This window comes from Kryptolebias marmoratus, linkage group LG12, assembly GCF_001649575.2.
Source record: "Kryptolebias marmoratus isolate JLee-2015 linkage group LG12, ASM164957v2, whole genome shotgun sequence".
Taxonomy (NCBI): Eukaryota; Metazoa; Chordata; class Actinopteri; order Cyprinodontiformes; family Rivulidae; genus Kryptolebias; species Kryptolebias marmoratus.
Genome location: NC_051441.1, coordinates 18,827,984 through 18,898,470, shown reverse-complemented (window position 1 = coordinate 18,898,470; position 70,487 = coordinate 18,827,984). Strand labels below are relative to the sequence as shown.

The 70,487-nt window shown below is 42.4% G+C and overlaps 4 protein-coding genes across 5 annotated transcripts in view; 1 reads left to right on the top strand and 3 right to left on the bottom strand.

The window, feature by feature from the left end:
• The window catches only part of tmem205 (transmembrane protein 205), a 3,797-nt gene extending 215 nt beyond the window's left edge, over nucleotides 1-3,582 (bottom strand). Inside the window, exons 1-4 of the mRNA XM_017435634.3 lie at nucleotides 3,435-3,582; nucleotides 1,928-2,034; nucleotides 1,672-1,835; nucleotides 1-1,572 (exon numbers count right to left, since the gene is read on the bottom strand). The exon at nucleotides 1-1,572 is cut by the window's left edge and continues 215 nt beyond it. Of these exons, the coding sequence (XP_017291123.1) occupies nucleotides 1,270-1,572; nucleotides 1,672-1,835; nucleotides 1,928-2,027 (567 nt within the window). The 5' untranslated portion in view covers nucleotides 2,028-2,034; nucleotides 3,435-3,582 and the 3' untranslated portion in view covers nucleotides 1-1,269. The remainder of the gene's footprint in view (nucleotides 1,573-1,671; nucleotides 1,836-1,927; nucleotides 2,035-3,434) is intronic.
• Nucleotides 3,583-4,034: 452 nt separating this feature from the next.
• On the top strand, nucleotides 4,035-7,070 carry elof1 (ELF1 homolog, elongation factor 1). 2 transcript variants are annotated; one of them, XM_017435656.3, is made up of 4 exons: nucleotides 4,035-4,163; nucleotides 4,725-4,847; nucleotides 4,928-4,998; nucleotides 6,429-7,070. In XM_017435656.3, the coding sequence occupies exons 2-4, from the start codon at nucleotides 4,732-4,734 to the stop codon at nucleotides 6,491-6,493; spliced, it is 252 nt and encodes an 83-aa protein (XP_017291145.1). In that variant the 5' UTR covers nucleotides 4,035-4,163; nucleotides 4,725-4,731; the 3' UTR covers nucleotides 6,494-7,070. The 2 variants fall into 2 exon arrangements, with proteins under 2 accessions (XP_017291145.1, XP_017291146.1); XM_017435657.3 differs by lacking the exon at nucleotides 4,035-4,163 and adding an exon at nucleotides 4,226-4,480.
• Nucleotides 7,071-9,306: 2,236 nt separating this feature from the next.
• cnn1b (calponin 1, basic, smooth muscle, b) lies at nucleotides 9,307-19,265 on the bottom strand. Its single transcript, XM_017435655.3, has 7 exons — nucleotides 18,987-19,265; nucleotides 12,761-12,882; nucleotides 12,606-12,672; nucleotides 12,235-12,372; nucleotides 12,005-12,121; nucleotides 11,726-11,872; nucleotides 9,307-10,498 (listed from the first exon to the last, which is right to left on the bottom strand). The coding sequence occupies exons 1-7, from the start codon at nucleotides 19,044-19,046 to the stop codon at nucleotides 10,253-10,255; spliced, it is 897 nt and encodes a 298-aa protein (XP_017291144.1). The 5' UTR covers nucleotides 19,047-19,265; the 3' UTR covers nucleotides 9,307-10,252.
• Nucleotides 19,266-34,493: 15,228 nt separating this feature from the next.
• On the bottom strand, nucleotides 34,494-55,523 carry tlcd4b (TLC domain containing 4b). The gene is made up of 7 exons (XM_017435642.3): nucleotides 55,366-55,523; nucleotides 48,511-48,663; nucleotides 46,259-46,348; nucleotides 40,657-40,715; nucleotides 39,520-39,614; nucleotides 39,319-39,392; nucleotides 34,494-39,246 (listed from the first exon to the last, which is right to left on the bottom strand). Exons 2-7 carry the CDS (start codon nucleotides 48,654-48,656, stop codon nucleotides 38,904-38,906), a joined length of 807 nt encoding a protein of 268 aa, XP_017291131.1. The 5' UTR covers nucleotides 48,657-48,663; nucleotides 55,366-55,523; the 3' UTR covers nucleotides 34,494-38,903.
• Between the last annotated feature and the right edge of the window lie 14,964 nt (nucleotides 55,524-70,487).

The window sequence follows — 70,487 nt, the reverse complement described above, 5'->3', positions numbered from 1 at the left end:
CTGGGGACTGGTTCAAAGTTCTGGAGAACAAGACTGGTTAACAAGGTGATTGTTATCAGTTGTACAAAAGATAAAAACAATTAAAAATACATTTTACCTTGTGATTGTTCATACAAAGATTGAAAAACAGCCAAATTAATAAACATCAACTGTGTGTTTAGTAGGGGTGTAATGGTATGCATACGTCGCAGCTCGGTACATACCTCAGTTTTATGGTCAGGAAAATTAAGCAAATGCTGTTTTTTTCCCCTCCAGTTGCTTTAAAGAGACAATAACTTTCCTAGAAGCAGAGACAGACAAACAAGCCACCCTGGTGAGGAGGCACCAAGGCAGAAGGTCAAGTACGGAAAGGTAGGATTCACTAAAGTCACTAAAAAAGGAAAAAAAAGTCTTATTCGTACGATTTGAACTGTAAACAGTGTCCCAAAGGCCACGTGCAAAAGAAAAAAAAGTTTGATGAACTCCAAAAGTGACACGTGTCTCCCGTTCGTTAAGAGAACAAGCTCTAAAAAACTACCAATCCAGCTGATTTCAGCTCCGCTTGACGTGACATTAAAGGCGACACAAAGCTGAGCAAAACCTGTAAAAGTTAAAAGAAAATACAGAAAAAATTATGAAAAATGTTCAAAAGCTCGAACCAAGCCGTACCTTTTAAACACCCTGTACTTAACTGCGTTCGTTAGCCACCAGGTGGCGTTAAAAACACATGAACTATGACACGTTTGGCTTTCCATACAGCCACCTCTCCACTCCGGCGCTGCTGCACATCTCCGGGAATGTGAAACTTGGGTTTTTTTTACATTTAAAACAAACGGGCAGGTCTTCAAAATCCAATGTTTCATCTGAACTATTCTTGCTTTGCTTTGATGCAGAGGTGCTTCAGATGGCATCCTTCTCTGTTGTGGCAGTGGTACATGAAAGCGGTGATTGCCCGTGGATACCGTATTCTTCATCTGGTTGCAGCCACCGGACCCTGACGTCTTTATAGAGACGGTTTGTTGCGAACAAATGACCCGTTCCTCTCCTAATGTTTGGTGAATGGTTAGTGGAAAAGATATATTTGCACATAAAGACACTTCGGTTGAATCTTAGGCAGGTAAATCTACATAACCCCTCTTGCACGTTTTTTCATTAGAGGTGCTCTCATTCTAAAAACATTGTGTACATTTTTTGACTACTCCGCATGATTTCTGGTCCTCAGATCTTCATCCTAAATTGATGACATCTGATGAAGATCTGAGGGCCTGACACGTTGCCCAATGTGATCTTTTAAATGGTGGACAAATTCAGAGCGGTGTAAATCAAATTAGTCGTGGTGCAGATGAACCCTATCAGGTTGCAGAGGCTGGACAAGGCGTGGTATCGCCCGAACATGCTCCTGTAGGCTTTGTACTTTGGGTCCTGCTCCCTGAGAGTGGTGTAGCCCTCTTTCTGGCTGCCCAGGCCGACCTGGTTCCCCAGACCGTGCTCCTCTTCCACCTTCCTCATCAGAAACATCACCTCCGTCGCTGTCGGGCCGAACCACTGTCCGTTTAGCCCTGCCATGATCAGCGCCAGAAAGAACATGGCCATCTGTAGGACGAGAGGAACATAAGGACATTATTATTAGCAGTTACGCACATTCTGCAGACCAAGTAAAGATATTGTGCGTTTCAATACGTGATACTCGACCTGCACACTTTCATGCCAGTCCAGTAACTCTCTGGGGTGGTACACAGCGTACACAGCCAGGCTGACAAAGTTACTTCCCAGCAGGCAGTAGAAGTACACAGGAAACAGCTTACTCTGGACCAGTCCGAAGGTGTGCCGCGTCACCTGTCGCACCAGAACAAAACCTGCAGGGACACAAAATCAGACCCGGTGTCGAAAAACGTGAGCGGTCTCGGCGCGCTGCAGCCCTCGGCTCCGCGTTCGCGGCCCCTCTTACCTCCAATAAAGGAGACCCAGACCTGCATGCCCCAGGTGAATGAGAGCGTCAGAAGGTGCAACACCTTGATCAAGTCTGTTGGCTCGCCCTCCGTTGCCATGGTGTTACTACAGAGGGGGGGGAGAAAAAAACAAAGCAAACATGGAGTATGTGCATGTTCACATGACTAAACCGTTACTTTCGCAGTAAAAGATTCGATTTTGAAGTGAACACATGCTGCTCTGAAGTCTCCACCTTTATGTGGACCTCTTGATTCAGGTTGACTCTCAGAGATAAGCAGTTCATCTAGTTGTACATCCAGTCAATTTCGTTTTGAGATCTTCGTTAAAATTAGAGGTTGATCGATGCAAGTGTTTCAACGTTGTTGCAGATCTTTAAAATTAGAGCAGCCCACGGCCAATATACAACACCAGTTATTTAAAGTTTTTTTCCTAATATGTACTTTTCATTGAACAAAAAATTTCTTAACTGAAATAAACATATATTTAACAACCTTTAGAAGAACATGTACACTGAAACACAATGTACAGAAGAGCATTCTCACTGAAGAGAAATAAATTATGAGCTGTGGTAAGCTGGTTGTAGCTAATTTTTTTCTACTTGGTAACTGATTAAGTAAGTATAGACCTCACAGATTGTTGATTTTTATTTTTTTAAAGTGTCGATTTTGGCCGATTAATTGGTGTATTTCTCATTAAAATCCAACAACTCATAAGATATTTTTCTAACACAACTAACCAGACACACAGTTACTCGATTTCACACTTTCAAGGTGACGGGGGATAAATACTCTTGGAAAGCACCTATTTGAAGTAGCACATCATTGTTTTTCAGCTGAATTCTAGTCGCAAACAGGTTTAAATTGCAGAAATTGAGTTGATGATTAACTGAACCAGGCAAAAATATGTAGACATTTTGTTTAATGCTATCAAAAAGCCCAAAACTGACAAGGCTTAGGATGTAGCATAAAAAAAGCATATATATCTGATACTGACTATGATGACAGATACAGATCAGCAACAATAAATGATGTTTGCCTGCTTTTATGCTACTCTCATAGGTTAGAGGGCAGTGCTTATGTAAGCAGCTATTGAAATGAACTCTCTGATGTGCAAAAGGTGAAACAAAGACCTGGGCAAACCCAAACCCAGTCCTCAGACAGAGATAAATGTGCTGAGTGGCAGTTGAGGCTGGTCAACTCATGCAGCTGAGCAGATAAACTCCCAGGACGAGATAAGGGAGGAGAGGCAAGGCAGTAATAACACTTTGGTATGCATTCATAATCCTAAAAGGTATAACTAAACCAGGGATAGGCCCATGAAAAGGAAAAGACGAAGATATAAACATAAAATACAAGCTCTGAACCTGCACGGCGATTAGGTAACACCAATTTTTCTGTTTAAGCTAACCCCCTTTAGCTTGGCAAACAGTTACACAAGCTTCACTTCCGCTTTCCCCTGGATAATTAAAAGAGCGTATTACACAGGCCCGAAGTCGCAGTTCTTACCTTGTTTTGTGCGTTTTGCGAAAAAAAAAACCCAACAACAACAAAACAACCTCAACTTGTCAGGGTCAGCTTGAACTACCGTTCGGAGGGGACAACCGAAAAGTTTCCTCTAACGCGGAACAGCATCCAGACGTCCCGCCCCTTGAGTGATCAGCGACCAATGATATTCTTTGTTAGTTAGACCGAGTTGGTTAAACACATTTTGATTGGCTCATTTGCGAGGTTTATGTTCACAGCCCTTCCCATGTATTTTTTTTTTTACTGTTCCACGTGCCAAAGACTGTAAATATATACAATCTACATGGTGTATGGTCACGCGAACATCACCTTTAAGTTGTTACAATGAGTTAATCTTAAAATATGTAATAATGAGAAAGAAAGGGTGGAATTAAAAAGGTTATGTTTCTTCCTACTTCTTTTTGAACATGTTAAGTACGCTCTACTTTGTTCTTTGTTTCTTCTACGTATCTGTTTTATTGCTTTATATTTTTATATCATATATACTAAATGTCTCTTTTATTCATCTATTTATTAAACTCTTGTATATTTACATATTTACAGCGTCTTTCTTTGGAGGCGGGGCTTAAAGAACCAAGTTTCCCATTGGTCACTTTTGAACCAACCAGGGCCCGCTCAAATCCTCAACCAACCAATCAGAGGCGGTCCCTAAGACGCTGCATCCGGATCGAGCTGGAAAACGAGCATCCTTCGCTGTAAAGCATCATTTTGGTAAGATAACGCCGACTTTATTACAGACAGCGGAAAAAGTAACGCGTGGAGGCAAACTAACGAGGCATTTCGACTTTAACTTGTGTATGCTATGTGACTGGGAAAAGCGAAATTTTGAGTCATTTATGTAGGGTCAGTTAGTTAGTGATTGATGCTAGCATCTGTTAGCTTTACCCGATTCTTCATCCTTGTTGACAAATGGGGATCTGAGGGGGAGGAAATAAATAAGCGAATTTATTTACAAAAACAAATTCAGGAGTTAGTTTTTCTCTTACACACAGCCTTGATTTCTTGGTTACTCAGTGTAACAAATAAATGTAAGTTTGTCTAAGAAATAACAACACTAAGATAAATCCATGTCTTTTTTTTAACTTAATAATACTCAGTTATAGTTATTTTCTCTTCTTTAAAATAATATATACTTTGTTGAGTTGAGTGAGTGCTACAGTACCATTACCTAAGCATGCAATAATGTCTAAAAGTGAGCAATAAGCACATTCTAAAACTTAAATGTGTATGAAACTGATGAAAAAGAATGATCCTGTTTGTTTTTTTCCTCAGAGATAAAATGGGCCGCAGGAAGTCCAAGAGAAAGCCACCGCCTAAGAAAAAAATGACGGGCAACCTGGACACCCAGTTCACCTGTCCGTTCTGTAACCACGAGAAGTCGTGTGATGTCAAAATGTGAGTGACTCGGTGTGGTCTCCGTTGCTTTTGAAATCCCCTGATCGGTGAGCTGCGTGACCAAAGTGTCTGTTTTCCAGGGAACGAACCCGCAACACAGGGATCATATCGTGCAGCGTCTGTTTGGAGGAGTTCCAGACTCCTATAACGTGTATCCTTTTTCGACCAAGAAGCTTTAACAAGAACTAATTCAAGATGCAGAAGCAGAGTCTGAAAAACTAAATGCACCTTTATTGTGTTTATATAAATTAAGATTGGTAAGTTGCTGTTTTTTATTGTACTTTAATGAGTGTGAGCAGCTCTGTAAGAGGAGAAGTTTTATCAGTTTGCTGCTCTGGTCCATACAGATGTGTATAAACACAACAACAGGGCAGAAAGACATCAGCAATGATCTTAGAGAAACAATTGTTGCTGCCTGTTAATATGGGAAGGGCCGCTTTCCCACTAAAATGCTTATTTCATAATGGAAAATAAAGACAGCTGTCACTCTTCTCACTGGAGGACCTCACTGCAAGTTCAACCTGAGGTCAGGTCAGGCTGTATCGAGCTTAAAAAATAAGCAAAAAAATAAAAAAGTCCCAGGAGCTCCATCCTGGACTCTCCAGGACTCAGTTAGCAGGTTAAATGTTCACGACAGGACAACTGAAAATCCATTTCTCTGCAAAACATGCATGGCAACATTGGCTTCGATACGCAAAGTTGCATCTGAAAAAAAAAATCCCCACAAGACGTCCTGAACATAGTCCTTTGAACAGATGAGACTTAAGTAAAGCAGTGTTTCGGGATAATACACATGACAAAATATAAAACTAACCAAGGATCGTGTCAGAACAAACGCCTCACATCTACTGTTAAGCACGGTGTTGGAGGGCTGATGGTTTGGGCACCTTGCGGTCACTGAGGCAGTCCTGAACTCTGCTGTTTACCAAAGTATTGTAGAGTCAACCATGAGGCCATCTGTCCAGCAGCCGCAGCTCGGTCTGAGCCCAGTCAAAGTGCAGACCTCAGCCTGATTAAAAAGCTGTGGTTAAGAGAGCCGTACGTAAACAAACGTCCACCATATCTCACGGAGCTGTAAAAGTAATGTGGACCAAAATTCATCTAGAACTCTATGAGACACTACAAAAGTCACAGCTCTTCCTACAAGCTTTTGGGGTACCAAATTTTCCGTTCCTGCGCTTCTTACATATATAAGGTGCTCCAGATTATAAGGCGCACTGTTGTTTTTTGATAAAATTGAAGGCTTTTAAGTGCGCCTTATAGTCCGGAAAATACGGTATATTTTTCCACACACACTGCATCATTTTTTCCCCTAGTTATATGCAACTTGTTGTTCATCTGACATTGTATTTAGCTAAAATAATGTCTTGCTAAATATATATTTTTAGATTGATGTTCAAAACCTTATTTATCTACAGCTGTATATAAAAAAGGTTATTTTACTAGAACTGTAATTGATTGGTGGACAAAAAGGTCACTTTGTACTTTAATAAGTTCAGGAAGGAAAAAACAAATGAAAATCCTCTATTGCTACAGACAGCAGAACAAAGAGAGCACTTCCCCTAACTCCTTTCCTCCCAGATCTTTCTGAACCCGTTGACGTTTACAGCGACTGGATCGACGCCTGCGAAGCGGCGAACCAGTAGCGGAAACCCACCCGACAAACCTCCGTCTCCCGACTCCGTTCTCAGTGAAGTAGTTTTCATCGACGACGCCGCGTCCACTTTTTTCTTCCCAAGTGCGTCACATTGGTGGTTTCACTGTCGCTGACCGTGACACGTTTCCTCTGGCTGGGTCAGAGGGTTTGCCATGTTGGCGGAAGCCCGTCTGCGTCCCAGTTCTCAATGTTGAGGTTTTCATATGTCAGTGGTTTTGTTTGTGTTGTGTTACTGTGGACCAAATTGTCATTAGAATGTACCGATTATTTCCACTTGTGTCCTAAACCTAATTATTGTCCTCTGAAAGCTACCTTTGAATTTCTAATTTAGAAAAAAGAAGATATTTTTACTCAGCAAACTCTAATATCATCATGTTGCTCTTGTGCAGTTTTTGGCACGTCACTGATGCACTTAAATTGTTCCTTTTGGTTACGTCAGCTTATGTTTATACTGCTACAACCACAACCATGTCTTTATTTGTCCTTTTACTCCACCTGGACGTACTTCTCATTTGTGTACCGTTACGTGCTGAAAGCCACCTAAATAAAGAAATCACAGTCACCGATTTGAAGTGTTTTTTATTGCACAAATGTCATGTTTAGTGAAAGGCATATAAGGGGCGGGGACAGGCTAGCAAGGATGTTGAAAACGGGAATGAACACGTCAGATGGAAAGGTAAACATGATAAATTAACTCAGACAAAATGAAAACCTACAATTATTATTTCAGCTCAGTAAACAAAACAAAACGTAAACATTTGGTGGATGGGTAAAACCGTGAAAGGAAAGCAAAGAATAGGTGTCATACAAGCAACACTCGGTGTCATAACACGGCTGCTTTACTTCGATAAAATGGCATTCAAAGCATAAAAAAAAAAAATTAAAAAAAAAAATCGCCTTTTGCCTAACTAGCTCCGTTTATAACTGTGTGCGTAATGAGTCCTTAAATAGTACCTTTAATGAGGCAGTAGGTGTTTAGTATGATGAAAAGATCCTTGGCTTAGTTTGCCTGATTACCCATTAGTAAATATAGAAAAGGACCAGAGTGTGCGCCGACACTTAGGTAAAAATTCCACAATGTACAAATACTTCATTAAGAACCTTTTTGTTTAAAAGTGCCCAAAGTGGGTGGGAAATCTCCTTTATGAGAAGTGGCCGAAGTCAAAAGTAGCAGTATTACCCCTCGACTTCATGGATGGCAGAGGTAGGAAGCGATCAATTCTAAGTACCTCAATTTTGCAACGGTACTTTGAGTAAATGTATCCGAGCGAAAGGCCCCCAGTTACATTCCTCCTGTGTGTTTTGCGCACAAGGTAAAGTGCAAAACGAAGCAGCGCGATCAAAGCCAAAGTCCACTCAGGCACTGGGGCAGAAAGAAAATGGGGAGTTCGCAAAAAAAGCCAAAACAGGACTCGGCGTGCGAAGAAACTACTGATTAATGTGTTGAGCAAACGTCAAACTAAATACCGCTACTCATACGTGTGCTCCTCTAAGCAGTGAACCGCACGTCACAGGAACCTCTAATATGTAATGTACTTTCTCAGAATCAAAACGTTCAGAAACGTGCCACGGGAATCGGCCTTGCAAACTGGCACTTGTTTCTCTGGTCAGTTATATTCAAGCGATACTTCAGCCATTTTCAATTATGTTTCTGTGAAAAAGGGATAAATTCTTGATATCTTGCCTGTCGGTGGCTCGTTGAACGACCTCAGTTCGGAGGAGCAGAGTTAAAGACTGACAGAACTGACGAGCTAAAGGCTAGTTCACGTTATTGCCATTTTAGAAACTTTTACACTCCTTTCAATTTTTGCATCAGACGGTTGTGGACATGCGTCAATAACTTTCGGTGCAGCCTGGGACACTTCCAGCAGGAATATCTTAATATTTCTGCCAAAAAAACTAAAAAATGTAATGTGAAAATGCTACGACATTTTTAAAAATTGGAGACGACAACATCCATTCAGAAAGTGGGGTTTTGTTGAGACCACGCTGATGAGCTAGTACTGGCTAGTCCAAGAGGACCCACTTCCAAAGTGGATTTTGCCATCCTAAAAACGGCTCCAATGTTAAAAATTTCACAGCGGTTCTTAGGAACCATTTTATTTAAACCTTTTCACTGCTGTTCGTTTCACATTACATGGTTGTGTTGGTGGAAATGGTCTGAAACTCCTGCAGTAACGGCTCCCTGGACGCCCCCAAATTGCTACAGCTAGCTTCTGCAAAAAAAAAATTAAAAATATGTGTAAATAACAGAGTTATACAAAACTGACAGACGTGTAAAGGTTTATAAAATAGCACTATTATGAACCACTATGACATTTCTGAGGGTGGAGCTGTTTTAAGATGGTAGCAATCCTCTTTAGTTCTAGCTTTCTTTAGACAAACAATTAGCTTCTTAGTCCTGTCAAAAGTAAACTAAGATGTATTACATAACAGTTCCACAGAAAACCAACTTCAAACTGGCTGGATTATCTAAGTCAGCGGTCCCCAACCCCTGGGCCATAGACCGGTCCCAGTCCGTGGGTCATTTGGTACCGGGCCGCACAGAAAGAATAATTAACTTACAGTATTTCCGTTTTTTTTTTTTTTTTTCGGAGTCTGAACGACATTTATTTTGAAAAATGACTGGATTCTCTCCACTACATCCATCTATGACTCACTGTTGATGCGTGTCAGAACGCTTATCTAGGTCACGTGATCCGTTACCACTAAAAACAAACCCACACGCAGCTAAACGAGTAAAAAACAAAACGTCTCTGGAAGCCCTAGATGGGACCGTCTGGTTACAGAGAAACAGGCACAGGGCTCCACTGATTCTGCGTTATGGTGAGTTGTATTCTTTGTGCACTTTATATTTGTGGTGTCTCTTATTTTGAAGTTTAAACATCGCCATATTGACAAGAGAACATTAGGGGGAGGAGAGGCAGCTAACAAAGTTGCGAGTAAAAGTTGGATTTACATTTATTAAGTTTTGAAAAATACTCCAGTTTTCATGCCAATTGTACCATTTTATTTTGTTGTATTTATCCGCCTCATCTTTAAAGGTCGGTCCGTCAAAATACTGTCTGATAATGAACCGATCTGTGGAGCTAAAAAGGTTGAGGATCGCTGCTCTAAGCATCCGCCAAACAAAGCAAGGTCCACAAAAAGCTACGAGTCCTCTTGTGTGGACCTGGACCTTCTGTCCCATCACCAAAAGGCGTAACTCTCGAAGTCTGCAGAGCTCTAATGTGAACGTGGGCTCTGTTCCTAAAGTTCAATAGCACCAACGCAATTCTACATTTCCTCTCTCAGATTCTGCTTCAGCGTTCAAACTGATTTGGAAGAGTGAGGATGATAAATTAAAAATAATAATAAAAAAAAAAATCTTTTGATCACAAGCATAGAAAGCCATTAAAAACAAAAACTATATACTAAAAGTTAAACCATCCCAGCTGCAGTGTGGGGTGGGTATTTTTCTACCTGTAGTAACATTAACCAGGGTGACAGAAGTTGGCCACGGCTTGAAAGGTTTTCGACAGGTTTTTTTCCTTGTGCTCATGGAAAGGCAAACAACTTCCTAAAAGTTAAAACAGGATTAGAAAAAAAGGGAATGATGACAAAAAAAAAAAAAAAAAAAAAATGGGCATATTTCAGAGTTAAATAACAGTCTGGAAAGTTTGCTCGTCACAAAGACAGCTGTGGTCTGTTGTCTGATCTTAAAGCAGAAGGGAGAAGGACGGAGGGAGAGGTTGTCCGTGGCCTTCTTTTAGTCAGAGTACTGGTTGTAACCGTCGAACTCCACCTCGCTGCCGTTGTTGTAGTAGGTCTCAATGGGGTTGGTGCAGTACTTGTTGTCGTAGACCTGGCGGGGCAGGCCGTAGGTGGTCATTCCCTGCTGGGAGGCCACTTTGTTGGTGCCCATCTGAAGAGAAATGGTGGAGGTGTCGCACTTCTCCAGCTGCAGGTTCTTGTCGAAGATGTGCCTCCTGGTTCCAGGTGCCACCATGCCAGCCTGCAGGACAGGGAGATTTCGAACAGACGTTTCTGGTAAAAATATTTCATTTCTCACTTTCAGTTTCAGGAAACGATTAGGATCAGATCTGTCATGTAGACACGATTTTATAAAAAGCCACAGCACGAGGACCTGGCTGGCCACATGACGCAACAGTCCATAGATTCACGTGTGCAGGGATTGTCTGTCTCAGGAGGGGTAAAACCTGTCACTGACTTAAAGCTGTGCCATCAGGGTCCCCTAAATCACAACCAGAGGAGATCCGAGGACAGACCCTACTGCTCCCCATGCCACAATGCCAGGAGTAATGCTGGCGTGTCTCTCTGCAACATTGACAAGATTGGTCCTCTTCCCATTGGCGCTGCCACACCTGCACATCAAAGGTCACGAACATGACATTCACCTCTGATCTTGATACGACGCCCCTCGTCATCAGTCTTTGCCTTTTAGCAGCAGCATACAGTACGTTTGAGCTGGCAAACCAGTCGCTGAGATGGTGCAGGATAACATGGGGTGTTGTAGGGTCTAGCACTTGTGTCTGACTGGCTGGGGCAGATGTCGTGAAATTCTGTAAAGCTTGGCAAACATTACAACAATCCTCCCTTGATGTAGTCTATCACTGGTGACTGAACCTTCACGACTTGTGTGGGTGTCTCACATACCTATTGGTTCCAACATCAGGGCACTGAGACATCTATACACACCACATGCTGGGAAATGACATGAGCAAACCCACAATGCAACCCCTATTGAGTTCTGCTGTTTAATGCATCTACAAGGCATCCTCTGTGTGCTGACCTTCACTTCCTTTTTTTTTTTTTAAAAAAATCAACTTTCAGACACTTTAGCAACTGCAATGTGATGGCACTCCTTGTGCTCGTTCTAGACGTGTCTGCTCCTGGCAAATACAGTCATTTATATACTCATAACTGGACCAAATTATGTTCATGTCAGACCAGTCCTGATGGAAACTGAACTGGCTTATGAAATCCTAAAAAAATAACAAAACAACAACAAAAAAAAAAAACATCCAATGGAGAGTGTCCTGCGATGTTTTCTTTGTGGTATTTTATTAAGTGTGGCGATTAAAAAATAGCCAAAAAAAAAATTGGATTCTGTCATACACCTTTTCTAAAAACTGGTACGTAATACATAAAGGTTTGATGAAAATAAAATCTCAGCTATTAGATGGAATGGTCGAATAGATGAGGAGCAGTTTCTCTTCACCTGGCTGGCTCCCTTGTTGGTGCCCATCTGTAGGCTGATGGTGGACTGGTCTGCCGGGTTGTCCATGCCGATCTTGGCGTCGTACAGATGGCGCCGCGTCCCGTAGGAGGTCATGCCCTTTTGGCTGGCAAGCTTGTTGGTGCCCATCTAGACAAGAAAATACAGAAAGTAGATGGTATAATTGTATTTTTGTAAGTTAATAACAGTAAAGGAAATAAAAGACCTACATAAATTCTTATTTAAACCTAAATAGTTAAAAAAATGTACAGCATTTCCGACCTGCAGGCCTATGATGTTCCGCCCCTCCATGAGCTTCTCAGGAGCGAAGTGTCGCTGCTGCTTCTCAGCATACTTCACTCCCAAATCGTACTTTGAGTTGAAACCTTTGGATTTGGCCTGAGACGAGAGGAAAACGGTGACTGCTTCCATGCATCCGTACAGGTGGATTAAAGACAACTGGGCACACAAGCCTCTAAGATTTTGTCCAGCTGCGAGCGCACGAAGCTCACCATTCCAGCCAGAGCGATGAGCGTGGACTGGACCTGAGTGTGGTTGATGTTCTCAAACAGATCGTTGGCCTCGAAGAGGTCGTGGGGCTTCAGGCCGTACTCCGTGATGGCACGGACAAAGTTCCCGATGTTTTCCAGCTAAGTGGAATTAACGGAGAAGAGGCGAGTCAGATACAGCCTGAGGTCCTTACAGATATACAGATTCAGAGGAATAAACAAACAAAAAGGCAACAGGTTTACATTTCAGGAAATTAGAAGCTTGCATTGTTTTTCACTCTGAAAGGCTAATGAAAGAAATGAAATGGCTTCCCTTTGATGGGGTGATGGGATGTAAAGAAAACTCATGAGCAGAGCTGGAGCTGCTGCGTTACCTGGTGCCAGTTCTGACTGGAGTGGTTGATCTTCCTCACGGAGCCTGGCTGAAGAACGTTAATCAGCCTACGAGGATAAAAAAAAAAATGAAGCAATTCAATTAACTTTAGTTTTATTAAAAGATGGTAGAATATAACTGAGGAGTTTCACTCACTCGCACAACAGGACCCCATCCTTCAGACTCTCCATGAAGTTCTCGCCAATTTTTTTGCCCGTCACATCTTCCATCCACAGCCTCAGCTCCTCTTCCTTCTGCGGGTCATATTTCCCAGCCAGCTGTGGGGCGCACACATTAAAGGGATAGTCCAGTCATCTTTGAAGTGATGTTCTATCAAGTCGTTAGCAGCAGTTGGCGTCTTATCAGCCATGACGTCAGTTATAGAGCGAGGATAATGGAGGAAGAGGCAAAAGTCTTTGCTCAGGCTAGGCTAAATGACTAACCAAACGATGATCCTGTCTTTTTGGTTTTGCAAGCTTATGCAACAACTCTTTCTCAAAAATGCTGGTGTGAAAGAAACCTTTACTTGACATACGTTTTCCCAACCAAACAATGTCCTGTCGCCAATAAACTTTGATCGCGTGCTGAAAATTGTAATAACTTATAGGAAGTTCTAAATAATGTCACAGAAAAGAAAACAAAAACAAACCTAAACTGATATTTTGATATCAGTTCAGGGGGATGTTCTCGCCCCCTAGTGGCACGGCATGGGGTTTTCCCAGTGTTTTTGATTAAATGCTGAGAATATAGGTTTTTTTTTTGGTTTTTTTTTTACATAAACAAAGAAAATAGTGTAAATTAAAAAAAACAAACAAAAAAAAACAGTAGTGTAGATGGAGCCTTTGCCTAAGTGTGATTTTGGTCTCCTCCCAATTTCTGATGACCATTTTTTAACATTCAGGACTTTTCATTCATGTTTTCATTGCCTGCCACCATAGATGACGGGTGATAATGTAATTGCCCATGTGTGTGTGTGTGTGTGTGTGTGCGTGCAAGGGTGCCTGTCTGTCTGCCTGTTAGGAAAATATCTCAGGGACCACTGAACAGACTTCACTGAAACTCTCAGAAAGTAATCCCTGGGTTTACATTTACAGCTGATTGATTCTAGGAATCAACCTGATATAAGCTAACTGACCTTTGTCAAAACAAAAATGGCTGTAACTTCACCAGTTTTACAGATATTAATCTCAATGTTGGTGTGGTAGTAGCCGAGAGTCATTCTAAAACATACTCTGAGTGCTAACTGATCATATAATCGTTGTTTTAAACTTTGCTAGTAGAAGTAAAGTCAAAAATACATTTGGAGGATAAAAAATGCTGTTTAGAATAATTAGTTCTTTGCAGCACATTTGCAAGTCTGATTTTTAGTTTTCCAGTTAAAAATGTCTTTTCTTTTCTACTTCTGTCGAGCAATGTTGATTTCTACAAAAAACTTTGTTGTCCTCTTTGAAAGTGATGTTACTTTTAAACAGGCTACGATAAATCTGGAACGGTTTCTTAAAGTTGTACAAGATTCTGTGGCTTTGCTTGTTTTTATTTTTAGGTTTTAGGTTCGAAAATAGCTTTTCCTCATACCAGCATAACTGAATACCTTCCAATAATAAGAAAAAAAAAAGCGCTTTGAGGATGATGTGTACGAGGAGAAAATGAAAAAGGCCTGTGGACATTCCTGCATTGCAGAACCTCTCTGCTCCTCTGTCTCTTTATAATTCCATGCCGGCTCAAACCCCGCCAGCCTGATACTTTAAATTCTCCACAAACAGAAAAGCATGCACGGACGTTCTTTCCTGGGCGCTCTGCAGATAAAAAGCCTGCGCCGCGTGGAGTTCGCGGCCAACGCAAACACGCAGCTGAAGGCAGCGGGGATCGTGGGGGGATTCCAGTCCATCACACCAAACTTGGGAGAAACAGCTCTCTTAAGCCCCCCGGCACCCCTCCCTCTCTGACTGCCCCCCCCCAATCTATTAGACTCATATTTCTCGCCGTCTCACTCTTCTCCCTGTGGACTTTCCAGACTCTGGCCTTTTACAGGGAGTTTACTATGAGGCAGCTCCCATCTGATACAGACAGGCAGGCTTTGCTTCCAGGAGCTGCTTTCACTCGGGCCTTTAATCAGACCCGTTGTTTCATTTCACGGTGGAAACGCAGTCAGAACCTATTTGTCTTTTTCTAAGCGCTAAAAGACCTTTTCCGCTCAAACATGCATGAGGCACCGAACGTAAATAAGAACAGACCGGGTTCGGCTTTAGAAAACACCTGGTTGTCTGTTTGAGTCGAAGACAAACGTCATTTAAAACGAGCGGCAGAGTTCATTTCTGACCAAAACGACGCGCTAACGGCTAGTTCGTTAGCTCGTCAACAAAACAATCTCATAAACTTCACAGCGGTTCACTTCAATGCCGTCTAAAAAACCTTTTTGGTTTCATTGCATCGTTAATCTGTCAGAAATATGATGATATTCTCTCAGGAAGTGGCCCCCCAAGCTGGTAAAGCTAGCTGCTGCTAACGCTATTTGTGCCGCAGAGTTCTGCGTAAATGACCGTGTCACTCAGATCGGACAGTGATCTAAACGTTTATAGGATAGCAGTCACATGACCCCGCTTTTTATTTATTTATTTGGAGTTGTTTTAGAGCAGAAGCAATCTACGCTGGCCTTGACAGTGTTTATGCTAGCCGTTAGCTCGTCAACCCGGGCAGAGTTGAACTTTTCATTCCTACAAACGGAGCTCATTTTAAGAGTTACACACAGGAAAACTTTCATGCTCTTAATGTTCCCACAGGACCCCATCTCAGATTTGAATTTGATTGATCTCTTTAAGTACGCAGTTGTGAAATAAGTACTGAAACTCATTGGCTAGCAACTGCAGATAGTGAGCGTATACTAAAACTGACTTCTCTGCATTAGTAGAGAATCAACACCAACCATCTAATGTTTGTATTTTTTTAACAGAAGCCCAGAGAGAACATGCTCAGACGTGGTGTTTTGTCAAGATAATGAGTTAATTATTGCTTTTTCTCAAAGTGTCAACACTTGTTTTTTCAATCTTATGGTTAGCTTGTTTGTTAATTATAACAAGAAATGACTTCTTCAAGAATCAGGTCTGATTCAAGCTCAAAATGTCATATTCTTCATTAATCGACCCAGTTTTGTTATAAATCATTTCCAAGTGTCATTACAGAGAGACTGAATGATGAAACTAGGTTTACCAGCCATATTCACATCATTATTTATCTCGTTATTAAATAAACTTGATTATCGTAGGACAAGACAAAGATCAAGTGGTAATCTAAATAAATAACTGAATAATAGCAGACATTGTCCATCTCAGCTTCCATAGTTTGGTCTCTTTTTCGGATGATTAAAGAGTCTTCAATCATAAACTTAAAGTAAGCAATCAAAAACATTTTCTCTTCGGCCCCAACTCCAAATTTTTTTTTAAATTAACCTGTTTTGTTTAGATTTTTTTTTTTCTTTCTTTCCATTCGATTCTAACAAAAATGCCGTATTAGCCATGCCGTGCCTCTAGGTGGCGAGAGTGTCCACATTCACAACATTTCAAAACACAGAAGAAGAACATTATTTTCACAATAGTGGTGAATTATGTTTAGGCTTTTTTGTGGAAAATTTACCATGTTAGATTTTTAGGTTAAAAGTTATGAATGAATTAAATTTCCTATATTTTAAGAGTAAAACTCAACATGACAGTAAAAGTATTTAAGGATGCATTCACAGCAGCCCTGTTTAATCCGCTTTTATCGAACTAGAAAGTCTCGAAAGTCTGGTTCGTTTGGAGAGGTGTGAACAAGCAATTGAACTCTGACCAAACAGGCGAACTCTGGTCTGCCTAAAAATCTAGGTCTTGGTTAGTTTGAAGTGAACTCTGGCGAGGATCAAATGCATATGTGAACGCAAGCGGACCGGAGAGCGCTCCAAAAGCAGGAAGTGGATATAGCACAGGGCCTTTTGGGTAAATAAAATCAAAACAAACGAGAGCTGAAAATGGAACAAATGTTGACATTTTGGTCCCCAATCGAACCGAGTGTACCGGACTATCAGGTGTGAATGCACCCTAAGTGTCATTGTGCTGTAAAAAAAAAAAAAAACAACCAACAAATCTTTTGCCCACATTGTGGAAACAAACAACCGTTTATGAGATGACAGCCTGTGGTAAAACCTGCTGCAACGTCATGATAACAATCACCATATAATATATAACACATTGGCCTGCCATACCGCACCATGTAAGGCAAATTTCTGTCTCAACCTCAAAGCAAGCGACTGAATATTTGTAGTGTAAATATTTCTAGCTGTTTTTATCTGATAGGTGGAAATCTTTGCAAACACTCGGTTGCCTCTCCTCCTCGCCCTCCTGTGTTCTGTCAGGACAGTGTTTTTGTCATCCTTGACTCTGATGTAAACTGTTTGGAGCAGAGACACGTTTCTCAACTTCCAGCCCCGAGCTCGGCCACTCCTTAAAAGGCCATCAGATGATGATGACGACGACGACGATGCTGCTGCTGCAGCTGTCAGTCTCCCCGCTGCGTCTCTGCTCAGAGATTCAAACTAATCCATTTAAGTTCTCTGCCTCCACTTTCTGAACGTACGATGGGCTCAGATAGCGGTAAAATACCATGCAGCCCACGCTGCACGCAGACGGTAATGAAAGGATTGAGCAGCGCGTCACAGAGAGTGAAATTTAAGCGGTGCTGATGGAGGACGGGTCACGTCCCTCCGGAATGACAGTGACGACGGATGTGATGGTGTTTTGTGTCTTCGTACAATCACAAGCTGAGTGTTTGTTAAAAATGGTCAATTCTGATCTGTCAGAGCCACAACAGAGGCAGCGTACACACACAGCTGGTTTAGGGTTCAACTACAGAGTAAAACTACATTTGTACCACTTTACTGTCTGGTTTCTGAACACTTACTATTAGTAGCTCTACTTTTTTTTAATTTTTTTTTTTTTTTTTACACCAAAACACAAGTAATGTCAATGAAATCTGACGCGTTTGATGTATTACAAGGATATTCTGGCCATTATGAAGTGGGGTTCTGGAGAAAACGAACATTCAACCTGTTGAGGATCGCTTCATTCTGACAGGACTTCACATTACATGGTTCTTTACACAGATATCAATGCTTATTTGTAAGCGCAAACAGCAGCAGCGGCTAGCTGTAGCCCTTCTGGTGCTGCCTGAGTCAACCACAAAGGTGATTTTATAGCATTTCTGACAAAATCACAGTGTAATATGGAATTGAACATGATTTAAAGTTTTAAATACATGAATCGCTATTAAATTTGTTGTTGGTGACAAAATCTGCTTTGATTTGGGTCCACAAGAACAACCCAGTATTAGCTTGTGAGCTCATACAAACACTATATTATTTAAACTTTTACACTGCCGTCAGATTTGCATTATGCAGTTATTATGGCCAAAATGCAGAGGAAGCTGTGGAAATTAATATAGTTCATTCAAACAGGCATTTTCTAACTTGACAGTCACTTGCATTAAAAAAAGTTTGCTTTAAAAATAAAGAAAATGAAAGCAATTTCCTAAAATGTGGACAATACTTACAGTCACAGCCATTTTCAGCACAACAGAAGCCTTATTTCCATCTAAAACCATTATCATAAGGATTTTATTCAAAAAAACAGGAACTAATAAAAGCAACACATGCAATTTCTGTGAAACCTTCACCTGTTTAAGACGTGCAACACATGAGGCAGGTGGACTACTGAAGGGGGATAACGAGAGAGCAAATTTGTGTTTGGAATTAAGAAAAAAAAAATTGTACGTCAATTAGAGTCGGGGAGAATTTGTGTTAAAGATTTCACTAAATATAGAGCTTTCCCTCCAACTCAAATTAGCCCCGGATTGCATAGGAAGTGCTACAGCCACCCACCGCTGTCACCGTTTGGATAGGAACCAATGGAAACAACCCGTGCAGACGCAAAACTGGCGGCAGCGTAAAGGCTTCATAGATAAAAAACAAACAGTGCTGGCGCAAGCCGCTGTGCCATTTCAGAGCGCTGTCTGAAGCAGGTAAGATATTAACTGCTCCTGACTGTCCCACCTCGCCGTTCCGCCATGTTTGTTTGGGGTCTGCCCTGCAAACAAACAAACACAAACCAGCAGCAGGACAGCTCTTCCTCTCCCTCACATGAATGATTTGTCCTCCAGCTGTCAGCTCCTAAACTAAGTCAGCAACAGACGGGAGGGGTCTATCACCTGGAACACCTGCCGCACCAAGAACTCAACACATCCTGCCGTCCTCCCTCCACGGAGAGGGAGGGGGTGTTAGTTTAAGGTGCTGGTCACTGGACCCCCTCACACCTGAGGGAGGGGGTCATCCTGTTAATAACCTGAGAAAGAACCGTACCTTGCTCTTGACCTCCGCAGACAGTCCGAAGGCTGGGCCGCTCCTGAAATGTGTTGTCATCCTGTCGCCTTTCTCCCCGTTGACACACACAGAGCTGAGGAGGTGGGGGGGGGGGGGAGAAAACAGGTAGCAGCTCTCTGTCCGAGGCAGGAAGAAGACAAGTCCCCAGAAAATCCGGAAATACGTTCGACTGTTCGTCAAATATGAGTGTTTGTTAAAGGGGGAGGGGGGGGAATGATAAAAAAAGAAGCGGCCGGCTGGTGAGGCTTTGGGACAACTCTCAGACACGTTTCTGAATCTTTTTAAACTCTTCCCATGTGAGCGCGCTCTGATTGGCCGGCGCTCCCGACCAATCAGAGCGCAGCCTCCGCGTCAGGGGGAGTGATGTCATGGCTCCGGTATGACATTCATCCACTGTCACTTTTTCCACCTTCAGGCCTTTCAGGGATGATGCTCGGGTCTCTGTTTGGGACGGCGCGAGCTGGAGTTCTGTCACTGTCACACGCAGCACGCATTTTAGAGAGGTTGAGTGGAACAATTTCAGAAAAGAAAATCCACAATGAAAAATTGTGAAGACTGCATAATCATCTACATTTCATAATAACTTTAAAAGATTTCAATAATCTGTAGAAATCACTGAGGTCAAAGGTCAAGGCTGACAGTCAGTATTAGATGTCTGTGATCTCGGAGCCCTCAGGGGCCCCTGCATTAAAACCAGGTCTGGTTCTGTTCTGTTCATCACTGCATGGACTCAGGAACACTTCCACACATCACTGTCTGTAAACACAGTTCACTGGACCATCCACTGATGCTGCTTAAAGCTCTATCAGGCAGAGAAGAAGACAGATGTGAGACTGAGCTCCATCCAGAGACTCTGCTGTCTCCTCTGGACCAAAGATCATTTAAAATGGACTGAGGGAAAGAGGACTGATCTGAGGTCAGACAGATTAGAATTTAACATTCTTTTTGCAAACCACAAACAACCTGTCCTTTGTACTAAAGAGAAGAGGAACCATTTGACTTGTTATCAGCACACAGTTCAAAAGCCTGCCTCTCTGATGGTATGGGGGTGCATTAGTGTGCCTGGAATGAGCATCTTACACATCTGAAAAGCCACCATCAATACTGTAAAGTATTTACAGGTTTTAGAACAACATATGATTCAATCCAGATGTTGTTTTTTTCAGGGAAGGCCTTGCATATTTCAGCAGGACAATGTTAAACGACAAACTTCCTCCATTACAGCAACAGGGCTTCATAGGAGGAGAATCTGGGAGCTGAAGTGACCAGCCCGCAGTTCTGACTTCTCACCAATAGAAAACATTTGATGCATCATGAAACAAAAAATCCATCAAACACCCAGGACTGTAGAACAGCTATAATCCTCCATCAGAGCAGAATGGGACAACATTCCCTCTAAAACCTCCAGCAGCTGCTCTCCTCAGTTTACAGATGTTTACAGACTGATGGTAGAAGAAGAGGAGAGGCTTCACAGAGGGAAACATGGACCTGGAGCTACTTTATTCAGACGTGTTGCTGCCAACAAATTCAAAATCACTTAAAACGGTACAATTTCTTAGTTTAGGCTTTTGACATAGTTTTTACATTCCCCTGTGAATAAAATATGTGTTTTTGAGATTTGAAAATCATTGCATGTTGTTTTCATTTACATTGTACACAATGTCCCAATTATTTCAGAATTAAGGCTGGAAATAAATAGAAATAAAATCAGGAAATTCTGTTCCGTTGTTTTAGTGCTTATGATTGCCTTTGTTTCTATGAATAGACAATGATAGTTTCTTTTTAATCTGAAAAAAAAATCTGACATTATAATATGAAACTTGAACTGAAAGAAAAACATTGGTATTCACACACACATATATCTATATATAGAGATAGATAAATCTCTCTCTCTCTCTCTCTCTCTCTCTCTCTCTCTCTCTCTCTCTCTCTATAAATAATTCAATTACAAATACTAAAACAAAAGTTGTTCTGAAAAAGTTTATATGTAAAAGAAAAATTATATTTTTTTCAAAATGCTCACAGGAATTATGGTGTGCTATATTTGTACTTATAAAACACACAAAAAATATAAGTTAAAAAAATATTCACATACACAAATATTCACTTTAATGTAATACAAAATGTTGAATTTTAATGAGAAATCTCCCAAATTACATATATATTTAATGACTTTTTATGAGAAAAGTCGGCAAATGATTTTAGTTTGGAACAGAGTACAATGTGTCAGACTCACAAACAATACATTTACAGGGACCACTGTGGCATAGCATAAAAGTACAATATCAAAATGACATTTAAATCAAATGCAAATACTTTTCTTTGCAGTGAGACAATTTCATTGGGTTTACAAACACAATGTTTTCCTTTTGAGCAAATAATTATGTTATATTAAAAGGGCACTAGAAGCAAAACTTGTTTCATTTCTGGTGGTTGACATCAGTAATCCACTGCTTTTAAGTAGGAAAAATCAAAGCTGAGTGAAGTTACAGGGTAAGAAATTTAACAAAAATATAAAAGCACCTGAAGATCGATCGCTTAGGATTCAAAGGGATGATAAACTCAATGTCAAACCCCAGAATTGTTGATTAAGTTTTGTCTGTTCTCAGAGCTTAGAGCTCATAGAAGCAACAACTAGTTAATGAGCATTTCTAGATTCATTGCCAGTATGTAAAGATTGTTTTGACTTTTAGACAAACGGGATGAGTAGCTCTGAAAATAGGCCTCAGTCTCATCCATAAATACAGATGCTGCTGCTGTGGGGCTCAGGGCAGCATGTCACACCTGTTTCTGACCGTGTGTGTGAAAGCCACCGCAGAGAGCCTGTCGTCACTCTGGGAACAATGAGGTGGCTTTCCTCTTTTACCCCACTGTTTCCCTCAGCAGGCCGATGACAAGGAGAGGAATGCAGCGGATTCCAGAGGACCGTGGAGGCGGCTCTCCGGTTGGTATGATTCATCCCCTAACTCTTTCTTTTCTGTGTGCCACTGTTATAGCAGGCGGGTCATTAGAGCCTAAAAGGGAAGATTCTGGAAAGCAGTGGATGGATGAAAAAAAAACTACAGGAGCAGTAAGAGTTTGTGACATACTAGCTGTTGTAGTTGGGATACGCTGTGAGTTGGAGCACCGGACATACTCTGTTGCACTCCAGCAATTCACCTGGTGGCAGATTTTACTCACACAGCTGACAGTAATTAGTGCAGAGCAACGATCTGCATGATGGACTTTCACTGACCACAACAACAGAACTATTTCCACTATGTGGCTCGCTGCCACCGCGACGCGTCACAGTACTCAAGGAGTGAAAATGCCAGGTGGCCGCAGAATAAAACCATACTTTACAAAAGCTTTTCTGCAGATAAATAAAATGAACCGTTTCAGTTAGTTTTAAGGTTGAGCATGTCGTTGCTGTAGAGCCTTTGAGTTTGTATCTCACCGGGTTGCGACTGTTGGCGATAAATTGCAGACAGCATTTGTAAGAAAGTTTCCAAAATGTTTGAAAACGTTCACAAGGGTTTCTCAGTTTCCTAATGGGTCACGGGCTCTGCAAAACAAATTCTCTCTCATAACAGTCACAAAGTCATTGCGAGTGTCTCGGACCCGTTTCGAACCTGTGTCGAACCCATCTTAATTTAATAGCCACAAGTCAGAAAGTGTGCAAGAAACGTGAGACAATATCGGCAGAGTTTGGCAAACTGTGACTGATTGGAGACAAAAAAAAAAAAGAGAATAAGTTTGGATCAAACAGAAACATAATTAGGACAATTTTTGACAAAAATTAAATTAAATTACGACAAATTAAACAGGAATGCCCCGCAAACGTCTCAGTTTATTTGCAGTTAAGTATGTCACAAATGTGTTGTATCATTTCAGTCTGATTCCAAGTGAGAGTCACCGCAAAATGGACACGTTTAATAAAAAGAGAAGTAGTGGGATAGAAATTTCAAAAGTTTATCTACTAACAGAGCCTGTAAGGTAATAATAAAGACACCAGACAAGAGCTTACAGCTTCCACCAAGGCATTAATGTTTTAGAATCTGTGGGGTTTTCATAACCTGCAACCAAACTCTTAAAATTAAAATTAAAAATTAAAATTAAAATTCAGGAATGAGGGGCAAAAGCACCTGGTTAAATTTAAACTACAATTTTGAATTGTCACTTTAATTTCAAACTTTTCAGGCAGTGGCAACGCTGAACACCTGATAAAATGAGAGGTGAATTGTCCGTCACTGTCTGGACAACCAAAGCAATTAAAATTTAAGGTAAACAATAAAAAAAGTTGGGTATTAGAGGTAAAAACAGGCATTAAATGGGTTACGTTAGTGATCATGATTGACTGCAGCTGGAAAATTCTCTTTGCCAGCATTAAAAGGATTCTTCGACAGCACTCAGTATACTAAAAATTACTCAGAACAATGGGAAAGTTTAAGGAACTCTGTGAAGATCTAAAAAAAGGAACTGTAGAGTTACAAAAGTTGGGGAAGTTATTACCAGCCATTTCTAAACAACTGCAGATTCCAAGATCATCAGTTTAAACAACTGTACGCAAGTACAAGTTGTTTGAACGTGTCACCACTTTGTTAGAGTCTGGAAGAAGACCAAAGCTGTTCCCCTCCTAAAGGAAACTGATTAAGATGTTCATGAACCACCCAGGCTCGAGCCCGCCATGAACTGGAAACTGTGGGAACCCCAGCGTCGCCGTCATCACCGAAGAGAGTTTTATGTGACCACAACCAGAGATGACTTCACGCTTGACTGAATTATGCAGCTGCCCACATGGAAAAAAACAAATATCTTCTAAAGAAAGGCTTTATAGTCGAGACAAAGATTGAACTTTTTGGCAACAAGTACAAGTGTAAAGTTCGGTGGAGGGAGGATTATGATGTGGGGTTGTTTTTCAGGAGTTTGGCTCAGCCGATTAGTTCCAGGGAAAGGAACTCTTTAAGTTTTATCATACCGATACATTTTGGACAATTTCATGCTCCCAACTTTGTGGGAACAGTTTGGGGACGGCCCCTTCCTGTTCCAACATGGCTGAGCACCAGCGCACAAAGCAAGGTCCATAAAGACATGGATGAGGGAGTTTGGTGTGGAAGAACCTGACTGACCTGCTCAGAGTCCTGACCTCAACCTGACAGAACACCTTTGGGATGAATTAGAGCAGAGACTGAGAGACAGGCCTTCTGTCCAACATGTCTGACCTCACAGATCAGCTTCTGGAAGAATGGTCAAAACATCCCATAAACACTCCTAAACCTGTGGAAAACCTACACAGAAGAGTTAAAGCTGTTATAGCTGCGAAGGGTGGGCCAACATCAGGTTAAACCCTAAGGATTAAGAATGGGAGGTCACTCAAGTTCATATATGTGTGTTACAAAGTTTTTCTTTAGCCTTTCCTTTCTGGTTCTAGAGTATTGGATGTGAGCATTCTGTGTGTCAGTGTACTGATGAAATGTTTACCTTGTTGTGTCTTCGTGGCAGCCATCCTGGGTCCCTGCTGAAGAGCAGGCCCGCCTCAAACCCAGCTCTTTTATAGGAAGTGCAGTGATAAGAGCTGGAGTTTGATCGGTTAAAACTTAAAAGTAACAAAAATAACAACGGTTTGTAAGTTGCTGTATTTGCACACATAAGATGTGTGTTTCAAATTTTATGATTGAAAAATAATTGTTTGCACTATGTATGTGAAAGGCTGAGGTGATTGGCTGAATTGAATTGAGAAGGCGGGGTTTGACCTGTATATAGGTGAACTGCTAGATGAATCAGGTGGGACTGATGGGAGGGCTGCCATTTTGAATTCTGCTGTGATGTGTGAGGATGAATGAACCTGCTTGTTTGCTGTACAGCCAAGACTGACTGATGGAGTTTCTTCCACACCACACCTCTCAGCATAACAATGTGTAAAGGGAGATGATTGAATACTTTTGGCGTTAAACAGGCGTTAAAACCTAAGAACACTGTATCAGCTGCCAAGCACGGTGGTGGTAGCATCATGTTGTGCTACTGGTGCACAGAAGGATCGAATAATAAAGGAAGAGGACTACCTTCCAATTTTTCTGCTTCACCTCATATCAACAACCAGATAGCTGAAACTTGGACTCAGTTACAGTATGTGCTCCAACTGGACAATGAGCTAAGCTGCTTGAATGGCCTTCCCAAAGCCCCGACCTTAACCAGATTGAAAATTTGTGGACCAATCTATATGAACTACCAAGGGTGTCACTAGGTTTTAAAGACAAGGGGGGCTTAGCCCCCAGGAGATGCACAGGATGTGAGCAAACGTAGTGGGCGAGAACAAAATTTCTCAAACAGCTAACAAAACAGATTTATGAGAGTTAATAATGAAATAATATATGGTTATTTATTTAAACTCATATTCTGGCCAGATTATATTGAATTTTTGTAAAAAAAAAAAAAAAAATTAACACCAAAATTATTTAGGGGGGCTTGAAAACATTTTAGGGGGGCTGAAGCTCCCCTAAAACAGGCCTAGTGACGCCACTGTGAACTACCAAGAATAGTGGTAAAATCCAAACTCTTGTTTTTGAAAATCACTGAAGTTGTATGCCATATAATCATTCTGCCCTGGAACACGAACTGTTCAAATAAATTGTTAAAGGCCCCCAAATTTTTCACATTCTTGAGTGGATGTAAACATCTGTAATGGGCATCATAAACCACTTCAAGCAGCACCTCCAAATTGAATTCTGCATTAGTTTGCACCCCGGGAGTTGTGCTTCTTTCTTCTCAGCCGCATTCCCTCTCACAGACACACACACACACACACACACACACACACACACACACACACACACACACACACACACACACACACACACACCACACACAAACCAAGCCAGAGTCTTATAAACATTTCACAGAGAGAAGAAGCACACACATGGAATTTGGACACTTTATTTGGGCATTATGGTGAGAATAGAAGGGCCTAAGCTGACTGCGCTCGAGAGCTTATGTCCTGTGAAGGAGGAATCCCTTACACCACACCGCAGACAGACATTTACTTCACTCATCTGCGCGTTTACGTTGGCACCATGCTCATTTGGTGCTTAAACTTAATGCTCAGGTCGACTTTGTTGGGTTGCAAATATCATCGGGACACCAGCAGATGAGTAAAAAGTCCTCAAAGAAGGGATTAAAATAAAACGTGGCAAGGTTTTTTCATGAAACAAAATGAGAAATTTGATTAAATGACTTTAATTCAGACACCAGTAACAGATGAGAAGCTTGTTCATTTACATGAAAGCAATTCAGAGGACCTTTCAGGCACCAACGCAGAAAAAGAGAAAGAGAAGAATTGAGGAACGTAGAGGGGCATTTCTCCTGCGAGCTGCCCCACCCCTCCACCCGCGCTCCCCCCTCCTAACTCCTCTCTGGCTATTTATGGAAGAAGGCCTCTCAATCCGACACGAGTCGGAGGAGTTCTTTGGGCTGAGTTCATGGTGTCATAATTCTAACCTGTGGCTACAATAGGACAGGAAGCTTCAAACAAACCTGGATTTGGTCAATAAAAGTGCACTCAGACCTGTTCAGTCATTACTTAAAGTCACATTCTTTTTTTTATTATTATTTTAAAGCTCTTATGGCTTGTTCTGAGCCCTGAAAATGTTTAAAGTTTTGTCCTGTGTGTCCTGTCATCAAAATTATTGACTATAAACAGGCGACTCTGTTACAGTGGGACACGAGACTATTCAGTTTCATATTTCATACTTTTTTTTGTCCATCCAGCACAACACCGCGTTCAAACTCGACGCCTTTCGTCGCGCCGAGAACACCGTCTCCGTAGTGAAGCACGGTGGCGGTAGCACCATGCTGTGGGGATAGTTTTCATCAGCAGGGAGTGTGAAGCTGGTCGGAGCTGAAGGAAGGACAGATGGCACCAATTAGAACAATTCTTGAAGAAAACCTGAGGTCCACCTTCCAGCAGGACAAGGACTCTGACAACTTTTCGGTCTTTTTTTCAGAATTATTTGAAATAATTTAGTTTATTATTTTGACCTATTTAACTTTCTTGATCCAGAGTATTGTGTGCAGGTTTGTCCCTTGTAATCAAAAAGAAACTCCTTGCAAATTTAAAGCTGTGGTGCATTAAAATAGAAACAGCAAAGGGTTATTACTTGTACTTCCAGATTAAGCAGCACAAGAACAAAACAATCCACGGTTTACAGTGAACTATTTAAACAGTGTTCATTGCTTTTGCTTTATTTGGAATTTCTCCTACGTTTACCACCTCATTTGACCTTTATTCAGCTTTCAAACACCTCCATTTTTTAATTAAGGTGAATGATACCTCCAACCCGTTGTCTTTTTTCAATAAATTTCCAAAGCAAGTTTCTCAGTTTTCTCATTTTTCTCACCTTCCCCTCCTTCTGCTCGTCATCCGTCAAGTCCAGTAAATTCAGTTCACCCCGTTCAGCTCCTTGACTCTTTGTTCCCACTGCTTTGGTCTCGCTCCGTTCAGCCAACACGTCACGTCCATTTGAACTCCGAATGATAATCCCTTTGGGGTTAGACCGTGTGAAGACAAGATGTTTCAGGTTCTGGTTTGTCGACTTGATGACGTCCATTCATTCAAGGTAGGAACACAACATGTTGAAGAGTACATTTATACGCCTATCCTCTGTTGCCATTCCTTCTCGCAACGCCGATCAGCAGAGAGGATACCAGGCATTAAAGCACTCAGGGCTTGCTTTGATCCACTCTGCCTGGAGACACATCCTAAAGGGACATTTTATACATTTTAAAGTGGGATTCTGAGGAAAGGTTAAAAATAATTATAGACTTCTGTGATAGAAAGCTCAAATCAGGGAACTCAAATCTGTCAACTTAACTGTGATCCAGTAACAAGTTGGAAAACCAAATTGGTTAATTGCCTTTAGCAAAACAAGCTGATAACAATGAATTTGTCTGCTTTCTCTGCATTTAAAACTCCGTATCAACATGCCCACTAGCGGAGTACTACATGTGTGACTGATTTACTGAGGTACAACCCTGCAAAGTGAAAATAAAACAGTTGTAAATGCAGCAATCATAGCTTTTAATATGCAGGCTAGCCATATTGGATTTTGAGGTCAGAATTCTTCAAATTTTGGACTTTAGCTGACATTCCAGTTGATTTTTCCTACCTGGACCCTAAAAACTTTGAGCTCAGAGTACAAATGGTACTGGACTGCTCTGACGAGCTAAACGTTAGTTTGAAGGCAGCCGACACCAAAGTGGATTGTTACCGTCTTAAACCAACTCCAGTCTCTTAAATTTCATAGTGGCAAGAAGGTCGCAGGTTTGCTTCCCGACTTGGGTGAAGTTTACATGTTTCCTCCCTATGCTCATGTGGGTTTCCTCCGGTTTCCTCCCTCAGACCAAAAATGTACATGTTAGGTTCATTGGTAACTCTAAAATTGTCCCTAGGCGTGAATGGTTGTTTGTCTCTCCGTGTGTCCCTGCGATGGACAGGCGAGCTGTTCAGGGTGTCCCCCGCCTCTCGCACAGTGACTGCTGGAGACAGACACCAGCTCCCCTCGACCCGGAAAGGAGAAGCGGGTAAAAAGAAAATGGATGAGACCGTTTATGATTACTATAAACTAAAAAACAAGAATGAAGGTCATTTAAAATGAGTACAAATAGCTAAAAAAGGTATACATACTCTTACATAGCTATTGTTAAAGTCAACTGCAATGACAAAAACACAAAAATGTGTGTCCATTTCACATTATTCCAGCAGAAATATCAGGATATTTCTGCTAGAAGTGACCCCAGACATGAATGCTAAAGCTAGCTGCTGCTGCTGCTGCTATTTGTGCTTGCAGATAAGCGTAAACAACTGTGTAATATGAAACAGTGTTTGCAAGAATCACTATCAACCTTTAGGGACTGGAGTAGCTCTAAGACGGCAGGAATCCACTTTGGTATCTGCTGGTTGGGTTCGGACCAGCCATCAGCTCGTCAGGTTGTTCAAGCTGAGGTCGTTCAAAGAGCCATCTACAACAGGTAAGAGCTGTTGTATGACAAAAAAAAGCTTCTGCTACAAAACGCTCCCCGCATTCTCTGTCGTGGACAGAACCCTCTCCGTCCTCAGGCTTCGTAATGTGAGCAGAGTGCGGTTTTCCGTTGTCTTGTTGAAAGGTGCATCGGCGTTCCTGGAAAAGATGTGGTCATGAAGGCAGCACACGTCGCTACTCTGCTGGAGCTTTTTTTTCCCGCTGCCATCACAGACGAGGAAACAATCCAACCCCATATCACCACAGAGCCTGACTGTTGGACTTGTTGCTGACAGCAGTCTCAATAGACACCTTTGTCCTCGCTCTGGAGGACCGGGTGTCCATTCCTTTTATAAAACGGTCTGGAATACTGATTCATCAGACAACGATCTACATTTCCACTGGGAGATGATCATCCCAGATGCCTCGGGAGCCCAGAGGAATCAACGCCACTTCTGGACAAGGTTGGCACAAGGCTTTTTTTTTTGCACAAAAAAGCTTGAAGTAGTGTTTGTGATCATTACTTCATACTATTAAAGTGTCCGAGGGGTCAGAGGTCATTTGCAACCTTTGCTGTTTGATGACTTCATTTTTCCAGAATTGTTAAATCATTTGTTAACAACATTTAGTGAAGAGGGATGACTCTTAAAATCCCCTTTATTGTTCATTTGAGGAAAATCATTTTTATCCATTTAAATGATTCTTGTTCACACGCTTGCACATGATTTCCGTTAAAGGGTAGGGTAAGATTCTGTAATTTAAGCTAATTGGGAGTCATTATTCACTGAGCTGAAGAGCCTAGCACAGTTAAATAGCACTGGTAGGTCAGCTCAGCAAGCGTGCTCACTGATCTATGACTGCAGATTGGAGTTGAAGGCTCAGGTCTGACCAGTTCAGGGAATAAGGCTTGCCTAGAAATCTGTAAGTAGCAAAGTAGTGCAAAACACACATGGTTGCTGCTCTTAAACTTATATAGGACACATGTTACACCTTAAAATGTGTAAAATCTAAGCGCAACATTATCTAGTTTTTTTTAACAGGTTCAAACTGTGAAAAAAAAGTCTTATTTATATAAAAATATAGTAGCATTCGCTCAAAGTTCTCAGCAATCGCCAAATTTGGATGTAGAATTAAAGTTCACATATCCTGATTTCCCTGAAGCTTCAGCTCCTTATAATCTGGATCCTACAGCAGATTATTGTGTTGTTTTTAATTGTCAAGCATGTTTTACTTTTACACTTGTATTCTTACTATATTTTATAAAAACAGGATGTTGTAATCATGACTTATAGGCCTGTATGTTGACAATCCATCGGTCCAATCCACATCCTCCTAACTTCAAATTCCCTGCTGACTTCTGGCTCTCATGTAGCTGACATGATTTTACACCAGTGTGTTGAATCCTAGGACGATCTAGAGTACAGCTGAAGACCTACATCATTTCAAAGACGGCAAGTCTTCTCATCGACGCACACGTGTTCGTTGACATTGCTCCCGTTTTGTCAGCCATTTTGGATCCTCCACGACATGACAAATTCTGATTAGACAATGAGCTGGAGAGCTCCCTCTCTGTTTTTAACTCTATGGTCACTACCCAGAGTTCGTGAGGGTAGGAAGGTAGAAGGACTGGTAAACAGAGAGTTTTGCCTTGGAGTACGCAACACTGCGGAAGCCGCACCGCCGATCTGTCTGAGATCTGATGCCCCATTAAGTCTAAATTGTCGCCAAACCTTTTTTCTTTTCTGTTTTCTGAGCAAGGTGCAGTGCAGACCTTCAGGAAGGAATTTATATCAACCAACGAAAATTTTGTCCAACTTTAGAAAAGGGGTTGACTACAATAAGAAAGGACTCGCAGACACTTGTGGTCCCTCGCCACCTGTGGCCGAGCTGTGAGGGGACACTTTCACAAGCTGCTTTTCAGACCTAATCAATTCAACACTTTCCAAAAGGCTTTAAGCACCTTGTTAACTGGGTCTTGTTTATAGTTCCTGCAAAGTCTGGAATGTTTTTTTTTTTTTTTCTCTCTCTCTCTCTCCAGATTTGTGTTTTTGTTTCTCCAAGTCTGGGAAAAGCCTTTAGCATAAATTCCTCCTGAAATAGACCCATCTCTACAATCTGTTTATTTTAACGCGAGTATTACTCGCCCAGTGGCTTAGTGTGAGATATTAGACCCCCTTCAGGAGGAGAGGAGGAGAGAGGACCTCACAGACGATGTTTTTAAACAATGTCACCGGCTGAACCCCGTCCCCGTATGCTTCAGCCCAACCTTGCGCCGACGGACACGCAGGTGAGCCCTTCGGCCCGAGGAGACCCGCCGGCGGGGAGTTCCAGCTTGGCTCCGGCTGCAGGCGGTGTTCCCGGCGTCGGCTGCTTGCAGCGAGGTGGAACTTTCTCGTTGAGCCTCCGTTCTGTGACCATGTTTGGTAAAAGCTCCGCGGGCTCGGACTCCGACCAAGCCCCCCTGACCGGCTGCTGAGCACTCCACTCAGGCAGGAGATGGTTTCAATCAGAGATCCCCCCACCTCCTCCTCCTCCTCCTCCACATCCCTCACTTTCCACACTCCTGTATATCACCGTTTCAGTCCTAATTTAATCAGTCCTCTTGTTTTCACCCTCTCTTTTGCTCGGTATGAACGTCTCCGGCTAAAAGTCCCTTCCTCTCCCACGAACACATTAAATGTTGCAGCGGTGCCAGCTCCCAGTAGCTGCTGTGGGTAAACCTGCCAGACTACAAGCTCCCTGCATGACGGACGCCGAGGAGGGACTTGGCATTCTGAACCGGGCCCTTGTCATATATATTGTTTTTGTCTTTTCTTTTTTTTATACTCATTTTCAGTGAATGGCAGGTTTAGATTTCAGGCAGAGCAGCGCTGTTGGAATACACGCACATTGTTAAATTTGCTTAAACTTTGGCACAGAAGCCAGCTGGCTTTCTGGTAGTCTTAATTACGAATATGAATTTAAGAGAGGACGAGTTTCAGTGACCTGAGTAGTAATTGTGTTGTTTACAGTTAGTCATAAAAGCCAAGTAGGCCTAATCAGAAGGTGATTTCTATATTGCAGTATTCTCTGGTATTCGCTCGTCTCCATTCAAATGCATATGAACTTGAGTGACATCCCATTCTTCATCTAATGTTGGCCTACCCTTTGCAGCTCTAACAGCTTCAACTCTTCTGGGAAGACTTTCTACAGATTTAGGAGTGTTTATGGGTAGTTTTTAGATCATTCCTCCAGAAGCTGATCTGTGAGGTCAGACATGTTGGACAGAAGGCCTGTCTCTCAGTCTCTGCTCTAATTCATCCCAAAGGTGTTCTGTCAGGTTGAGGTCAGGACTCTGAGCAGGTCAGTCAGGTCCTTCCTCACCAAACTCCCTCATCTTTATGGACCTTGCTTTGTGCACTGGCAGCCATGTTGGAACAGGAAGGGGCCGTCCCCAAACTGTTCCCACAAAGTTGGGATGAAATTGTCCAGAATGTCTCGGTATGATAAAACTTAAAGAGTTCCTTTCACTGGAACTAAGCAGCTGAGTCCAACTCCTGAAAAACAACTCCACACCATAATCCTCCCTCCACCATGCTTTACACTTGGCTCAGTGCAGTCAGATAAATATTGTTCTCCTGGCAGCAGCCGAACCCAGACTCATCCAGACAGAGAAGCATGATTCGTCCCTCCAGAGGACACGTCTTCACAACTCTAGAGTCCAGTGGCGGCGTGTTTTACTCCACTGCATCTGACGCTTTGTTCTTAGTGATGGAAGGCTTGGATGCAGCTGCTCGGACATGGAAACCCATTCCATGAAGCTCTCTAAGCCGTTCCTGAGCTGATCTGAAGGCCTCATGAAGTCTGGAGGTCTGTAGCTGTTGACTCTGCAGAACGTTGGTGAACTCTGAGCTCTACGAGCCTTAGAACCCACTGAGCCCCTCTGTGGTTTTACGTGGCCGACCACTTTGTTTCCAATCACTTCCTCTTTGTTATAATCCCACTAACAGCTGACTGTGGAATATTTAGAAGGAAATTTCACGACTGGACTTACTGCACAGGTAGCATCCTATCATGGTACCACGCTAGAATTCACTGAGCTCCTGAGAGCGACCCATTCTTTCACTAATGGTTGTAGAATCAGTCTGCATGACCAGGTGGTTGATTTTATACACCTGTGGCCACGGAAGGGATCGAAACACCTGAATTCAATGAATGAGCGAATACTTCAGACAATATACACATCGGGGAACATTTTAAGTGTTTAGGTTCTAATTTCCAGGCAAACCTCACAGATGTGTTCAGCCTGAAGACACGAGGACTATTAACTTGAGGCCACAGTGCCACCTACTGGTAACACCAAGTACTTTAAATAAGACTAATGCATACAACAACATAGCGTGAACCTCATGTTTAGCTTTTAGCTAAACGTGAAGCTCCATTAGCTACTGTTCTGGTAATAGTTTTGGTTTTAGCTACTGTTCTCCTGGTTTGAACCTTGAGCTCCAGATTTGCTGGTTTTGGCTTCCAGCTGCTAAGTTAATTTTAGCGACTTGCTGTTTTTCTATTTTTAGCTTTGAGCTACTGTTTTGTTTTCTCAGCTTGTAGCATTTGTTTGGATAATTTTACCGTTTAGCCACTTTTAGGCCAATTCTAGCTTTTAGCTACCGTTTTGATGGTTTTGGCTTTCGGCTGCTGTTAAGCTAATTGTATTTTTTACTACTGTATTTCTAAGTTTAGCTTTTTAGCTACTGTTTTATTTCAGCTTTAAGCATTTATGTCGCAAATTTTACCTTTCAGGCACTATTTTGCCAATTAGAAATGTTGTTTTGCCCATTATGGCTTTCAGCTACTGTTTAGCTAATTTTAGCTTTCACTACCTTTCTGCAAACCTTAGCTTTAAACTTCTGTTGTTCTCACCTCTAAGTTTAGTTAGTTTATCTAACTCTAGCTTTTGTTCTGATGGTTTCAGTTTCAGTACTCAGTCTTTACTCTGAGTTTTAGCAGAAAATGCAATTTTTTTTTTCTGGCTTCAACACCGATTTTTCTCTGAATTCCACATTTTTGTGCTCAGAAATAGAAATCTGATGACGACATGTTGTTTCCCTCCACCGTTTCAGTTAAAACGGGAGTAAAACGATCCTTTAATTAGTCCTACTCTGTTTGCAAACTGTGCTGAATATTTTAAAACAAGACGTGGATGAAATCCATGGCTGATGAAGAGAAAGCTTTGGAGTAAAAAAAAAAAAAAAAAAGTCTGGCATGTACTTTTTCTTGTCTTCAACTTTATTGAAGAGCAACACTTTCAAGTAAGTCGCAGCTTTCAGCACTACTATAGTGTGATCGTTAGTAGTGGTCACTGTAGACAACAAGAGTCTGTCGTTGTGCAGGCTATTTCACATTTAAAATGTCCAGGAAAAGGAAAAGAAAAAAAAGTAAAAAACCAGAACGACAAACTGCATCGCATTAGAAGACAAAAAGAGAAAAAGAGGAAAAGAAGTCAAACTGGTTAATCATTCACTGGAACGAAAACAATCCTGGCAAGACATTTGATTATCACTTTTTTTTTTTTTACATTCAGCCTCTATCGTTACACAAAGGTCGCTGTGCTTCAGATTTCAGTGTTTGTGTTTCATCGACACTACGGAGCACGTGTGAAATCAAAAAAGAGAAAAAAAAAAAAAGGTTCGAGGAGAAACGAAACTGGGACAGAAACGAGTGGCGTCAGTGTGTCGTGTGTCGCTCCTTCACAGACTTTAAATACGATACGGTTGTCGTCGCAACAGAGTTCATTAAATCGAGGCAATCTTGGTTGTTCTAACCTGATACAGTTCTTACTACAGACCACAAATCAGAGTCAACATTAAAGTGACGGCTTGGACTTTTTTTGAGTTGGGGTTCTGCGGAAAGCGTACGAACAATTAACATCTTACCTGTTGCAGATTGCTCTTTGAACGAGCTCATTTTGTAGAAATAGTTTATTTTGGATAAGATTGAAAGGCTGAGAGGAGCCGAGACTAAAAGGGGGGGGGGCCCTTTATTTAACTAGAAATCAAAGGTCAACGAGCACAATTGGTGGCAGAGGCAGCTAGCTGTAGCACTTACAGCAAAAATGTCATAAAACGGTTTAACTGCACAGCAGAGGTGTAAAGATTTTTAAAAGAAGCGTTTATATGAGCTGCTACGAAACGGGAGCTGCTTTCCACAGAACCTCGCGTCCTAAGAGCCGAACTGTCCCTTTAATGCGCTGTCACATTCATTTCCAATTAACCGTGTTGTGAGGCTGAAAATGCAGTTGTTATAAAATCCTGATTAATACAAAAAAAAAAAACAAAAACCCAACAACAACAGAAACACCCGTCTGCCGAGGAGCAGACGTGGTACTTCTCACTTTGTGCGTGAAACCTGAACCGGAGAAGCGCGTTCGTTTTGTTCGGTCTCCGCCGACAGCGAGAAAGGGAGAAGTAATTGCACGACGCCGCGCAGGAAGTGGCTCGGCACCTCTCCGTAACACTAACCGACCCCCCCCCGCGCGTTTTTTGTTGTAAAGCAGATCGACTTTTCACAGCTTCGAGTCCCGGCGGCCGCAGGAATGAGACGAAAGCCGCCCGTTTATCTACACGTAGAGCTTTAAAAACTAAAAAAATAAAGCATACTGATTGCCTTTCTTATCTTTAGCGCAAGTGCGATCGTCTTAATGCCACTAAAACTGGCACGTCCCCAAGTTTTAGAAACGCGCCTGTCTCTTTAAGAGGGCGCAAACCGACCGATCGGCTCCGGGTTGGAACAGCGGGACGATCGCTGCGTGGGCGGGGTTAAAAAAACAAACAAAAAACACTTACAGCGCTACGCCCAGGGGGAGATAAATCGCTTGATATTGCACGAGAAACGCTCATTCACATCCGACTGCGTCGCGATAAAAGGCACGGGGTCCTCTGCGGCGACAGACAGAAACACGGGAGGTTCCCAGAGGTCGTTCTCCACGACGGGACGTGTGCTTCATGTCGCCGCGGTGAACGTACCGTACCGATTCACGCAATGTCACCCACCGCCGTGTTCCACAGTGTGACAATGCAGAGGAGTACGGTGCAAATGGAAAAGAAGTTTGGGTCTAAAGAGCTCCTAAATATAACGTTAGGATGAGTTGGGGTCGGAAGTTACGGAAGCTCGTCGCTGCCGTTTTGTTTAAAAATAAAAGCAGAGCCGCGACTGTGAAATTTGATAGAAACGTTTACGGTAAAACATCCGAAATGTCGGATCGTAACATGGTTTCTAGTCCTACTGCGAGAAGTACGAGTTTTGTGATAGTGTGGAAATGGTTTGTATGTTACAAAATACATTGTTCGATTTAATAAAATGTTTTTATCATGCATACTCATCACATTCTACGAGAAAACTTGTTTGAAATATATTTCACGCTAAAAATGCTAACTTTAAGTTTATTTGAGCAGTATTTTTATTGTAACATTTTTATGTTCTTACATACAGTATTGCAACTTACATATTTATCTTATCTAGTATATCAATCGTCATGAGAGAAAAAGCATTTTTTTTAATAACGTGACAAGTATGCAGCTTGTGATAACATGAAAACAACTTGTTAAAAAAGGGGAAAACTATATTGTAAAAACGCAAAAAAAGATGCTTTTATTGTGAAAAGGATTTAGTGCAAAGTACGTCCAACAACGTATTTTCATGTTACCACAACATATTTATAGGTATAACAAGAAAATGTTGATGCATGAACAATATAAACATTATATTGTAGCGACGAGATAAGATTTTCTTGACGAGGACGTATATTCGGATAACGAGAACATGAAAAATATACGACACGGCTCTGCTGTATTTTTGTTGGGGTGACAGCGATGTGCTTCCATAGTAGAGGTGCATACAAAAAAATTTAAATAAATAAATTAAATATTAAACGTGTGATGTATAACTGGCCTCTTTGCCCTCTCTTGAGTTCAGTGCGGTCGACTCGACGAGACGTGACTTCGGTTAATGTTTGTGCTTCTACAGATATGTAAACCTGGTTAGGGTTTTTTTTTTTTGCTTCTCGAAATAGAGGCGCAGTGTTAAATTGGTACGCGGGGTTAACTCGACGCACGGCGTTAGTCCCGGCCATTTACTTGTGTGGCAGAAGCCGAATCGGAATCATCTTCCCGTCTTTCTGTCTGTGCAGTCAGTCGTCCGTCTGACGGCGGAGGGGTCGTCGATTGGGAACGGTTTCTGGATTTGTAGGAAAAAAAAAAAAAAAACCCAAGCTGTGGCACCTGGCACGTGGGAGAGGCGTTCACACAACTCTATGCAGAGGGGGAACCTGCGTCGATTCAGAGCGTTTAAATACTGCAGAAACATGCACGGAGAGGAGAAAGAATCAAAAAATACAAGAAGTTCATGCTTTGTGGAAGACAAACCCCTGCGTCGCACTGGATTAATGCAATAAATAATTAGATGGTCTTCATCTATGTTGGACGTTTCACTGAGGCATCACAGAAATATGTCAGTCTTATCATGCTCTACGCTGATGATATACAGTTTATACAGAAAAAAATTACGCATGCAGGTTTACCGTTATCAAATCCTGGTGCATCCGATTTCATTTGAACAGAACATTTTTTTTTTTTTTTGGGTCGGGGGGGAAGATAAAATGGCATATTGCTAGCATTCCTATTGCTGACATTCTGCCAAAGAGCCAGCACCGTTTTTTTCGAAAGGGCACCAGGTTGAGCGTACACATTACACGCTGTGCTGTACTTCCAGAAAAACATAGCAGCAGAGAACAACGGGTGAGATGAGCGGATTCGGGAGCAGGTCGTTCCGTTGATTAGGATCACAGTGTCGATGCTTTGACCGTTGATTCGGGAGAGCCGCTGATTGCGAGGGGAAAGCGAGATGCTACGGTTTTACTGAAGTCCGTCCGGCACGGTGATATCATGAGTAACAGATAAAATTGTATAAAAACAAAACATAAACCGGTGAAGGGATTTACAGAGTCTTTGTAAGGCAGGGGGGAGAGGTAGAACAAAAAAACATTCGATCGGAGGCAGAGGGTTGCAGTGGAGGTTGTATTACTGTGACTGCTAATCCTGAAACCAAAATACACAAAAAAAACCCCAAAAAATAATCAAATGAGACGGATGTCAGAGACTCGCTCCTGAACTTGTAGTGTTTGAAACCATAAAGCGGTCGGAGGGCGTGGCTGGTGACAGAGAGAGATAGAGAGAGAGAGGGAGAGAGAGAGAGAGAGGCGCTACTTGTTCCAAGGAGGCCACAGCAGGTAAAACGAGGAGAGGCATTCTGGTGGTTTTTTTTCGGTCTCGTGCTCTGAGGTTCCACGAGTTTTAAGACAAGAGCCCTATAGGTTGATACAAACACTGTGTGGGTCTGAGAGTTCTTCGCTCTGAAGGCCAGCGCCTGCGCGGACGGAGATTGGGATGTGAAGAAGAAGCTTCCAGTTGTCCTGGGAGGACTTTGTTTCTGAAGAGGCTCAACTTTTTTTTTGACTCCTCCAGTATTATTGCTTTCCTGCTTTTTGTCCACAGGCACTTGAGAGGACTGGGCTTTGGCTGAAGTTGAGCGTGAGAGCAGACTTGGGGAGTAGGAGATGATGTGATTGTGGGGTGGGGGGGTGGGGGACAGATGGTGTTCCAGGTGTGCTTGGGAACTCGAACTTGTCTGAACCCGGAAAGCTTCCTCCCAGCAGTGTAATAAGCTTGTCGCTGAAAACAGCGAGGCTGCGAACGCTGGTGCTTGAGTGAGTCAAAAGGGAACTCTCCTCGTTCCCCGGTTGGGGTCAGAACCTGAGGACTCTGAGACTTAGGAGGGGGCGGGATGCTGACACGACAGCAACAGCCAGCAGCTCCCCAAGAGTCCAGCCTCCCTGCTTTTGTCCGAGCCTGATTTTTCCAGGAATCCTTCGTCAGTCCGTGTGGTTGTTCGCGTGCTTCTCGTCCGCACGCGCGGGTTTCTCCGCCTCGACTTTTCGCCCTCCTCTCCCCGTCAGGACTTTGTAGCAGCCGCGGGCGATCTTGTACATCCAGACCGTGTTCAGGATGTCCAGGGCGATGCACGAGGTGATCCATGCCACCTGGGCGCCCGAGCCCAGCCGCTCGAACTCCGGAGTGCCGAACGTGGCGAAGACGCTCGCCCAGTAGGACGGCATGACTGCGATGCGGACGACGAAGAACACCACGGCCATGGCCACGCCGTTCAGCACCACCATCCGGTGTGAGCGGGGGTACTTTAGCGCCTCGAAGAACCACCTGGAGAGAAAAACAAGATTATACAACCTGTATAGATTCACCCGAGTCAAGCAGACAGATCGCCGGTCTCACCTTTGATTCACAAATGGCGTGGATAACTCTGAAATGAGACGGAAATTGGCAAAGTAGGGAAGAACGCCACGGGTCTGCAGTGACAAAAACATTGAATCCTTAAGCATAAAAGAATGTTTCTGGGACTAATTGAGTTTGCGCAACTAAAGGTGATCTGAAGTTCACATTTCTAGAGCGTGACTTGAAAACTGACCGACTCACCAACACATATCCGTAGGCATAGAGCGCCGCCAAGTGGTGGCAGACGAAAAAACTGTCGCCCATCGTGCTCCAGTTGCATGCAAGCAGCACGAGGTCTGGGAAAAGGGGAACGGGTGGGGACAGGGGGTTAAACAGTAAACAAAAATAAGCAAGTTTCGTTGTACCGGAGAGACGACGAGAACATTTACAGGCAGCAGATCTGGACTCTAAACTGTTATAATCCTAAATGTCTGTTAAATTTTCTCCACAAACAGAAAACAGTGGCTCACAGGTTTATCTGTAAAACAGAATCGAATGACTTCTAGCTTGACCAGCGTGATAGAAAACTCTGTGAGCATATCTAAGATGTTCAAAAATGAAGCCAGAAAAGTGTAAAAAGTTAATTCGGTGGGATAAAAAAAAGCTCAGTAACACACAGGCTGAGGCTTTCAGTACCAGCTGACATTTAAGTCTAGGTTATTGTGTAACACAAACTGTACATGCAAGCAGGTCGATAAATGTAGGATTTAAAACCTTTACTTTTAGGATTATCAAGTAGTGATTTGCTATTTGTCACAATGAAATGAATGAACAAACTAACAACTTAACACATTTGCCAGCAAATCAAATGTGTTGGATTTTGCAAAATACTTTAACCTGAAGTCTTGCTAAAAGAAAAAAAAAAAAGACCTGTAATGTGGTGCAATTTTATTTTGTGACGTGCAAAATAGGAAAGTAGCTATAATCTGCCTTATGAAAGACACTGAGGTGTGATAATTACTATTCAGTTTGGTTTTATTTGTACAAATGTTTCCGAAAGTCTGGAGGATATCATTTATAAATTTAGGAATAAGGCAAAAAGAAACACTTTGTATTGCAGGTCAGAGCTGTACAAAAATTGGAATCGGCCTTAAAAAAAAATCATGATTGGTGCTTTTCTTGCTAGAATATTCAGGGATTACTTTGACACTTTAATTATCTGCTGATGCAGAAAATATCAGCCAAACATTTCTTGTTATACGTACAACAACTAAGATATGACAGAGTCAAAGTTTATGTTTTCACATCTTTACCAAAGCAACCTGGACGTCCTGACATCTGCGCACGAGTCAATGATTAATAACTAACAGGGGTTTGAAAACAAATAACCGATCTTACCATAAAGGAGGTAACCACAGGTTATGGCTACGTTTAGTTTGACGAGATTAGGGTCACCCCTGCGGAGAAGCAAAGGACAAAGTGTAAAGGCAATTCCAGCTCTACTGTAACATTAACACAGTCAAGAGTTCACAAGCCACGAGGGAAGAGTCATTCCCCTTTTTCCACACTGACAGGAAGAGGACTTGTATCTTCTTCTGATAACAAATTATTTCTGAAAACGACAAGACTCGGTGAGCCGGGGACGGGTTTAACTTTGCTGCAGAGCTCGGATCGGATCCAAATGAAGTCCGATCTTATGTAAAAGCAGCAGGTTTACAAGGTTAAAACAAGCAAACAAAAGATTAGGTGAGGTGGAGTTGGAAAAATATATGCCTTCCTTTCTGACACTTGTTAGACGATGCCTCTGAATGAACTGGATCGACCGTTGGGTGTCCTTGCAGAGAACATCTGCTGGAAATAACAACGGAGGCGTTTCTGTTTCAGCGGGCATCTGATCCCGCCTATCGCTCTCGGGTATCGCGTGGCGGACGACCGGCTGACGGCTGGTGGAACAGGACCTCGCGGGGCTGTACAAACATCCGCGCCATAAACCCGAGACGAGCCGGCCGGCCCGTCCCTATTCACGCTCTTGCTCACTTTTGAACTTCGACCTCACCGCGAGTAACACCGTCCTCCGACCTAGACCCGAGAAACTTTGACCCCTGGTGAGGTCTTCAAGGGTGGATTAAGAATGCGACAGGTTCCCCGTTAAACGGCAGAGTGTGATAGGTCAATGAAGTTCCTGTAGCAAGGCCGTGGTGGTTCATCACGATGGAGGCAGCATGTCAAAGTCCCGGACGGAGCGTGGGGAAAGCTTGTGGGGCGTTTCCGCGACACAGGGCCCGCGTGCACCAGCTTGTTGAGAATTCGAAGCAGGACTGGTTATGCTTGACTCAAGCCTGTGCTGTAACCGATCGTGACGAGCACGCGCCTGATGTCCGCGGCGACAGAGCTCGCGCTAGCACGGCGTGACTTTCTAGCAGCTTCTCGAAGGCAGCGAGTGCTGCAACCGTTGCAGTTCTCCTCTTTAAATGGTAGGCGTTGCTACGGAAAAAATAAAAATACAGTTGGAACGGCACAAGAGGAGTCGTGTACAGGGAGTGTGTTCTTTAATCCAAGTGATATTCCCTATCCAAGTGATCTTTGAAGTTTAATCATTAACATGTGTTTTTCTTCGTCTTTCTTCCTCCAGAAACTCCACCTGGACCAGTCATTCTACGTTTGTGTCTCTTCCCTGTCCTCTCAAACCCAGCTGGTCAAAGGAGATGGCCGTTCATCCTGAGCCTGGTTCTCCTGGAGGTTTCTTCCTGTTAAAAGGGAGTTTTTCCCCTTTCGACTGTCGTCAATGTGCTGCTATGGATGGGAAACTGAGACAAAGTGAAGATTCAACCCAATCGGCTGGCTTCCTTAGATAGATAACTTTTACTAATAGGCTTTGTCTAATGCATGAAAAATGTCCTGAGACGACTTCTGTTGTGACCTGGTGCTGTATAAATAAACTGAATTGAATTGCAAGCCAAAATGGGAGGCATAAATCAGACTTGATCCTGTCCAAGTGGGTTGTGTCGGGTGAGGGGTACAGAGCAAGCTGAGGGCACGGAAGAAGGTTTAAGGATGTAGAAAGTAGCAGGACAAACCGATGAGTGCTAAGAGCATAGCTTCACATTAAAGGAGGTTTTCTAAATTTGCCATGGTCCTGCTACAGTGTAAGAGTTCGTGGAGGTCGAGGCTGTGGACAGTGTAGCGGGCTCGTCGAACACACCGGCAGCTGTGTATCGGCTCATCCTACCCAAGCAAGCAAGCTACTGCTGCATTCGGTTTCTTCTGCCCCTCCTTGCGTCCCATTACTGTCCATTTCGCTCCTCCCGGTGAACCGATCACTTGGATCAGTTTACCTCTGCACTCAGACAGAAATGCATCGAAACGCCCATCAAGCTGAACAGCAGCCAGATCGAGTCGTAGTCCAAGGGCCCCCCCACCCCGAGCGCCTGCAGGCTGTCGTCACAGAGTCCAAAGGCTTCTTCCTAATCGCACCAGGCCGATTCGGCTCCAGTTAATCATTTGAGCAGTAAACCCCACGGTCCTAACTCCATATGTGAATAACTGAGTGGAGTTTACCCTCGGCGGAGGCACAGATGCACGTACGCAGGGAGCGCCGTGTTAGCTCAAGGAAACATCTGCTGAGATGTGACACTTTGTGCATAAGATTTAAACACATGATGCTCCTTTCCCCCTATGTTATCAAGGCGCACACACCTTCATAAAGGTTACTGGACTAAATGGAGCTGGATAAATTAAAGAAAATTTAAATTCTGTGTAAGCAATACATATTCTCTTGGCTTTAATTGTAATAACAATAAAAAAAAAGAAAAATCACATAAGGCAGAGTACTCCGAGACAAGTAACAAATAAAAAAACATCAAAGTGATCAGTTTCCGTCACTCTGATTGATTCACGTGAGAAGAATAAGCAAAGATAAAACCGACAAGGCAACTGAGACGTGCCGTCAACTTGTTGCTGTTGAGGGTGGTTCGAGGTCAACTTTCTAATCCAGCATCTGAACTTCTGGTCAGTTTTTCCATCCTTCCAGGAAACTGCGATTGCAAATATTAACGCAAATTCAACCAATCCTTGCAATTTTTGACAACCACTTCAGCCCGCTGTCTGGTTTTACTTCCTGGAATCTGAGCGCGCGGGACGAAAACATGTCTGTTGCCAGGAGACCGGTTAAATCTGCGGAAGTCGATTTCCTGGAGCATTGCACGCAAGTGGCGACAAAAACCGCTTTGTGTACGTTTTTGTGGATGCACGTTCTTTTTTAGATTAAGAATGCCATTTCAAACATACCTGAACAACTTTTTTTTTTTGGCATTTTTAAAACAATCCTGCAGAAATCCTGTGCCATGTGTTTCAGGGAGTTTACATGAAAACACTGGCAGCTATTCCTGTAAATCAGTTCTTGGCAAAAAAAAACCCAAAGCGGCACAACTTTAACAGCGACTTCTCTGAAAACGCATGCAAATAATGTATCATTAGATCCTGTGTGGATTAGAGAAAATCCACGATAGCATCAATACTGGGCACCTAATTCTTGTTTTTTAAAAATGACTGAAGTTGCTTGACGTATGTATAGTCATTCAAACCGGGAAAAAGAATGATTCCAATAAATCGTTAAACGCCTAAAAGTAATGTGACATTCGTGCCTATAATGAGTGGATGTAAATGTCTGACCATTTTTTTTCCCAAAAACCTTTGAAACGTATCAACAACAAATCAGCTGACATGAAAATGAGCGCCTCTCTCTCTTTAGGCAGGAGACTGAAATTATAACAGACGTTAAAACACGAATGTGATAATTGTCTGGCGTGAAGCATGCCGTCCGAAACGCGGCATTTTTGCCCTTTGCATTCTCTGCAGGACGCCAATGCGCACATTGGGTTCAAGTGCAGCAGAAACGAGGCCGTCAGAGGGGCTGCTCGTTAAGCGGACGGATTCTGATAAGAGGCTGAGAACAACGCGGACGTCCAATAGGCCGACTCGAGCCGCTGATAGCAGCCGCCGGGGAACAATGTGTGCCGTGTGACGCCTCTTAATGGTGTCGTAACGCAGTCGGACTGACGGGAGCTCAGCTGCGGTGTTGCAACCGGATGAGCTGGTAGGGTCTTGAAGAGGATAAACTGAGAAACTCAGGAAAAGTGGAAAAAAATGAATAAATGAAGAAAAGAGCCAAACTTCAAGGGGAGGGATTGTAACATTGAGCACCTGAACTATCAGCAGATGAAGGGAGCGCAGTCATCTGCACTCCCCGGTTTCTTAACCAGCCCCCCCCCACCTCCCCCCTTTTCTGCTCCAGCAAGCGATGCAGGCCAGAGCCTACAGGGGGACAATGAAAGCGCGGGGAGGTGGGCTGCGTCGATTCGACAGCTGGAGATGTTGGGGGTACGACGGCCGACTGGAGGCAGGAGGACGCTCACGAGTGCCGTGGAGTGTGTGTGTGTGGGGGGCCTCTGTTAGGGGGTAGGGGGTTGGGCAAGAGACCAGTGGCTATAAAAAGGAGCCTCTTTTTTTTTGGTGACATTTCAGTCTGCAAGACAGTGAGAGGAAGTGAAACAAATAAAGAGGAAAAACAAGAAATAAGACAAGGAGGGAAGCAGAATAAAAAGGCCTAAGTTGATGAAAAATAATGCACAAAAAGCTGAAGAGGAATGCTAAAAAAAAAAACCCCAAAACTATTCCGTTCCTTTTCACGATTCAGCTGTGTCAGTGAAGAAGTGAGTGGTAGCAGAGAGAGTGCAAGGAACAGACAGGGGGAAGACAGCCGAGACAGAAATCAAAGGCCGAATCCGGCGAATCTACAACCCACAGGAGACTCGCCTGACACCTTAGATCCACTCTCTCCCCCTCGTTCTTTCGTTCTGAAGATAGAAACACCATCTTTGTCTCGGCAAAAGATATCAACCCGCAGTCCTGATGATCATCCACCATTCCTCTAAACCCATCTTCATCCCTGCCACTCTGAGAGTGGTGCTCTCTCTGCGTCTTGCCACAACCCCATTTTGTAGCCTTCGGACGTGACGAGAGTTTTATTTATTTGTACTTCTTTCCCCACTGTCTTTTAAATTTAGAACGCAAAATCATTTCTTGTTAGTTTCAGGAGGCTTGTGGGACTGTAATGGTTACACATTATTAATAACAGAACCCTAATTTAATAAAAAAAAGCCCCAATGCTCACTGAAGAACTCATCAAAACTAACAGCTTGATCACGAATAATGTGGGATGACTTTTGGTAGCAATACACTGCACGACGCAGACAAAATTGGCATAAACTCTAAAAGTTTCACATATGTAGGGATTAGCCATTTTAAGCAACCATGCCATTTGAATTTGTCTGCGATTATTGGATTTTTTCAACAACTTTACTTTTTGATATCTTCAGTGTTTTTTACACAACTGTTGCTTAATTTTTCAACCACGAACGAAACTTTCCAAAATCTTTACAAACAAACTTGTCTTATTCCCACAATCGTCACGCCTCTCATACAGTTTATACATTAAAACGTAGGCATTTTTCTCTTCTTTCACCCAGAGTGTGTCTCACTGTTATAGGACGGATGGTTTTCTCTCAAATCCTCCCCTCAGCGTGCAGAGTGCACACATCCAAACGCTCACCGATTCCCATTCTGAGTTTCAAAACTAGGAGTCAAAAGGGTTTTTAAAGTTGTCATATCTCCTCCATGAAACACTGTAGATATAAAACTTGACATGCGTGACGACCAGAGCTTGAGGCTTAATTGTTACCCTGTTTTTTTGTCTGCCCGTCTTATTAAGAGTGCCGTGAAGGTGTGGGAGACACAGGTTTGTTGTAACCATGAGTTTATACATCAAAACGTTGGCATTTTCAGCTTAGATTACTACAAAATGAATACAGTTTGGCTTTAGGGAAGAAAGTTGGTGGGCGCCCTTCAAAAACGTCTTCAGTTTGTCCAGTTTCGTTCTACGTTTGTGCTACCGTACGGGCGGGCAACCGGCGAACACGCTGCTCCTTTCTCTCCCTCTTACCAGACGGGGTTGGCGTTGACGGCGTCGTCGAACCACAGGATGTATAAACAGAACAAACCCACAATCAAGGCGTGCACGGTGGACACCAGCCTGGGAGAGGAAAAAAAGACAAAACAACACACAAACACAAAATTACATAAATAAACATGATGATAGACTAATAGAGTCACAGTCAGGAATAGTGGCTAATGAGGATCCATTAGGCTGTCTTGTTAAATATCTGTTTATACTTGCAGAAAGATGTAATTAACTCCCTCTTGTTTTTCCTTTAAAATACTGAGCCTGACACAAGCGTCTCCCATGACCTTTGGAGGGGGTTATCTAGCCCACCGAAGAAGTACTCCAGAGGTCCAGAGGCTCTTATCTCTTATTTTAATGCCTCGACCAGAATCCCAGTTCTCACCCGGTCAGTGTTCGGCCTTTTGGGACGGTCCACAGCCTCCAGCTGCTAAACCTGAGCCCGGGCCAACACAGCCTCAACAAGCGGCCTACTGTTCGGAGGGGGCTCGGTATAAAATCCGTCAAGCAGCTCTTAAAGGAAGGAAGTGACACAGGGAATCAATACATTCATATTGTATACTATGCCACTAGTTACTCAAAAGGGGGGCACACAAGAAAAGAAACAAACGGATGAATAAGACGACCACAAGACCGTTCTCCTTTAGGTTACTTTCACAGCGTGCTGCGCTTTCTTTAGAAACGCTTTCTCACTGGTCTCCTTGCACTTATGTTACATAAACAACATACTGATACACCGAGAGGGGCTGTTATGCAACAGCAGAGCACTCTAAAGTGAACCATCGGTGCTTCGCCTTTGACTTGCTCTGGACTCTTTTGCGCTGGATCCTTTCCGTTACGGGGGGGGGGGTTCTGTCAGCACGTCCCGGTTCAGGAGCCTGGGCTCGACGTTAATGGTTGCCCGAGGCAACTAAACAGTGTTTGAGGAAGCCGACGGGCGCGTGAGGTCGTCCAATCAGACACGTTACGGCACTCTCTTTCATCTCTAGGGTTGGACGCATCAGGATCTGGTCTTTACTAGGTTCCAAAAGATTCTCATCTAACCTCAAAAACACACAACAGATCCTACCATGTCACAATTTACTAAACAAAACTAGAAAGGAAACGCTGTGTGAAGAACAAAACACCCCATGGCTCAACAACTTGTACAACCACCTTCAGCAGCCTATCACTATCAGTCTCTTACATTTTGGCCCACTCTTCTTTACAACTCGGCTTCAGCTCATTGAGGTTTGCAGCCATTCATTCCTTAAGGTCCTTAAGTGCCTAAGGACTTAAGGACTTTCTTTTCCCCCCCTGACTGTGAGGCACCATCAGGCGCCCAGTAGGTTTATTTTATTTACCAGTCACACGGTTCACAAATTAAGCCTGTTGTTTTCACCGGGAACCTTCGGATCTCGAACACCCTGCGTAATGCGACAACCAGCAACAAGCTGGCTTTGGCTCCAAACTGTTCCCGATCCAACCATCAACCTCTTAAACTTGTCATATTTTTCCTCTTAAAAAGGCAACAAAAATGGCTACAGAAGAGCAGCGTGGCACACCTACCATGGGAAATGGCAAAGACAACTCAGAGGTGGTTGGAAACGTTTGCAGAACAGCACAACATTCTCCGTTTTCAGATTTTACGCTCAACAAAACTGACGAGCTAACAGCTAGTCTGATCACAGCAGCAGCAGCAGCTAGCTGTAGCACTTGCGGTGAAGCCTGGGGGCACTTCCAGCAGGACATTTCCAACAATTCTGCAGGAAATATCTGTGCAACGTGGACCCAACGGTGGTGTAAAAGTTTACTTAACAACGTTTGCATGAAGTGCTATGAAATGTTCAATAATGGAGCTGTTTTCTGACTAGCCATTAGCTCGTCAATGCTGTCGGAATTAAACTCTCCCTCCAAACTGAGCCAGCTCAAAGAGCAAATGTAAGATATTAATTGCTCATCACTTTCCACAGAATAACACATCAAAATAGTCAAACAGATCGTGGTATAAAATTAACTATAAAGTTTCTTGTTGTCAGTTTTGGATGAAAAAATCTGACATGTAGACAGATAAAATACTTGATTTGAACATATTTTAATGTCAAATCTTGTCAGAGTAGATTTCCTCAGACGTTTGTCTCGGTGGGCTCACGGGAAGAGTGCCACTCTGGTTTCAACGCGGAGCTAAAGATAAACTCATGGCTTAATTTATTACGGGACTACGACGCGAGGGCAGGGGTTTGTTGGAGACACACCTCGAGTTCCACTCGGTGAGCTTGTTGGGAGGTAGTCGTCCGTAACCCGGCGTGATGGCGAAGGAGAGCCGCGGGCTGGCCACCGAGAAGAGAAGCTGGAACCCCACGAAGCTGCCAGCGACCACAGTCAACTCTCTCGTCTCCATCACTCACCTAAAACACGACAGGGAGAGAGAGGGAGGTGGGGGGGGAGGGGTGGTGAGGTGAGGTCAGGAAGGGACGAGGACGCACGGAGGCTGATCCGCATCGACAGACTCCGTCGATGGCCGTCAGTCATCCTGGGCAGAGAAACGGAGGTGACAGCGTTGGCGGGGGGGTGGGGGGGGAGGATGGGGGGTGACGCTACACCCTGTGTGTTCATCCCGTCCACAAAGCAAAACAGGAAAGGGAAAGAGACAGGAGGAAAAAAAAGCAAAACAAAACAAAACAAAAAACAACCTAAACTGAGAACACAGGCTGTCTATTGCAAGTGACATGAGCACTTTAGCTGAGCTCTGCGTCAAGGGGGAAAAAAAAAGATGTAAGGAAACTGAGAAGAACTAAAGTTCGGAGCAACAAAAGGAAAGAGTGACAAACAGAAAGAAAATGACTGAGGCTGAATGCACGAGGTAGAACGGGAATTCAATTTGGAATGAAAGGACGCCATTATGCATATTTTGGAAGAGGATTACAGCGAGTTGGTTGGGACACATGAAAAATCCCCGAAAAGGAGACTGTGCAAAGAAAGAAAAGCGGATTTTCGAGATGAAGCAACCGGCTGAGCTCATGAGACGGAGAAGGCTGCATAACAAATGTAAACTCAACAATGCTGCTCATTATTCCCCCCCCCCCCTCCGTTTGTGGGTAAATCATCGGCGCATTAGATATTTTGTGCTTTTCTTTTAAAAAAAAATTGGTGAATCGGTGCAAAAGAAAATCGGAACAAATAGACTCTGCAGGGCGACGGAAACGACTGAACGAGAACAGATTCACACACACACTACGCTTGGGGTGTGCATCTGCCTCAAAGTACAGTATGGGAATCCATGCATTATTTAGAGAAGACAGATGTTTATACAGAACAGTAAAAATTTATAATTGGATTTCACACAGTTTGATACGGTTCTAAACGTGCCAAATGTAAAAAAAACAGGACATTTTCCTAAATGTAGGGTTAATTATTTACCTTGAAACAGACTAAAGTAGGACATTAGAAGTATTTTGATAACTTGAAAACGATTAGTTTTTGTTTAACTCTGGCAAACATCTATCTGTGAAATACTGTCTAGTTGGTATTGTTTACCTCAACTACATATATTAGGTACAGTATCGTGTTACTGAGCTCGACAATCTCATTCTCAGTGTGAGGTTGTAAATCAGTAGCTATAAATCTGTCAGCTGACGCTGCAGCTACCTTCAACCTCTCTGAGTTGTGGTTGGGGGAAAAAAAAAAAAAAAAAAAAGTCTTAAATTTCCCTGTGTTCGTCCTGTGTGGTGTCGTTTGCGCCAGCTGCATCCAGCGAGTCACCGTGACATCTCACCAGGCAGGAGGGCGCTCAGATCCACGCTTCTGATTCCCAGACCTCGGATGCAACGAGGACTTAAAGACGAATCAAGCCTTTGATGTTTCACGTGTCATCGGCGTCACCCAGACTGCAAAATCCGCTCGCGTGGTGCGTTTCGATCGTGCGCGAACAAATGCGGACGTTCATCAAGCCAATCAGTTGATTTGTGATTTTTCTGAATTAAGCATGGGCCACTGATCAGTTTCAAGATGTACCACGGTGTCAAAACCGCAAAATCTTTCCATCATACCGTTTTCACGCCAAGCCAACAACAGGCAGCCTTTCTCGGCGCAGCCAGGGGGTGGAAGGGGTCCAGATCTGAGGCCTCGGGATTCAATCTCTGTTTTTTTTGTTTTTGTTTTGTTTTAATACTAATAAACTGCAGCAGTTTTGGTCCATACCCTCATACTGGCCCAAGCCTAGTCTGCTTACTGATGCTACGTTGTTTTTTTTTAACATCGGGGTGGTGGACGTCTCAAATATACTCGGTGTATTGCAACTTTTTCCACATGAGATGAATTAAATGACTACATTACTTCCAATGAGAATAAATTGCCACAGAGTTGTTTTTCGCTGCCGGCAATTCTCTGGGAATTTAGCTTCTTGCACACTCTCCCAATAATCCACGCAGCAGACGGCACGCTTTCCTGCCCGTTCAGAAAACCAAACCGGTAACACGCGGTCGACAGATAACCTCATTTCTTCTGTAGCTGACCCTTAAGCATAGTGCTTCCAAGTCTTAGTGCTCCAAAACTGCAGCTCACACAAACGCAATTTTCTAAACCTTTACACCACCATCCGTTTTGCATTACAGGGGGGTTTAACGTAGGTTTCTACAGATAATTGCAAATAAGTGTAGAAAGCCTTCCAGGAAAAGTCTCTTTTTTTAAGACAATCACAGGCTTGTTCAGCGTAGTCGTTCGGGAGAAAATGTCTGCTTCAAAGATAAGTGCAACCTGCAGTTTTTGTTTGATTCAGTGGAAGAGCGAGGTAACTGTGATGTGACCGTTCTTGGTTGGTAATTGTACTTCAGTCTCTGTGGCTTCGTATATTTAAACTGCTTGTTGTAACTAACACGATCACTTTAAAATTAAAAAGTGCCCTTTTCCAAGTTTTCTACTTACATGCACGTTTTCGTTGCTTGGAGCTGTCTTTAGTTAAAGCTCTTTAAGAAAAAAAAAACAGCTAACAGTTTATCATTTCAGCTGCATGGTTCACAATAAAATGGTGACTTTATTTAACTTTTAGGTTTTGGCCTTCTGAGTACATTTTTTTTTAAATCCAACAAAAGGCTGCTTTTAAATACTGATATTAATGCATATAATATAGTAGACATTTGTTCTATTTATATTTAACATTGTTTTGTATCATAACGCTCCAAAATATCCAAATGTTGGTTTGAGATGTTTTACATTCACTGAGGTCAATGGAAGAAAAACTCCACAAAATGCTGACATGAGTTTAAATATAAAAAAAAAAGTAAATGAAGAAAATTGATCCTTCAGCTTTCTACATCTGCTTATGTTCAGGAACAAAACTATTGATTGACCTGGAGCAGAAACAAGTTGACTTCCTCTTGACCCCTTTTCCCAAAGAGCCGGCATCTTTTTTTTTTTGTTTTTTTTGCTACACAAAGTCACCACCATCTGACTTGGCTATCATCCCGCCTCTTACAGCGCCGCAGCTAAACGAACAGAGACAGAAAAGCTCGTCGAGTTGTTGACAGGAAAACAGCAGATATTAAAGTCTTTTCTCGAAATGAGCTTTCACCTGCGTGCAGATTTATCAGCTGTTGTGACACGCTGGGCCCGGACTCCCGCCTGGTACATACGCTGAACTTCTGATTAAATCCGAGAACTTATGCAGGTTATGCAAAAAAAAAAACCTAATTACTGCTCCGAGCGGGTGGCAGATATGTGAAAGAACTCTCTTTGCAAAGCTCTCTAAGCAGCATAAGCTCCGGGCAGCTCTGACACTTTGGGTATGTATCCGGGATCAGGCTCTATATTTGCTCCAAAATGTTCAATGTTGCGCAAACAGGCAGTTCTGGAAAACAGAAGAGGTAATTTAAACACGTCCACAATCACTTTCAGCTCTGGTCTGAGACACATGGGGGGGTGAAATTTAAAACTTGGTTCTAGCCAAAGGCAAGTCCTAATCATTATTTATTGGAAAAAAACCCAACAAATGTATACACTGTAAATTAGTTGGCTTTCAAATAAAATGGGTTGAATTATTCACACACAAACACCTTCTTCCAAGATATCTTTTTAAAAACTTGTTAGGTTTTTTTTCCCCCTTAAACAATACGTTTGTTCTAAAGGTTATGTAATCTAAGCATTTACTTTTTATTCCTTACCTTTTATCGTCAGATTTTTCCATTTATTATTATTTCTAAGTAGTATTTTTTATGACAATTCATTCAATTCAATTCATCAAATCTGCTAAAAAAAAAAACCTACTACTACTACTACTACTGCCGCCTTGCTTGACGTTTTACACAAAGACGATCTGTTAGCGCTCAGAGTACCGTATTTTCCGGACTATAAGGCGCACTTAAAAGCCTTCAGTTTTCTCAAAAAAAGACAGTGCGCCTTATAATCCGGAGTGCCTTATATATGTAAGAAGTCGTGATGTTTGGTAAACTACAAAGCCGCACCGCTCGCAGCATTAAGGCTCAGTTATAGTCTTGCAGGACTCTGTGCACGGACCTGAGCGAGCGGTGGAGGCGTTTATACTTGACGCTTATTCTTCCGTGAGTTTTGAACCGTTTGATTATCTTTGTGATCTCTCATAGAGGGATCATAGAAATGCTGATACAGGCGAACCAGCTCCGCTAGAGCAGCGAAACTGTCCTTTTTGAATGGAGCGCGGCGCGTGCGGTCTGCGCCAAGTTACAAAAATCTGGAGCTGCACAACGATGCGCCTTATAGTCCGGTGTGCTTTATATATTGCAAAAGTTAGAAAATGGACCATTCATTGACGGTGTGTCTTATAATCCAGTGCACCCCATAGTGCGGGAAATGTATGTGCTGAGGCTGACTCTCAGCTACTATCACACCGAACTCTAGCTTGGTTAGCTGTGGCGGCCATCTCAAATCAGGTTAGTGAACAAAAGCAGGGATGTAAACGTTTGGGCTCAAAGTGTCCACATCCCAGACGTTACAGCAATAAGCCGACTGACAGGGCAGTCCTGGTTGGTGTCATGGAAACTGTAATCTCAAACCCCGTCTTTTCTCAAAATGTGGCTAAATGTCCTGGTTTATTTAAATATGAAACCATACGTTAACAAAACTTTTACTTTTAGGCCACATTTATTCCAGTTTTAGGCCTTCGTTGAACCCCGAACAACACCTGAATCAAGCTCCTGGTAGGTCAGATCAACAGAAGAGCAGCATTTGAGGAATTATATGTTTTTAGCTTGAAACTTGAGTCCCGTTGCCTTTTGACCGTTCGTGGACACGGCAACAACGACCGGATTCTCTGACACCGAAGCGTTTTGAACGCAGGCCTCAGAGTGGAGGTTTTAGGGGAAACGACCGTCATCGTTCCAAGGGGAAACCACCACTTACGTGAACATACACATGCAGTCAGCCGATGGGCATTCTGCGCTCACGTGAGGAGATAACAGTGACAATGGCGGACAGCTATTTCTGCGGCTCACCCTTTTCGACGTGTAGCAGAAACCCGACATCACTTTGGGTCCAAACGGACATTTTGTACATTTATACCTTCAGGTGGAAGTGCTTTCAGGCTCGAGTATGAAGTGTCTGCAAGTGTCGGTGAAATACAAAAAAAAAATAATAATACGGTGGATTCAACAGTCAAAGCGTTACTGTGTAAATGTGCGTCTTCTTCCAGAATTGACGCCGGAAAAAAAAAAAAAAAAAAAATCTCCAGACACCGTTCACGCCTAAGCAGGGGCCTAAGAAAGTAAAATCAGAATCAGTAAGCGCTACGTTCTTGTTGTCTTTTTTTTTTTTTGCTAGGAGTGATAACACACCTTTTGGGTAAAAACGTTTGGGATTAAAAAAAAAAAAAAAAAAAAGAAACACAAACAGCTGCTCCAGCTGCCCCACTGAGCAGGCGCTTCTGGTGTGAATACATTTCAAACATCACTCTCCCCCGGGCCGGATAAAGCTGCAGCGGGGGCCGTATTTGGACCTCGGGCCTTCAGTTTATCCCGCATGCTTTGGAACACCTGTGCGTGAAATTGGATCTGAACAGACGAGATGCAACTGATGCATTCAATTAATAAGGCGGCCTAAAAAAACAGAAAAAACACAACTACACCTCCTGCCCCTGGCAGTGTTTCGACAAAAGCACAACCCGGAACGTTTAGCAGTGAAGCTGAGGCGAGGAGGCGAGGAGGCGAGGCGAGCCCAGTGAGGGGAGCAGCTCTGATCATATGCAGCATGCTGCTGAATAATTCATTGGCATCCTTCACCTGGCAGCCTGGTTCATTGTGCCCTGTGGGAAGGAGGGCGGCCCACGGAGCCTCCTCACTGCGGCTCCCAGCTATTGCTCCTGCTCAGCCACTCCTGACCTTGTCCCCCCCACCTCCACCTCCACCTCCTCCACGAAACATACTGCTGCTGTCAGCAAACCATGACCCCCCACCCCACCCCCTGACATATCGACCAAACTTAAATAATAGCGGTTCAATTTCCCTCGTGTTGGCTTGGAAACCCAAAGCAGCCCCCCGTCTACCGCATTGCTACACCAGACCAGTGAACACACACACACACCTCCTCTCCGGGCAGCCTGATCACACCAATCTCCTCCAGCACGCTGGATCATGACATGAATACTGATACATCACGGCTCATTTAGGAGGTATGCTTGCATAAACACACACACACACACACACATACACACCTTCCTGTCTCTGTGAATTTTGGATCATAACTGAGCACCATCAGAATCTGGGATTCGCATCATCGATTGGCTGTTTACACCACCTCCTCCTCGTCGTCCTCCTCTTCCTCCTCCTCCTCTAATAAATCCATTTTATTTTCTTTGCTTTTGCGAGGCGGGCGCAACAAGAAAGCGCTGCAGACGGAGGGGCGGGCGAAGAAAATGGCGAGATTTGGTGAATATGGTTTGCATCAGCATCAAGGTGGGGAGCGAGCCGCCACCTCGGGAGCAAAAAAATAAAAAAAAATAAACAATAACAACAAAAAAAAACTTGTTGGCTAAAGCCGCAAACGCTGCCGCAGCGACAACCATAAAATAACGAAATGAGCCGCCCGTGTGTGTGTGGTAATGTGTGTGTCTGCTGCGGTGGACGGCTTTGTGTGTTTTTTTTTACCTGCTCTCAGTCGCATGCAGCGGATAAGGTCCCCGTGCCGCCGGCGTCTCCTCCACTTTCCCTCAACTTGACGTCAGCTAGCAAGTCGGCTACACCGAGCACTGGCTCTCCCCGTGCGACCCCAGGAATAACTTAAATAAGAAAGAAAGAAAGAAAACACACACTCAGACACACAGCAGCTGTTTGAGGACTTGGCCAATGAATATGCATATTCCTCTAATGTTGAACATGAGCTCATGCATGAGGGGAAAAAACGCGCGTGTTGCATCCTTGGAATGNCGTTCAAGCTACACAGACGCCGCCGTGGCCGGACAACCCTTCCTCCAGCCCGCGGGACAACGGCCGGGCTCACCGCCTCCTATCCTCGCTGCCATCGGTTTTCGCCTCCGAGTCCCGATAAGAGAAAAGTTTTTACTCGTTTTATTTTGGCTCTGACAGTAGGGAGCGGGCGGTGACGTCAGCACGTACCCGCCCCCCTACGGCCTCCCTCCCTCCCTCCGCCTCCTGGACACGAGCTGCATGCACCCATGAGAGACAAGGACCACGCTTTAATACGAAGCCACGCTGGAGACGTGGCTTTGTAGTTTATTTATTTATTTATTTACTTTTTTATTTCCAATACAGGTAATCTTTATCGCCCGCCGCAAAGGGTGAAGGCGGGTGATAATGATTTTGAACGCGTGTTTGTACTGTTAGCAAAATATCTCACGAACCCCTGGATGGGTTTTAATGAAACTCCCACAAAGTAATCATCGCTTGTACCCCTACAACTGATCACATTTTGAGTCAAGCCAGTTCAAGATGGCCGCCACAGCCAGCTGACCTTAGAAAACACACAAACAGCTATAGCTCAGCCAATTTTGCAGATACCGAGCTAAGATTTGGTGTGGTAGTAGATATGGGTTGTACTCAACACATAGTTTGAGCACACAGCGCCGCACAACTCCTTTGCTTCAAACCATGGCATGAACTGTTGGAGTTAACCCTGTTTGTCTGTTAGCAAAATATCCCATGAACCACTGGATGGATTTTAACAAAACTCTGATAAAGTAATAATTGGATGTGCGTCTACAACTGATTAGCTTTTGGAGTCGATACGATTCAAGATGGCCGCCACAGCCAATCAACCTTAGCCTCCACAAAAGCTGTGATACCTCAGTGAACGTTACAGATATTGAGATAAAATTTGATGTGGTAGCAGCTGAGAGTCAATCACATCTCCAAGCGGTAACAGATCACGAGAGACATCGTGACATGTGGATGTATCGCAATATTCCGTGGTGTTATTTTCAAGGTACAGTAGTTCCATCATTTCTCAACACAAATTCTCTGGTGACATGCAGTCCCTTGAAGGATGCTAGGCCTTTTTTTTCCTCCAAAACTTTTCTTTTTTTGTCTAAATATGTTTTTCAGCCTTTAAATCTATAATCAGCCTGTCTTGAGTCCTCAGCTAACCCCAGGTCTGTGCTTGTTTTAGTCAAACAGTTTATTATAGGCTTGCTTTAAAAATAAACCTGATCTGGAAAGGAGTCAAACACTGAAACAGTTGCCCGCTTATTATGTCTGCTTCTCTGGCTCGAACACGTTTGAACAGTCGGTCCTTCGGAGGAGCAGTTTAGGAGTTTTAAAACGCACAAGATCGCGTTTCAGTAGAAATGAAAGAGTTCATTTGGACATTCTGAAGTGGAATTTTGTGCTTTACTGACATTTTAAAACTTTAAAACTTCATAGCGGTTCATGCAGATGTTACTTTATAAACTTTTACATCATTGTCAGATTTGCACTTCACAAATATTTTCACCTAAAAATGATGAAATGATTTTAATGAAATTATTATAATTTGAAAATGATGTTATTATGAAATTATTCTGATTTTTTAATTATTATTTTTTTGGATTTATACCGTTCAGCTTCTATTTTCTTTAATTTTTTTTTTTTTTTTTTTGGACTGCTGTTATGTAATAGGTTATTTTATACTTTTACTCTCTAATGTTCACCTTTTGATGCCTGTAATACTGTGTTTTGTTCCCAGTGTTTAAGAATGACAATGTATTTACTTGATTTATCTCAAAGCTGAGATCTTCTGCTGTGTTTGCCCCTGCTATCCACTCATAAACAACATTTTTGGTGATATTTTTAAAGATGCTTTTCAAAATAAAGCTAAAAAAAAACAACCTTTGTTTATCCATGTAGACTTGAGATATGGAGCTTCTCAGAAACGATGAGGTGGCAGCCTAGTTTGAGCATGACCATTATCGCTTTACGTAGAAACAAAACAGCCTTTTTTCCCCACGTGTTTTTAAAGTCTGTTTTACGCCATCATGATCCTGTCAGCATTAAACTTTGTGTGCTGAAATAGTTATTAAATGAGAGGAATCTGTAAAAAAAAATATATAAGAAGAAGAAAAAAAGAATGCTAAGAATATTTTTTCTCTATGTTTTGATACGACGTTCTCGCCACCTAGTGGCACAGCATGGGTATTTCAGTGTTTTGGTTTGATTTGTGTAAACAGAGAAGTTTATTCCATTTCTCCAAACCGTGTGAGGGGAGCCTAAATGTCTTTTGGTTTGTTTATTAAAGTTTGAAAATGTCAAAAAGGAAAAAAAAAAAAACATTACTATTGATATAGGTGCATGCTAACATTTGTGTGTTTTCAGTAATGATTTCTGATAGATTTTTAAAAAGGTGCTATTTATGTAGTATACATGCATATTCTGTTGGTATGACTTTATTATGTGTATTCAATTTTCCTAGAAACAGTAATGTTAAATTTCGATTGGAGGGTTTGTACGGCAAGAGGGAAGGGGACTTTTCAGCACAGAGCACAGTTTTCTGACCTCCTTTAATTTACCCATAATGCTTCTTTTTGTTTATACGTGGACATGTAACATATTTTATTAGAGACTTACACTGAGCTATCAACAACAACCAGAGAATTAATTGTTCACAACCTTTCCACAGAACCCCCTTTTAAACAAACGCAGACACTTGTTTTCCAGCCCATAAACCTACACTGTGCAACAAAAGCATCAGCCTTTCTAAGAACTGTTTGAGGAACTATTTTCCCTCTGGTTGCACATCTGGATGTAAACATACCTTTGCACACATGACCTTACAGATGCATGCCATCAGAATACAACCTGCCTTAGAATGGTGATAGAATCTTCACAGCTTCCTAACAAGACAGATTGTTGCTTTTTTTTTTTTTTTTTTTTTTTTTTTTTACGAGAACTGACCCATATTCTTCGAAAGCTTCTGAGTCTGTTTGGCAAAGCTGCTTGGGAGGTTGCTTGTCCGGTTCTACTGCGCACAGAAACCCGTGTGTAGTTATCTTTTAAAGAACATCTATTCGCCGGCAAAATGCATTCCATTACTCCCTCCCCTGACTTCAACCATTATCTTAGCCTTAATCTAAACCAATTTCCAACCTTCCAACCACGTCTACTATCACCAGATCTCAAAGAATAGGAGCTCTGAAGGTTCTCACTCTGGTAACTTGAAATTTCGTCATATTAAATAATAGGAATGACTCAAAAATCTGCACTAAATACATAAATAATTAATATAACTGACAAAGCGACAAAACTATTTATTGGGCCAGCTGTCTGTAAGTCACATTGGCACATAGTATAAAATGCATTTGATGTGAAAATGGAACCTCACAGATCTGGACCTCATTTATCTGGTGATGAACCGGTTATGTATGTATGTTTAAAATTAGTTTTGTGGAATAAATCTGAGCTTAAATAAAAGCTCAAGCTGTCATTTTTCATTTGATTTGAACAGAGAGGGCAGGGCGCGGCGACCGTCTGACTCAGCGGGTGAGTGTGTGTGTGTGAATGCATTCTGAGATGGATAAATGGTGCGTCGACTGAAAGAACGCCTGAAGACAAGATGGAGCTTATCCCTCCTTCAACAATGGCGAGGCTTGCAGATTCTCAAACCGTCAGCTGCTGATGGGAGCGGATCAGATTCCGATCAAGGGAGGAGCAGCAGTCAACTCAAAAGGTGTGGGAAGAAGTTTGCATTTAAAGCCTGTTGATTGGCATACATTGCCTTTTAAATATGTTCATGAAATGCCCGAAAAAAAGTGACAATTTGTTTTAAAAAGCTTTAAAGGGAATCTTGGGCCTAGCCTTCAAACTGAATTTTTATACAAAACACAAGGTTTTAAGAGAGTTTTATAAATCAGCATTGTACAATAAGCATTTTGTAAATCAATATGTTGTGAGTTGTCAATATTCAAAAGTGCTCTGAGGTTTTTAGAAAAGAAAGACAAATATATTTTATATTTCACTGACACACAGAATAGGCATATTTGGTCCAAGACAAAGGCCGTTTTTTCAGGAGAAGGTCCTCATACCAGCTGTAACGCATGGTGGTGGGAATGCTATGGTTTGCTATGGTCACAGGTATATTACTTTAGTCTGTAGCCTACTCTTTAAACTATGATCATTTTCTTTTCCACATAAAATAATCAGCATTGACACTGTTTTCACTCAGCTCACTGATTCTGTTGGGGACTATGTTTGGGCAAAAACCATCTCTGTTGCTTCTATTCAGATTAAGTATTGAGTCAGGGTGAAGGAAAAAAAATTCACCTTTCAGTTCTGCTGCTGCTGGGAGGAGAAAAGTGGTTGGCATGAAGCCCAAGACAAAAATTAGCCCTGCAGAGTCCATATGCTTAGCTGTGCAGGGCCAGGGTACTTTACAGCTGAGAAAGTACACAGATGAGTCATAGCTCGGACCTTTGCTTGTAGAAAAGTAATCTTAGGAAAAAGCAGAAAAGTGTAAAAAAAAAAAACCAACACGCAGACAGTTGGTAATCCACATTTCTTGAGAACACTTGTGCATAACAATAAATGATTTCTGTCTCTGATAACAGCAGAGATCTGTGACAAACATCCACCAAGACAGATTGAATCCAAACCCTGGAAACAGTTAAAACAGGTCGTATGGATGGTGACAGGGGATACTGACTGTAAGTTTTCAGTATGTGCCACATGGAACTTGCTGGCTTTGGACTTTGTTTCTTATAGAAACCTCTGCAATTATGATGATAATTCTTATTCTTTATGCTTTTAACATATTGTGTACAGGATTGAATTTCAGAGTGGTATGTTCATTATATAATCATTTATTCTCTCCAAAGTCAGAAAACCACAAAAAATATTTTAATGTAAGCTAGAGATGCCAACCTTATGCAGAAGCTGTAAACTGCAAATGTAGCCAATTAGCATACTTCCTGCAGTGGCCGATCCATTAGTTAGACTAAACTAAACTAAATTAATCCTATAGTAGCAGATCATAGTCTACTGTACATTTCTGTGTTACCATTGATTTAAACATACATTTTAAGCTTTTTGGACGTCATTTTACAGCATGAAAATGACATCAAAAGGTAAAGTTCAGCTGAAAAGTAAAGGGCCGAATATCATCTTCTTCTGCTGCAGGTAATGACATGTAAACAATATCACTAGACATGATGATGTAAAATGACCTGTTTGAAAAAAACAAAAAAAAAACACAAATATTTTCATAGTACCTTTCGACAAACTTATTAATTAAGCACATTCCTTCCTTTTTTTCCTAACTGCTTTGCCCAATTCAAAGTCCTCTTCATTTGTCCTCCTCAGTATGGAAAGTAGATACTGGGTGTTTTAAACGTCCCTAGAAATTGCTAAATGACATAATCAACTAATTTGCATATGTGTCTAGAGAGGAATAATGTTGTGAGTGAGACAAAAATGTTTAGAAACACAAACGAGCGTTCTTCTCTTCCATCTGTTCTCCTTTATCTGGGCTTAGGAGCAAAACGGACCCAAAAGAGGCACTCAGAGTTACTTTTGTGCAGTGAATTATTCGAGACAAAGAAAATTTTACATTTACATTTTGCCATAGATCAGTTATAGATGTGTGATTTCTTTGCAGTCTGGATGCGGAGGGGAGAACATGTCCTGCTCTGACTGCAGCTGTGAGGGACGCTACATCAGGACCGACTGAGCTCATTGAGAAGAGTAAAAAAAAAAAAAAAGACGTGATTTCTCCTCAAAGTCTCTAATAACACCAGAAATAGGCACTAGATCCATATTTTCTTTTTGAAAATAAATTCTTTTTTGCTAGAGGTGTCTGAATGCTTAATAAATATAGCAACAAAGTCACTAAGTTGGCAAACCTGGTGGAGAGTGCTCACCCCTTTTTATTAAAAACAACAGAATGAAGCTATAATTGTTAAAATCTAAAATGTCTGCTACTGATATAGAAACGCTGTACAGTCAGAGGTTGTTTATGCATTTTTAAAGAATTACTACATCTGGTCTGATCCAGAGATGATTGTGAGAAAACATGTTTCTCTTTCTCTCTGTCACTTTAGTGCCTGATGTGTCTATAATAAACGGCCGTATTCATATAACGCTGGGTTCTGTGGTAAAAAGGATGCAAACGGCCGCGTGCTTACAGTTATTAGTGCTGTTTGCTTTGTGAATATGACAGAGAAGCTTTAGACACTAGTTGCTATGGAAGAGCTGAAGCTGGAGTAGAAAGAGGGTGCTGTGGCGACAAATGTCAAAAGAGGCCATCTTTCCGTCCTCGTCGAAGCAGCCGCAGTTACGAGACGGTGCTCCAGACACAGGAAATGTCAGCAGCTTCGCCCCGAGGTCAGGCGGCTTCAGAGTCTTGATTGGCTCTTTTGTTAGATAACTTACAGAGCGCAACGAGGCACCGAGGGAACGAACTCCACAGATAATTATTCTAAAGCATGCCTAAAACATAGCGGAGGGAAGGCGTAATGAAGATTCATAGAAAACTAGATTTGACGTGGCTGAATTGACTGAATAATGAGGATTTATTGAGCCATCTGTTCCAGCCACACCAGAGCGTCAGAAGATCTGAGATCAGGGAATACTAACACGCCCACAGAAGAACAAGTTCTGCGTTTAAACAAATTAGTTACAATTACGAGGCGTGGACATGTATATGAAGTATTTGTGTCCCATTTTAAGCAGCAAACATTTGCACCACAGTGAGTACATACATGCTCTTTATCTGTGTAACAGCAGAACACAAATTTATTAATGACGTCCTTCCATTTTATGAGTCCTTTTTACAAGTTTGGGACTGTACTTTTGTGAAACAATAATGGAACAGAAATTAATTGTAATCCCAAGAAAACACTTGGCAGAATGAATTATTATTATGCTGCTGTCTTCAGACAGTTGCAATAATTATTAACCTCCCCTGGGCCTTCTGAGCTCCGTTTGAACTTACCAAGGCTCCGAATATTTAATTACCCCAGGAGGAGACTAATTATGACTTTGTTGCAGGTAGCAAGCTGAGAATGGGTATTATTCAAACAAATAAACATGCTATTTAAGTGCGTCTTCATGTTTAATTATTGAGTTTCAGCTGCGGGAGAAGAAAAAAGCCACTGTCTAGGAGCTAAAGGGATGAGAAACCCCTTTGTAAGCTTTTACAATTTCCAGCATTTCTGATTGTTTTGTCTGATTTGCCCTGCATCCCTCATGTACCCTGGGTTGCAAAAACAACCACCCCTTTGGTATTCTTTCTATTTTCTTGCCTTACAAGCTGGAGTTTAAATGGATTTTTAATTTGATTATAAGTAATGGACCTGCTCAAAATGCTCCAGATTTATGAAGATAAATGGGTGAAGGGGGGGAGGGGGTTAAATGTTATAAATAATAAAAAAAAATAGAAAACCAGAAAGAACCTCAGAAATCCTACAGGGCCCAACTAAATCCAGTATTAGAAAATAGATGGGTTATGACACCACAGCAAACCTGATGAGAGCGGGTCCTCCGCCAGAATTCACAGATCAATAATCAGAGAAGCAACCAAGAGGCCAACAATAACCCTGATGGGGCTGGGCAGCTCTGTATATCCAACCACGATTAGCCAGACAGAGTTGGGCTTCATGGATGACTTGCCTGGAAAAGCACGTTGTTTAAAGTTAAAAAAAAAAATAAGGGTAGATTGTTTTGAATTTGCCGAAAGTCACATTGGAGACTTCCCAAACATGTGGAAGAAGGTGTTGGGGTCAGATGAGACTAAAGGCTCTGGCATACTCCATAAGACGCAAGTAGTCAGTTCACGGTCACGTGACTGTGAGACGTTCGTTTCACACCTTTCATCGTCCACGAGACACTCGGCTCAGGACTCCCTGGAAGCTCCTCCCTCTTCCTCCTACAGCCTTAAAATGGGGTTTCTTCCTGCCGGCTTCTCAACTCTCCTGTTCTTGTACAGATTTTTGCTTCTCTTATCGCGACCAGACATGTTTATTAAACAGACTGAGGCAGTCACAGCCACGAAGAGCCGCCTGTGTCTCTGCGCGGTCTTTTTAAGATCATAGATTTCTAAGTTTTGCTGGAACAGTTGTAAAGACGGCTGTATTTTCTAGCAGCCTCGGACAGCTGCTTCTCAACGGAGCAGTAGAAGTAAAATGACTCTATTAAAGCTCACCGGGTCTTCTGCATATACTCACCCACTACAACTTCTGACCAAGCACACAATCGTTGGCGCAAGCCCCTGAGAGAAAAAGTTTGGACAGGACTTTTGTCGAGAAGGGGCCAACGAAGCTGCTACAGGAACAAAATGGCACAATTTTTGTCATGTAACTACGAGAACGAGAGCTGACTTTGTGACTTCTTATGGAGTATGACTCCCGCTTAAATCAAGGACAGCGCCATGTCTGGCACAAGTCTAGCATCTCTCATCATACTGAGCCCACCGTCCACACAGTGAAGCACGGCGGTGGCAGCAATTTGTGCTGTGGGGGATGTTTCTCATCAGCAGGAACTAGGATACTGGTTGGAGTTCAAGGAATGATAGGTGGAACAAAATACAGTGAAACCCTTGAAGAAAAACCAAAACCAGTTTGAGTCTTGCAAAAATTCGAGACCTGGAAGGAAGACAACGACCCGAACGCACTCCACTGGTTTAACAGTTAACTGTTAAATGTCCTGGAATGGTCCAGTCAAAGCCCAATCCAACTGAGTATCTCTGATTGTTGGACAGAACCCATGAAGGAGCTGGAGCACTTTTGTCTCGAAGAATGGGCAATAATTCCAGTGGTTAGATGCACTGAGCTCCTAGAAACAAACCTGAAAGACTCGCTGCTGTTATTACTGCAACTGGCTGCTCCACAAAGTATTAACGTTGATGGGGGGAATGGTTATGTATGCTGATGCTCAAATTCTAGGCTGTAATGAAACTAAACAGAGAGAATTGTGCAGAGGGAATACTTTTCCTACCCACTGTATTCTACAGTAGTGAAAGATTCATTTATTTATTCTTTGAGAGGTACTCAACTATGCAAGCTCTTCTTATCTCAACTTAAAGTCACAAATAAAGCTAACAGGCACGTCGTTGGACTGTGGGAAGGAATCGAGGCATGAAAAAAAGCCATGCCGGCACAAGGAGAACATGAAATTCCAGACAAGATGGGGTCCAGATAAGATTCAGATCAGGAATCTTCTTGCAGTGATGTAACAGTTCGAACCAGCATAACAGGAAGTTAATCAATGGCCAGTCATCATAATTACTGAACCAGCTAAAGATGAAAGCTACGATAAATATATGTCTATGTTATGCAAAACAGAGTTCCTTAGTCATAAAAAGGCCTAAATATGCCCAAATTTAGAATGCACCGAATTTCACCACATTTGTACTTTCAAGTTGAAGTACATGGTATAGTTAAGATGTTTTCCTGTGCAGATAAAATATTTCCATTTAAATATTTTTTTCAAAATGTTTTCTTCAGAACCTGAAACGTCATACAATAATATGACAGATATTGTAGGGATCTGGAGTTTTAGCCCCGCCTTGGGGCGGCTCCTCCATCCTTTCCCTTCACAGGTGATCCAGATCCAGCTAATGAGAACTGCTACTACTTAAGCCTTCAGCTGAGACCAGACCTTCCCTGGAGCATCAAACCTACTGGGTTAGATTCTCAGCCACAGTCTCTAACCTAAATTGGTTATTTTGTTGACTACGTTCTCTATGTACCTTGACCGCAGGTTCTTCGCCATGATACGGGACTACGGATACTTACCTGGGACCTCTGGAAACTCACCTGGACAGGATACTGGATTGTTTCCCTCTGGATCACCTTTTCTCCTCCGACATCTCCTCCACGTTGCTGAACACCTCCTGGACCTGTAAGAGCAAAGAGACATGCACTAAGCCACCTAGCAGCGCTCGGCTGATATTAGGATTGTACCCGAGACTCACCCTGTCCCTTTTTGCTCCGCAGATCATTCCACAATTCCTCTCACTGTATATATTCAGGACACTTGTAAATAAACTGCACTTGCCTTCAGCTGTTGTCTCTGTGTCTGGTTTTGGTCTCGTTCATGGACAAATTAGCTTGCGTTCTTGACAAATATGTTATTACATCTCAAAACATACTGAAGCTTAAAGTATTCAGACCTATGCTTTTCGCAGCCCATAATTGTTTAAACTAATTTGTTTTTCTCAATAATCTGAACTCGCCTGTCTCTGAGGTGCTTGTCTGTTGTCCTTTCCTTGTTCTTTGGGTCGTTGACATGTTGGGAGGTGAACCTTCAGCCCAGTTTGAGGTTCTGACCACTGTGGAACAGATTTTCATTCAAGATATCTCTGCGCTTTGCTCCATTCAGCTTTCTCTCTCTCTCTCCCAGTCCCTGCTGCTGACACGTACCCCTACATCATCATGCTGCCACCACCATGCTTCACTGTTGGGTTGGTGTTCCTCCAGACTTATTGCTTAGAATTGAGCCTAAACAGTTCAGTCTTGGTTTCATCAGACCGGAGAATCTTGGTCCTCACAGTCTGAGGATCCTTCAAGTGGTTTTCCAGTGTTTTGCACTGAGGAAATGCTTCCATCTGGCCACTCTGCCATAGAGCCCAGATCAGTGGCCAGCAGTTGTGTGTGTCTTTTTGGAAGTCAGTCCTATCTCCACACAAGATCTCTCTCAGGTTCTTGGTCACTTCTCTCTCAACTTCAGCCCATTTCTTTCATTTGAGAACTGCGAAAGGCCTCTGAGCTCTGCAGGAAGTTTCTTTAATGCCAGGTAGGAGGCGCTCCACAGAGAGGTGGAGTACCTTTCCAAATCGCGTCCAATCAAATTATTTCACCACAGGTGGACTCCAATCAAGGTGTAGGAATGTGATCAAGCGAAATGAGTGGCACCTTAGCTAAATTGCCAGTCTTGTTGAAAAAGGTTCAAATACCTAATAAAATGTGAAATTTTTATTTAATTTATTGATTATGGAGTACTGAGTGAACTGAGGAAAACAGATTAAACAATTGTAGTGTCAGGCTTCCTGCAACAAAACAAGAATGCAATTGAAGGGAGTTTGAAGGCTTTCTGAAAACAGGGACATAATAACAAAAAGAGCCTAAACAATGATAATGTTGAACATATGCCATTGGCAATCATTTTTACCTTTAATTTGATTTCTGGAGCTCTCATTTGGTGTTTTTATGACTCACAATCAGGGTTCTGACCTCAGCTTTGGAAACCACTGATCTAAGCTTTCTAATGCTGGAGAATAGAGCAGATTTGAGGTGAAAAACTGCGTAACACACTTCATCTTTTAAAATAAATTGGATGGCGCCCAAACTTGTGCCTCAAATGAACAAAGCTTCCAGCATCTTGAATGAAACTGACGATTACACTGGAAACCATACATAAGAGGTGGAAGACATACTGAAGCAAAACAAACAATTTCAGTGTTTTTCTGAGATGATAATTTCTTGTTATGCTGATAACGAACACAAGATGGCAGACAAGATGTGATCCTCCTTCAACTCCGCTTCAGAGAGGTGGCTTTCTTTTCCATTCAGTGGCCGTTACATCAGTGCAATAGTCCAAACAATGGTCTGCATTTATTAGAAAGAGAGGATAGAGTAAGCTAAAAAAAAAAAAAGGCGAAAACTTTAAATCCCAGCAGACAGAACGGCTGTAAGGCTGATTTGTTCATTAAGCTTCGTGTCACACTGGTGCTACTAATGTAAAGCAGTTGGACTCAAACGGGGAGCAGAACAGCCTGTGCCAGGACCCAGTATGTGTGTGTGTGTGTCTGTGTGGGTGTGTGGAGGCGTCAGAAAGGGAGCGACGAGGAGAGCAGGGTGCCATAAGTTAGTGTGGTGCCATGTGCTATCTATTCCACTGAACGCCCACGCAGCAAAACTGTAACAAGGAACAAAATGCAAGAGAGAAGGTTTTTTTTTTTTTCTTTTCACGAGTAAACACCAAAAAATGTGCAGAGACACACGTGCGCACCTGTCACTCTTTACCTGTGCTGGCAGCTGTTGTCAGGATGCGTTAACCCCACTTGTCCTCCCATCCCAGGAAGTTTGACGAGAAGAGCTGGTCCTCCCTCTTCTTGACATGTGAACAGCTGGGGCCTTCTGTATTATGACTCCCGCCACCACATCTGGTGTGTGTGTGTGTGTGTGTGTGTGTGTTCGCGTCTTTATCGGGGCTCGTTTGACGACTGTTGCCACATCTGGGAGGCAGTCCAGCTGTCCCGCTCCTCACACGTCTGGACAGCGTCCTGCAGACACCAGGCTGTCACTCCGGGTTACCTGAAGCCCACCTCACGATTGGAGGCGAGACATGGGCTACATGTGCATCCACTGTGTGTGTGTGAAAGAGAGTTTGCTTATCAGAGCGTGTGTGTATTTGTGTCCGTGTGCAAGTGAGAATCTGTGTGTGCATGTGCAACACTGGGTGGACGTGCATCCCTGGGGCTGAGGCTCCAGTCTTCACACCTCCCTGGTCAAAACACCCAGAAAAACACACCAGGCTCTGTAGCCAGAGACTTTATATGGGTCAAAGACTTTTACTTCAGAAGAAAGATTTTAAAGCAGATGCAGCCAACTACCACTGCATGAATGCAGATTTAAGACAAACCTATGGAAATACAATTGGAAAGCCTCTCTGTTTGCATTAGAAGCTTTATTGTATCAGGATATTCAGATATTTCAAGAGGTCTTAAACAACAGGAGTCCATTTTGGCCTTGGTCCCACCCAGACTGGTTTTATCTCATTAGTTCAGCTAGAACGAGACTCTAATTCTCCAAAACTGAGGCTGTTCAAAGAGTCTTTTGTAACAGGTAAGATATTAATTGTCTAAAACCCAGGTTTCCTTTGCAGTCTTGGAAAAAGTATGGGATTTGAATGTGATTTTGGACAGATTTGGATCATGGAGAAAAGAAAATTTGGTTTGGAAAACATTACATTTGTGTTTTCTAAAAGATAAAACAGATTTTTTTTTAAAGCAGCTCAAAAGAACAAAGTGTTTTTCACTTTGGCTATAATTAAAAAATGAATGTGGCCACCAGGATGTCCACTAATTCATCCTTGGCAACTTTCGCAAACTGAAATCGGGAACACAGATCAGTCTTTGTTGTGAGACAGCCTTCAGCAGTGATTCTCAACTGATGGGTCGCGACTCAAAAGTGGACGGCTGACCGGTTTTCAGTGGGCTTGGGTACTTTGCCTAAAATAAAATAAAAACTCTTATTGTTTAGCCAATTTTATACTTAATGATTGAAGTTGTTGAATCATTTTGTTAAGTCATTGTTAGGTCATTGTTATGTCAAGAAGAATGTAACAGTTTTAATCATTTAGCTGACAAGCATATAGGGGTTCATATATAAAACATTACTATTTAGTCAGATTTGCCTTTTGACAGGATTTTGGAACATTTAAAATTTTAGAATCATTTATAGAGAAAAATACATCACTTGCAGTAATAAATAAATGTTTATGCTCACAAGATTTATTGTAAAGCCAGTGAAAAACATTGTAATTAAAGAAAACATTCTTCCTATATCCACTAATTTACATAAGAATATATGTGATAAAACTGCCCTATTATACAGTCTCAGTAAATTATATCTACAGACAATTTGATGTTAAAAGCGGCTCAAAAATTGACACAAAATTTGAATAGTATGGAATTTCAAAATGAAAAAATATGTTAGAACCCTAATAACTTTTCTACAGAACCTCACTTAAAAACAAATAAATCTGGATTAGTGCTCTAACAGCAACACATGAAATATTACTTTATGTTAGTAATTGTTAACAATCCGAATATGAACCTAATATCTGCATCACAAAGGTGTTGTTGAGCAGAAATGTGTGATCAGTAGTTGACAACAATCCCCCTCCCTCCCCCGACCACCTCAATCTACATTAGTCCTAGCCTACATACAACCTTAGCAAAAACAATTTATGATGTATTAAAATACAGAGGAAGAACATTCTTAAATATTTTTATTTTATTTTTCATTTTTCTTTGATATTAATCCCAATTTGCCCTCAGCAGTTAGCCATTTCAGCACATGATCAAAGTTTAATGACGACAGAGATGAAATAAAGTAAAACTTAAGTAAATGAAAAACTAAATGGTTAAAATGCTCTAGTGTTATTTTAGTTTCTAAGGCAGAAAAAAAAATAATGGACATTTTGAAAAGGCTTCACATCTGGAGTCTACATGAATGCACCAAAAATTGACTTTTAAAGAGTGTTTTTTTAAAAAAAATTATCTCTGTATGTTTTCTCCACACATTCTGTTTGCAGGTGGACAAGAGGTGCAAATGCAGCAGGAAATAGGGTTTTAATCTTTTGCTTTTAATAATTAGTAGCCACCTTGCATGCCAAAGTTTTAAACAAAGATCTCAATCTGTTAGTGCTCAGATGTGCTGTGTGAGAGATGACGCTCAGCTACTACCACGCCACATTTTAGTTCAATATTTGTACGAGTTATAGCCATTTTCTGATTTCTACGACTGATTAGCTGTGGTGCCCACCTAGAATTGGGTTGACTTCAAATGTTATTCGGTTGTGGATGTACATGCAATGATTGCTTTCTCAGAGTCATATTAAAACCCGCCAGCTGTACAACTGCACATCTTTCATGGTGCCACGGTAGTGTTAACAGGGTCTGTGTGTTGCATTGCTAAGGTGTACACGATTTCTTTCAACCTCCTCAAACTCTGTGTCTGAAACTCCTATGAACATGACAGAGCAAGGGACAAAAATCAATATCCAGATGCTAACAATGCTAATTTATTAACGCAAATAGTGCTAAGTTAGTGCTTAGATAAAAT

What these genes read in the sequence shown, in the direction of transcription:
- elof1 (XM_017435656.3), top strand. Translation starts at nt 4,732, where the DNA reads ATGGGCCGCAGGAAGTCCAAGAGAAAGCCACCGCCTAAGAAAAAAATG. An exon ending in AAGTCGTGTGATGTCAAAAT is followed by an intron (nt 4,848 to 4,927) that starts GTGAGTGACTCG and finishes TCTGTTTTCCAG; the next exon opens with GGAACGAACCCGCAACACAG. An exon ending in GTTCCAGACTCCTATAACGT is followed by an intron (nt 4,999 to 6,428) that starts GTATCCTTTTTC and finishes CTTTCCTCCCAG; the next exon opens with ATCTTTCTGAACCCGTTGAC.
- cnn1b (XM_017435655.3), bottom strand. Translation starts at nt 19,046, where the DNA reads ATGACAACACATTTCAGGAGCGGCCCAGCCTTCGGACTGTCTGCGGAG. An exon ending in TCATCGCTCTGGCTGGAATG is followed by an intron (nt 12,122 to 12,234) that starts GTGAGCTTCGTG and finishes CTCTCGTCTCAG; the next exon opens with GCCAAATCCAAAGGTTTCAA. An exon ending in CCAACAAGGGAGCCAGCCAG is followed by an intron (nt 10,499 to 11,725) that starts GTGAAGAGAAAC and finishes CCTGTCCTGCAG; the next exon opens with GCTGGCATGGTGGCACCTGG.
- tlcd4b (XM_017435642.3), bottom strand. Translation starts at nt 48,656, where the DNA reads ATGGAGACGAGAGAGTTGACTGTGGTCGCTGGCAGCTTCGTGGGGTTC. An exon ending in GTCAACGCCAACCCCGTCTG is followed by an intron (nt 40,716 to 46,258) that starts GTAAGAGGGAGA and finishes GCTTCTCCGCAG; the next exon opens with GGGTGACCCTAATCTCGTCA. An exon ending in CTGTGGTTACCTCCTTTATG is followed by an intron (nt 39,615 to 40,656) that starts GTAAGATCGGTT and finishes CCCTTTTCCCAG; the next exon opens with ACCTCGTGCTGCTTGCATGC.